This window comes from Myxine glutinosa, chromosome 11, assembly GCF_964187855.1.
Source record: "Myxine glutinosa chromosome 11, kmMyxGlut1.1, whole genome shotgun sequence".
NCBI lineage: Eukaryota > Metazoa > Chordata > Myxini > Myxiniformes > Myxinidae > Myxine > Myxine glutinosa.
In genome coordinates this window covers 58,239,001-58,311,089 of record NC_136271.1, presented here as the reverse complement: position 1 = coordinate 58,311,089, position 72,089 = coordinate 58,239,001, and the positions used below count along the sequence as shown (strand labels likewise).

Below are 72,089 nucleotides of genomic sequence, written 5' to 3'. Positions count from 1 at the left end.
ACGGTGTGTGTAACGACTGTGTCTCTAGGAAGATCTCGGTGTAAATCATGAATACCTGTATAAAATTGTCGGTTATTTCCAACCACGTCTTTGAGGCCTAGTATTTTAAGTTTCCTGCCTTGAAGCCTTGTTGTCTTCTCTCAGCGGTCATTTGTGGTCCATTTACTTTCGTTCTCTCTGTTTTTCCCAGTCTTCTTTTCACCCCATACTTCCCCGAACATCTTACCCTTTGTTTAAATTCTTAATTGAAAAGAAATAATAATAATCTTCTTTGTTCTTGTTCGTTCTTCGACCACGTTTCACCCCCATTTCCCCAGATAGTATTCACGGTTTAGATTTAATATGTTTAAACTTTCCCCTGAAGTGCTGTATTCTGTCGTATATTATAACACATTTTTCTTCTTCTTCTTCTTTAAAAGGTTGCTTTCGACTTGCTGACCAAATCTCTTCATTTCAAATAAAAATTCCATCTCTTACAATTCTTCCGTCCTACATTCCCGAAACTCACCTGCACTCCATCCCTCCTCCAACGTTTTTCAAATGGATCTCTGACTCGAAAATCACAAGAAAATCATTTTGCAATAAATGTTCGTTTTCCATTAATCGTCCAACACTTTCTAAAATCCAAACTCCCCCCCTGACCCATCACTTTCAAATCTCCCCCCTTGCCCATTTCCTGCTAAACAGGCTGGGTTTCCCCAAGGCAGTGTTCTGGGCCCTGTGCTTTTTCTGTTCTTCATCAATGATCTCTCTGATGATCTTTCTGATGATCACAGTCTGGTGAGTGTGATTGGAGTGAGTGATAGGTTGATGATGGTGAAAATGATGATTGGAAAGCTCTTGGTGAACGTCATCTCGGGATATGTTCCGCAGGTTGGTCGGAGCGATGAAGAGAAGGACAAGTTCTGGTGTGCGATAGAGAAGCTGATGGAAAACGTGAAAGATGAGGAAGTTGTTGTGGTAGGAGGAGACCTAAATGGACATGTGGGAAGGAGTATGGATGGTTTTGAGGGAGTTCATGGAGGTTATGGATATGGTGTGAGAAATGGAGAAGGTGAAAGGATTTTGGAGTTTGCTGATGGAGCTGATTTGTTGATTTGTAATACTCAGTTCCAGAAAGAGGATAATAAGCTTGTTACATACACCTCAGGTGGGTCGACGACAACCTTTGACTACCTGATGGTGCATAGTCGGGAGAGGGGGCACCTCCGGGACACAAAGGTGATCCCGGTGGAGGAGGCTGTTTCACAGCACCACTTGGTTGTCTGCGACATAAGGGTGAAAGGTGTGAGGAGAGCTCGGCGGGTGAAGTAGCAACCGAAAATGAAGGTGTGGAGGTTGAAAGAGGTGACAGTAAGGGAGGCATTAAAAGAGAGGTTGAGTAGGGTAGAGGATGCTGTGGTTGAGCATGAAAGTGGTTGGATGTCAATGAAAGATAGTCTGTTGGGAGCCGTTGGTGAGGTATGTGGATGGACAAAAGGACCACCAAGGCACTCGGAAACATGGTGGTGGGATAATGAAGTTGGAAAGAGGATTGACGAGAAGAGGAAGAAGTTCAAGGAGTGGCAGAAGGCTAAGGGTACGGGAGCAGAAAAAGCAGAGCATGAAACTTATAAGGCAGCCAAGAAGGCTGCAAAGAAAGAGGTAGCAAAGGTGCAGGAGGTATGTAGGAAAATGCTCGGAGAACGCTTGGATTCGGAAGAGGGTCAGAGAGCGAAATTCAGGATTGCAAAGCAGATAGCGAAAGAGAGGTGTGATGTGATGGGGGTGAGTTGCTTGAACGATGAAGTGGGACAAATCGTTGTGGACCCAGACGGAATTAAAGGAAGATGGAAAAGATATATGGAAATGCTGTTGAATACAGAGAATGAATGGGATGGCAACATAGAGAGTAACCCAGTTTTAGGACCGGCAGAGAAGATAACTGAGAAGGAAGTTGAGGAAGCGATAAAAGCAATGAAGAGTAGAAATGCGGGAGGGCCAACGGGAGTTGTGGGAGATATGTTGAAGGCAGCAGGAAGTTGGGGTGTGAAGAGAATGACAGAGATATGTAATCTGGTTGTGAAAGAAGGCCGCATTCCAGTGCATTGGGAACCGAGTACCCTCGTCCCTCTATACAAGGGTGTGAAAAAAGTGTGAAAAAAAATTGGCCACCTCCTTTTCATTGAAGGGTGGAACCAGCCTCACATGTCTACCAACGTCCCAGGTGTTCTGACTAGTTGTCGAACTAGCCGGCATGGATGGTACCTCTCCCCGTTCATTCATTAAATCCAGCTCCTTGAATTTAATTTCCTGCTGCAGCGCCATTTCACGTTCCCTTAACTCCCTTTCGGCTTTTCTCTCCTCTGCTTTTCCCTTTTCTCTTCTCTTCGAGTTCTCTTTCCTGTGCTGCTCTTCTTTCCTCGAGTTTTCTTTCCTGTTCTATTCTGTTTTTCCTCGAGTTCTCGTTCCTGTACTATTCTTTTTTTCTCGAGTTCTCGTTCCTGTTCTGCTCTTTCCTTTTCTCTTCTTTCTTCGAATTCTCTTGCAGCTCTCCTTTCCTGTGCTTTTTTCTCTTCTAACCTTTCCTGGAGTTCTCGTTCAATTCTCCTTTCCTCTCCTCGAGTTCTCTGGCAGCTCTCCTTTCCTCTGCTTTTAACCTTTCCTGGCTCTGCAATTGCATCTCCAGTTTCTGGAGCTCCACATTTGGAGCTGTGCCTCACTCGGGGACACCGTAAACTCTCCTGCGTCAAACACCATGGTGACTATCCGTTCACACCCGTTAACCTTCCCACAAAAATTTTCCAATTTTTTGAAAAATTTGGGAATGTTGGAAAAATTCCAAATTTGGGAATTCTGGGAATGTTAGGGAATTCTTTCCCAGACGAAATTTATGGAATTTAATCCCGGACAAAGACCCAATTTCGAGCCCAGAGACAATTGGACGAGCCCCCAATTTCTGTTACGTGCTCCTCCCCGACCCCCTGGTCACGGTGTACCTCCGAATCCCGAGAGGAGCCACGGGAGAAAAATGTTATTCTGTGTTAGAAATCAATAGTGAAACCACACCAATGATTTTAAACGAACATATGTTGTATTAAGAATCACACACAAAAATAACGGTACAACCAATAGCAATCCAGAGTGCACTCTATATCTCTTAGGATGGTACCATCAGCTAAAGTCAGATAACTCACTGCGCTCCAAGCGAGTGAAAAAAAGGCACTCCTCAATGTCTCTATAACTCAAAGGTGATCCCCTCCAGCGAGTGTCAGAGCGAGATCGATCGAGACCCGCATTCCGTTGATGCGGACGAGGCGTGGGCGTAGCGTAGAAAAAGTGTAGACAGTCACGTGGTCCGAAACCAAAGGCAAACTCAATGTGCGCGTTCACAGTTCAATCAGCGAACCGCAGCGTAATCTTCAAATGCAGCGTTTGCACACACACATCCCCGACAGACGATAGGATGCAGAGAAAAGCCGACGCGTAGCAAAAACCTTTTCGGTGAGCGAAGCGCGAGGGTCAAAATGGCCGACGGCTCTTACTTACTTGAGTCGAAGCGACCAGGCAAGGATTCGTAGGAATCTCAGCCTAAACCTGACTATGCAGATTTCTCAATCCCAGCGATAATACCTATCGCCGGATGTCCTTTCAAGGAACTCAAAATTCCCTCGCGACCTTCGTTTGACAACGCTCGCTATGGAGCTCGACGTCACGCGTCTTCTCCGACTTTGCTCCCCCGCCTTCCTCTTCTTCTCTCCCGCCATCTTCCGGTTCGGTTTCCTGTATCATTTAAAGTTAACCTTTTTAACTTTTGATAACTGTTCATGAATACTAAACCTTTTGAAGATAATAATAGTACATAATATCAGAAATATGTCAAGTATCCTCCATTTTGCTTTGATTATTTACCTGTTGATTTTTGTCTTTTTGCACTTGTTTTTTTTTTACTCTGTCAAAGCGTCTTTGGGCTTCTGGAAAACCGCGAAATAAAATAAATGTATTATTATTATTATTAATAAGTGGGTGAAAACCACAACAGCGGAAGTGACGAATCCGTAACAGTGACCATCTGGAGTGTGGCTCGTACCGAGCGATAAAGTTATTGGAGCATGGAATGAAGGTATTGGAAAGGGCGTTGGAGAGGAGGATAAGGAAGAAGGTGAAGATCGACGAAATGCAGTTTGGATTTTATGCCAGGAAGAGGAACGACAGATGCGCTCTTTATTGTGAGGCCGTTGCAGGAGAAGTACATGGAGAAGAGGAAGAAGTTGTTTCTTGTGTTTGTTGATCTGGAGAAAGCATTCGATAGGGTTCCACGTGAAGTATTGACATGGGCATTGAGGAAGTTAGAAGTGGAGGAATGGTTGATCAGAGTTGTGATGGCAATGTACAAAAGAGCGCACACAGCTGTAAGGACGAAGGACGGGAACAGTGGTGAGTTTGAGGTGAAGGTGGGAGTGCATCAGGGGTCGGTACTAAGTCCACTACTATTTGTAGCTGTGATGGCGGTGCTGGCTCAGAACGTAAAGGAGAGTTTACCGTGGGAGTTGTTGTATGCAGATGATCTGGTGTTGATTGCAGAAAGTATGGATGGACTGAAGGAAAAGATGAACAAGTGGAAGGAATGTATGGAGACAAAAGGTCTGAAGGTGAATATCGGAAAGACGAAGGTGATGGAAAGTCGTAAAGCATGTGGTGAGGTGGAGAACTGGGAAGTGGCCATGTGCTGTGTGCAGGAAGGGTGTCGGAGTGAACTCCATTCAATGTACAATGTGCGCTGAGTGGGTTCATCAAAAATGCAGTGGTGTGAAAGGGTCATTAACCATTGTGGCAGCTGCATTCAAATGTAAGGTGTGCACAGAGGGAGCTGCAGATGGAGGAAATGTTGAGTTGGATCTTGGAGACGGCGTGAAGCTGGAAGGTGTGAAAACATTTTGCTACATCGGAGACATGCTGAATGGAGAAGGTGGATCAGACTCGGCAACGATTGCTCAAGTGAGATGTGCATGGAAGAGGTTTCGGGAACTGAGTGGCGTGCTGATGAGGAGGGGAGTGTCGTTGAAGCTGAAGGGAAACGTGTATGCTGCATGTGTGAGAAGTGTTATGATTTATGGGAGCGAGACATGGGTCATGAAAGTAGAGCAGGAACGAAGGCTGGAAAGGGTGGAAATGCGAATGGTTCGGTTGATGTGCGGAGTATCGTTGAGAGAGAGGAAGACAAATGATGAATTGCGAAAGATGATGGGAATAGAGCCTGTGATTGATGCTGTGAAGAGGAACAGTTTGAGATGGTTTGGTCATGTGTTGAGGAAGGATGAAAGTGACTGGTTGAGAAGAGTGATGGAAATGAATGTAGAAGGAAGTAGAGGACGGGGAAGACCGAGAAAGACTTGGCTAAAGATGGTGGAAGAAGAAATGCGGGCAAGGGGGTTAACAAGGAGAAATGCAGAAAATAGGGCAAAATGGAGAAGATTGTCATGGGGACCGCAAGGCTAACCCCCGCTCTTGCAGGGAAAATGGCCTTAAAATGCATGTTGTTGTTGTTGTTGTCTCAATGATCTCTCTGACTCTCCTGAAAATCCTCTCTATCTCTTTGCTGATGATTCCACTCTCTGCCACTCCATTCCTCATCCCTCAGATCGGCAGTATGCAGCCTCCTCACTCTCTGCAGACCTGGACAAAATCACAGGACTGGTCAAACAAGTGGAACATGTCTTTCAATCCTGACAAATCTCACACTCTTACTATGTCGCTCCAAAAAGACGGACTGGACAACCCTCCCATCAATTTCTGAACAATCCTCTCCAATACGTTCTGTCACTCAAGCTTTTGGGTCTCACCGTCTGCCATGATCTTTCCTGGGAAAACGACATTTCCAAGCTGGCCTCCAAAGCCAGTCGCCGAATGGGCATCCTCTGTCGTGTGAAGTCCTTCCTTGGCACACCTGAGCTCCTCACCACATACAAGGCTTTCATCCGCAGCTCAATGGAATACTGTTCTCCCCTCTGGGCGAGTGCTCCTGCCTCACACCTAGCTCGTATTCACGCTGTTGAAACCAAAGCTTTCAGAATCATTGGAATCTCCCGCGATGAAGCTAACTCCGAGGACCTTTCACTCACTCAACGCAGGCAGGTTGGTGGTCTTTCTGTCTTCTTCCGACTCCTATCCGGCCTAGCTCCCCCAGCTCCATCTGTGCTCCGGCCCCCAAGTATTCCTACAGGTCGCACAAGGTCTGCCAGCAACCCTCTTCTGGTGAAATTGCAAAAATCAAGACTCTCTGCTCACCTTCACTCCCGCCTCTGCAACAAACTCCCTCACTCTCTTCAATCCCACTCCTCCCTCCAGGTCTTTAAAACAGCTGTTCACCACTATCTCTTATCTTCCCCCATCCAAAACGTTGATCTTTTCTACCCCCGTTAATTCACCCCAGATCCACTTTTTTTGAAACACCGACTTCTTTCCTTCCTGGAAGTTCTAGCAGTTGTTACGTGGTCCTCCCGGTGACGACCTGGTCTCGGTGACCCCCGGACCATGAGAGGAACCCCGCCAGAAAGATATATGATTTCTACGCTTTCGTAACGCAATCAATATGAATTCCAGTCAATAAGAAACCCCACACCAAGGATCCGGATTAATCAATAATATATTCCCAATCAATCAACAACAATCAACAATCAATCAACAATATTACTAAGATGGCCATCTCATATATTTCCCCCCTTGACCCCACTCACTGCACCCTCAATGGTCACTGTCCCTCACAATGTCTCTGGGCCCCTCCAGACCAAGGTGAAGGTCGACTTCTCCGCACACGGGCGGTTGAACGGACCCCTGGCCGACGTGCTCCAAACGTGCATGTCCCGTACCGGGAACGGCTGCCGCAGCGGACACCTCCTCGGGACGCCACCGGGGTCGGAGCCCGTGATCGCGGCCTCTGGGCTGTGAACGGCTCGCAAAGCACGCGAGGCCGAAGGTGCGACCCATACACGCACTCGTACGTCGTAGGCGTCGAGGCGAACAGTGCCGGACGCTTGGTTCCTTCCAGGAACCCACGGCAACCTGACACGTAACAGGCAATCACCCCGCGCAGGTAACTCCTCTCGCCAGACGGGCTTTTCAAATGCAGCGTTCCAAAGCAGATAAAGATCGACTCGGCTCGCGTCGGAGCTGGTCGAGGATCAAGATGGCCGCTTCTCTCTCGACCTTGTCTTCCTTCTTCTTCCGGTTCACCATCCCGTTTCCGGTCTCCTGTTATCAGGAGCGCTTCTAACCATTTAACCACAACAACCGTTAATAGAATAAACATTAATAAGCAATGACCTGAATAGTAATTCACATAAATCCGGAATCCGTAACAGTGTCCATGCGTTTTATCCCTCTCCCACCTCCCCACCCCCCCCCCCCCCACTTTCCCCGCCCCCCCCAAGCCCTCTCCCTCCCACAGATCTTCCGTTGTCCCTGTTCTCTGCTGTTGTACTTGTGTGCTTCCCTCCCTCTCCCCATCTTGTCTCCCGCTCCCTTTATTGTTTTGTGTGTCAGTTTTTTTTTTCGTGATTGATGTTAGCTCTTACACGAGCCTCGATCTTGTATACAAAAAAAAAAAGTGCATTATTCGAAAAAAGTACAAGGGTGCCAATATTTTTGGCCATGACTGTATATATTTAGTAATATTGTCATAATACAAGCAGACCTAAAGTGGAATCGCCAGGATCATCTCATTGTGTCGCAGGCTGCTCGTCAGTTGTCGAAAGGCTCACAAAGCGTCCTTAAAAAATGAGGAGCTCGTGGTGGCGATCTGGTTACAATCTATAAACTAGAACGCCACTCAGTAGAGCGCATACTCCCGCCGTGGGTGGCCGCTTATCCCAAGGGCAATCATCCCACCAACTTTCATCCAAATCCATTCAGAACTTTTCCAGATATCTTGTTCACAAACACACGAACACACACACGGACGGACACGATCGATTGCATTACTCCCTGGCGGGAATAAATATACATTCGCCCACTACTAGAGTTTGGATCACCTGTCTGGGGATCTAGCCTGACCACTGCTCAGAAAAATGAACGAGAGCGTGTCCAGAAGCGTGTCCTCCGTTGCATCACATATCCACAAATCCTGCCATACAAACAGTAACTTGTTTTGTATAACATTCCTCTATCAGTGAATGGAAAGGCGAGCTCCTGCTTCGCTTTGGAACCAGTCTGGTAAGGACCAAACACCACCATGACATGCTCCCCCATCAACCGCCAGTTGCAATCTTGGATCCAATTCTGAAATGTTAAATCTTTGGACATACCCTTCTGAAGAACACAAAATATAACCAATCGATGATTCCAATGCTGACCGCCATGCTCAATTCCACGATTTGAATGTTTTATAATGATGAGCATGGTGAGTCACATTTATGCCCTCAAATGTCCATTCCCCCATCCTCTTTGTATTTTTCATTGGTTTTTTTTCCCCCCAATGCTCCTTTTTGTAATACCTGCATATAATATAAAATGTTTTCTGGTTTCTGGCTAATTTGCATTTTTTAAATTCCATACATTTATTTTGATACATAATATTGAAGTGTGGTGCTGCGCACACATAGATTGCTTGCCAAAGAGGTAGGCCACAACACGTTTGTTAAAACAAAAGTCTTTATTTCGAAATCTCGAACTGCAGCACTGGGCGGGCTCGAGCTTAGAGCCCGCATATATGTGCCGAAGCCACGCCTAGTCCCCGGGCGTGGCCGATCAGTCAAAGGGCGGGGCATGTGCCTTCGATCCCCGCCTGGGCACTTGCGCCACCCACTGGTGTGCGGGATTATTGCCCCTTGTGCCCGCCACACGCGCCCCCCCAGAATTCCCGCGCACCTGAAGGGTGAGTTTGCGGGGAAGCCGGATGACCCGGCCGAAACGCCCCCTGGCGATGGGTGCAGGGCTGGGGGGTAGCGGGCCGGCGGGGCTGGGGGGTACTGGGGGTCAGACCGCCGGGGGGCGGCCTCGACGCGGAAGCAGAGCTGCTGGCGGGGGTGCCGAGGGTCCGACCGCCAGGGGGCGGCCTCGACGTGGAGGCAGAGCTGCTGGCAGGGGGTGGTCCGGATCGAGGTGGGCTGGCTTGAGGCGGTCCACGGAAATGCGATCCGGGGCACCGCCGATGTCGACCGTGAAAAATTTGTCCCCGGTCTCCAGCACGCAGAAGGGCCCGTCGTACAGGGGCCATAGCGGTGCCCGGTGGGCGTCGTGCCGGATGAACACGAACTTTGCCGTGCAAAGCACCGGGGCGACGTGGGAAGGCGGGCAACCGTGGTGTGCCGTTGGCACCGGGGCGAAACTCCGGGCTGTCTCCTGAAGGGCGGAGTGCTGTTACGCCGCAGACCAAAGAGCCGTGGAGTCGGGGATAAATTCACCTGGTACCCGCAGTGGTTGCCCGAAGACCAGCTCCGCCAAGGACGTGCGCAGGTCGTCCTTGGGTGCCGTCCTGAGGCCCAGCAGGACCCAGGGGAGCCTGTTGACCCAGCCACCGTCACGGAGGCTGGCCCGGAGCGCGGCCTTCATGGAGCGATGAAAGCGCTCGCACAGGCCATTGGCCTGGGGGTGGTAGGCCGTGGTGTGGTGTAGCTTCACCCCGAGTCCTTGCGCCACCGTGGCCCAGAGCTCCGAGGTGAACTGGGGGCCGCGGTCGGACGAGATGTCTGAGGGGGCATCGAACCGGGTAACCCAAGTGGCGATAAAGGCTTGCGCCACCTCAGCCGCAGACGTCGCCGCCAATGGGACGGCCTCTGGACACCGTGTGGTGCGGTCGACCATGGTGAGGAGGTGGGTGTACCCTCGCGAGGAGGGCAGAGGTCCCACCAAGTCGACGTGCACGTGGTCGAACCGACGCTTGGGCACCATAAACGGGGCCAACGGTGCCTGGGTGTGGCAGGCACGCGAGGCACGTCCTGGCCCAGTCGCGGACGTCCTTCCAGAGGCCATGCCAGATGAACTTCGCCCCGACGAGTTTCTGGGATGCCTTCATGCCAGGGTTGGACAGGCCGTGGATGGCGTCGAACACTGGGCGCTGCCAGCCAGCGGGCACGATGGGGCGAGGCCGGCCGAGGGAGACGTCGCATAGGAGGGCCGTGCCCGCGGCGTCGAACGGCACCTCGGTGACGCGGAGGCCCGTGATGGCGGTCCGCAAGGCCTGGACGCCGGGGTCGGCGGTCTGGGCCTCCGCCATCCGGGCATAGTCGACCCCAAGGTGGACCGCGTGCACGACGGACCGGGAAAGGCAATCCGCCACTGGGTTGTCCTTACCCGCCACGTGACGGATGTCCGTCGTGTATTCGGACACGGCAGAGAGGTGGCGCTGATGCCGTGCCGACCATGGCTCGGCGACCTTGGCCATCGCAAACACAAGGGGCTCGTGGTCAACGAAGGCCGTGAACGGGCAGCCCTCCAGCAGATGTCGGAAGTGTCGGACCCCCAGGTGGAGCCCGAGCAACTCGCGGTCGAAGGTGCTATAGCGGCATTCGTGCGGGCGAAGCTGCCGGCTAAAAAACGCCAGCGGTTGCCAAGCACCACGCACCCATTGCTCATGCACCGCGCCCACCGCATAGTCCGACGTGTCGGTGGTGAGGGCGATCGGTGCATCGGGCGCAGGGTGTGCCAGCATGGTGGCGTCGGCCAGAGCCAGCTTTGCGCCCGTGAATGCCGCGGCCATCGTCTCCGACCATGCGATGTCACCTTTGCCCGGCTTGCCCCGAAGGGCCTCGTGCAAGGGGCGGAGGAGCCGGGCGACGTGGGGCACGAAGCGGTGGTAAATGTTTACCATGCCCAGGAACTCCTGGAGCCCCTTGATCATGCGGGGCCGTGGGAAATCCCTGACTGCCTCCACCTTGGCCGGTAAAGGGACAGCCCCGTGCTCGGTGATGCGGTGCCCCAAGAAGTCGATGATGGCGACGCCGAAACGGCACTTGGCGGGGTTGATGATTAGGCCATGCTGGCCCAGGCATTCAAAAAGCGTGCGGAGGTGGAGCAGGTGCTCCTCCCGGGACGCGCTCGCGACTTGGATGTCGTCCAAGTAGACAAACAGGAAAGGTAAGTTGCGCAAGACGCTATCCATAAGCCGCTGGAACGCCTGGGCCGCATTCTTCAACCCGAAGGGCATCCATAGGAATTCGAAGAGGCCGAAAGGGGTGATGACGGCCGTCTTCAGGACGTCGTCCGGTTGGACGGGGACCTGGTGGTAGCCCCGGATGAGGTCCACCTTAGAAAACACGGTCGGGTTTGCCAACCGGGCGGAAAAGTCGTGAATGTGTGGGACCGTGTAGCGGTCGGGGGTGGTGGCATCATTGAGCCGGCGGTAGTCCCCGCACGGCCGCCATCCCCCGCTGGGCTTCGGCACAATGTGCAGAGGAGAAGCCCAAGCGCTGTTGGAGCGCCGTACGATCCCCAGCCGCTCCAGCGTGGCGAACTCCGCTTTCGCCACTGCGAGCTTCGTGGGCTCGAGTCGGCGTGCCCGGGCATAGACCGGCGGCCCGACCATGGGGATGAGGTGCTCCACCCCGTGTTTGACGGCCACCGCTGAGAAGGTGGGCCGCGTGAGGGCCGGGAAACTGGCGAGGAGGCGGGTAAAGTCGTCCGCTGCCGGAAGCGTGCAAACTAAACTCGCCGGGACGGAACCTTCCAGCAAGCCGCTTGGCAAGCCGCTCGGTGAGCCGCTCAACGAGCCTCTCAGCGAACAAGCGAGCGAGCTAAAGGTTTCGGCCTGGACGAGCCGTCTGCGCTTCACGTCGACCAACAACCCATTCGCACATAGGAAGTCCGCACCAAGCAATGCCATTGGCACGCTGGCCGTCACGAACGACCATTGAAAGCGCTGCCCTCCGAACCGCAGGGAGAGGCAGCGCTTCCCGAATGTGCGGATGGGTGTACCGTTGGCGGCAAGCAATGCGAGGCCTCGGCCCGCGGTTCGCTTGTCGGACGTGGAGGCGGGGATGACGCTTACCTCCGCTCCTGTATCGCAGAGGAAACGGCGCCCGGACAAGGTGTCCGTAATGAACAGGAGGCTGCCAGAATGGCCGGCGCTCAGGGCCGCTAATGAGCGCCGGCCCAGTCGTTTCCCGACTTGTCAAAAGAGCATGGCAGGCGACACGTCTTAGCCTTGTGGCCGAACATGGCGTGGTAATAGCACCAGGTTTGCAGCGGTGGCCGTGGTGTTCTCGGCGGCGGTGGTGGGCGGGGCGCGGCAGCAGCCACAAGGGACGCTGTAGCCTCTGCCCCGGGATCCATGACAGCAGCACCGTAACTCGACCGCGTGTCGCAAGCCGCGAAAAACTTGTCAGCCTCTACGGCCAGGGCGCGGGGTTCCTTTATTTTGGAACCGACCAGCGCGAGGCGTACCTGTAGAGGTAGCTGGCGTAGGAAAAGTGCCCGGAATAAGAAATCCGGGGCTTGGTCACCCAGCAGCGACAGCATAAAATCCATCCGCACGGATGGTCGTGTGTCGCCGAGTTCGGGAAGGTCCAGGAGGCCGTCGGCCCGTTCGATCTCCGTGAGGCCGAACGTGGCGATGAGGAGACGTTTGAGCACCTCGTACTTGTGGTCGACCGGCGGGCGCCGCAGGATGGACACGACTCGGGCGGCAGTGCCGGGCCCGGGGGCGGCGACCACGTGGTAGTAACGGGTCTCGTCCGCCGTTATGCCTCGAAGCTGAAATTGAGCTTCGGCCTGCACGAACCTCACGTCGGCCTGTGCTTCCCAAAACTCTGGGAGTTTTACTGCGACGGCGTTGGTGGCCATGGCGCGTTCGGTGGTCAGCAACGGTGAACCAATCGGGGTCACCAGTGAAGTGTGGTGCTGCGCACACACAACTTGCTTGCCAAAGAGGTAGGCCACAACGCGTTTGTTAAAACAAGAGTCTTTATTTCGAAAGCTCGAACTGCAGCACTGGGCAGGCTTGAGCTTCGAGCCCGCATATATGTGCCGAGGCCACGCCTAGTCCCCGGGCGTGGCCGATCGGTCGAAGAGCGGGGCATGTGCCTTCGATCCCCGCCTGGGCACTCGCGCCACCCACTGGTGCGCGGAATTATTGCCCCTTGTGCCCACCACAATATACAAATTAACGTAATTTTATATGATGATTATTTCTATGTATGTTCGTAAGTTTTATGAAACACTTTTATTATTGTAAACTTGTCCAGTGTTTGACGTTCTCAGATGATTATGTTATGATGATGCTGATGCTGATGATGATGATGATGATGAGAGTGCAGATGACCTCAAGGGTATGTTAACTCTGATTACATTTCTGTTTTCATAATCGCGAGGGCCAAAAAAGAACGAAGGAGAACGATGACCTCCTATCATTCGCAGCATTGTCATTAAAGGCTGTAACAAAGGAGAACGAAAAATGAACGGAGACCGATGACCTTCTCCGTTTTAGTTCCATCATTCACAGCCTCGTCATTAAAGGCTGTAAATTAGTCAAATTGAATGGATTTTCCCAAAACTTTTTTGCTGTACAATGTTTAACGATTGCAGCGACTAAAAAAAAGAATCGAAAGCAGAAATCGAATTGGAGTTAAAATAAACCCTTGAGGCCGTCAGAAGCAAAAAGCACGTTTTTTCTAACCAGAGGAAATTTTTTTCAGTCATAAAACACGATTTATAAGCCAACCATGCCCAATCCTCATATCATCTGAAAGCTTATAACGTCAGGCATGTAATGATATCCATAACGTTAACCAAAACCTTCCTCAAGACAAATTTATTCGCCGAAAAACGCCACGGCCTAGCAACTAGCCAAGACCTATCCGAGGCTAGCAGCCTCCAGGCTATATTTTTAAAACATTAATAGATCAAGAACCATAAGTACTACAAACACAAGACTCACCTTATTCTTCTCAGGACACCCTTGCCTTTCCAAATATGTACACGTATCGGTAGCACAGACACACTGGGTTAATGGTTTCCGAGAAAGCCACTGCTCTGTTGCAGTATGCAAACCTTTTGAGGAGAACAATATGGCCGCCAGCACACTTCCGGTGGCTTCAAACGGCTTGTTTAATTAACATTGGGCATCCTATCCAATTAGTATAGAGATCAGTGGGCGGTCCTAAAGCCATGGGAAGTGCTCCATCCGCCATATTGCTACTCCCACAACATAGAAAATCCCGTTTGCGTCAATAAAATCACTTGCTTCAAGATGCATATTTCTTCCGAAAATTCCACCTTTCTACTTCATTTTTCTCCTTTGCCACTTCATTTTATTAAATTCCCAGGTTGAAAAAAACATTGCTATAGGCGCCCACGGAACTACCGAGCTTCCGGTTAGTGCACCCTTCGCGACAACAGTCACGTGATTTGATACGTTGAAAACAAACCACAAAAGGGCACGTGTTACAGCTTACTTCCGGTAGTCTCGCGGCTCGCCTTCACCTATAGTATTTATAGCCGGCGAAGCCGGTGTTGTCAATAAACGAGTACGTATTATGTTGAAAACCTGATTATGCCTTGGCTCGAGAATCCGAAGCGCAGTGGGCGCAGCCATCTTGCGGAGGCGGAAGTATGCATAACAAATTTAAAACGTTCATTAGGAGTTTCTTTCACCCGTCGTCGTTTGATTCACAATCTTATGCACCTCCGATGTATTAATAAAATAATTTAAGACCAACATCGGCCCGCACGGGCCTGGTTATCTTCAACAAAACGCGTCACCAAACACCGGACCCAATGAGAGTCGAGCATTTGCAAAAATATTTCTAAAATGAAAGCGCTCAATGGTGGCCGCCATCGACCGGATGCGGAGGTTTGCATAAAACAATTGTGAAAAAGTTCAATAGGAGTTTGTTTCACCCGTCGTTCTTTGATTCACAATATAATGAAACCTCTAATTAGTAATTAAAATACGTTGACCAACCTCGTTATCTTCAACGAAAATCGTCATCGAACACTAGAACCAATGAGATTCGAGCATTTGAAAAAATATTTTTTTACAAGCTTATTACGCGTTTCGGACGGTGAAAACGGCGTCAAATATTCTAACATTGACGAAGAATTATTTTTTAGAAATCTCGTGGCCGTCGGAGAACCGAATCAGCCAATCAGCGCCCTCGACACAGGACATCTTACCAGCGCCCTCGACACGTCTGCAACGCCGGGAACGAGGTTGGTGCAAAACAACCAAATCACGCGTAAGCATATGCTGCTCGAAATAGTTCTCATCATATACTCAAATTTCCTAAGATAAATCGTCATTGCTTTGGGCACTGTTGTCTGTTACGGAGAAAGAACAAGACCCAAAATGAAAGGAAAAATGGTACAACCTCCACCAGTGCTATCATCACTGAAACATGATTCGACAACAGTCCGTGGTAACTTGAGAGAGGTTTTTACGTTGCACCAAGTAAAGCCATCGGATGTGACACCATTGTCTTCTTTTTGGGAATATGCTGCAGTAGATGTCCCTGGTGATGGGTCATGTTTTTTTGAGGACTGTCTGCTCTTCTCTTTTACCAAGTCTTACCAGGTACGGTACCAGGTACCAGGTACCAGGTACAATTCCAAATTCATCCCCCGGTTGGGGTGTTGTGACATCCACACGGTCCCGATAAACAACCAGGCCAGAATGTGGGAAACATTCCCCATTACAACTCTCACATTCCAAATTTCCTTCCCCGCTCACCTGTGGACACTCCACGTTTACCTGCAGGCATTCCCCATCTACCTGTACACATTCCCCATCGAACTGTGGACATTCTCCGCTCACCTGTACACTTACCACAATTGTCATTTCCCTTTTTAATCCATTACTTTGGTCACTCATGTCCTTCAGTCCTTCCCTCCATTCCTTCCCCTGCGACTCCATTTTATTTTTCATCCCTTCAATTCTCTTACTCATTTTATTTTCCAGCCCGTCAATTTTGTCATTCAATTCCCGACTGGCTCGCTCACTCTGTGCGTTCATGTCTCCCATCTGCTTTCCCAATCGCTCACTGTTCTTTTCCATCCCTTCCATTTTTCGAAGCAATTGACCCAACATCTGGTCGGTTGTCGGGGCCGTTCCTACTACTCCCGACTCCCCGGTGGGGGAGGGGGATAAGTTGGTGCTCGGGACGAGGGAGGTTCCAAGGCTCACCTCTACATCAAATTCCCCTATTTCCGGCTCACTCCCAACGCTGACGGAGGCCTCGCTGCGTACTTCCATCTCATCAATTTCCGACATCCGCTTTCCGGAAGATTGTTTCCCTCGCGCGTATTTATTTTAATAATTCCTGAAACAATTTAAATTTGACGAAGACGCGATATCGCGCTCCATTTGCCCGATTGATTATTAAATTTCTCCGCCTCGACTATAAAAATCTTGCGTTCGAACGTCGGGCGCAATGTACGCCCGACCGTGTCGATGTCTCGCCGCGGACAAAAAAAAATTTGTCCGACGGGTTCAAATCCCACTCCTGACACCACTTGTTACGCAACCGTGATTAACACCACAGTTACGGATGGCCGATTTGCGAGACTTTAACTCCCGAGGCGAAAACTCAATGGCGGATTCAAACTCAACACAAAGTTAAACGCGCGGAATGGCAGACACAGCAAAGCTCCGCAGCCTTATCTATTAAAATGAAACACCCAGGAAAACTGCGTTCAGATATATACAGAAAATAATACAAGGATTTATTAATGAAAAGTAAAGACAGTGAAAAAGCCCGCGCCGGTAATACTAATAAATCGAATAAGCCTAAATTGGGATCCCAGACACAACAGATATCAAACACGATACGAGGGAGGTTAATACGAAAATAACACGTCTCGTCATGTAAAGTGTAAACGCGGAGATCGGGCTTATCTGGCTCCTTTCGTCTTCAGTGTAACACGGCCCCGCGCCTCCAAGCGCCACCAGGCCTCGTCGGTTCAACGGCACACCCACACCACGAGCTCCCTTGCTCCAAAGGTCCAACGCAGGGCTGCACAGAGCAAACGAACTCCACTTGACCAGGGACAGGAAGGACTCCTTTTAACTCCACTCGACTCGACTCTCTGCGGGAGTGCTGGCAGCCAAGTGCCAACTGTTCAGTGCCAACTGTTCAGTGCCAACTGTTCAACGAACTGCAACGAACGAACCTCGAACTGCAACGAACTGCTGCGAACTGCCGTGTGCTCTGTGTGCTCGGTGTGCCCGGTGTTCAACGAACTGCCTCAACTCCGTGAAATGGCGTCCGACCGTCGCTAATATCTCTGGCCGATGACGTCACATTGGCGCACTCCTCAGCCAATCATAGCCTCCCAACTCGCCCAGGTCACGCCCTCTGCGGCATCCCACTCCTGACATCTCCCGTCCCCGACCCCGCGGTTCTTGTGTAACACGTGCCAGGCGAGGTTTGTAGGCCTTGGAGGTGTAAACGGTGGCGGTGTATTGTGGCGGTGTTTTTGGCCTGGTTTCCTGTCCATTTATTCCGAAGTCATTGTCAGGGAAAGGAATTATTTAATGTTGCGCTAAGGACCTAACTAATGTTTATGTGGTTTGCAGTGCCATAATGGACAAAGGTTTGACTACTAGGTGAGACTCACAGGGGCGTTACCTTTAATCCCTCACTATTTAACACTCGAACCTCCAGGTAGGTCCACAATCATACATCTTACCCCGACAAACGCCTAAACATCAAGAACTTATTACATGTAGAGTCCCTGTCACGACAGCCGAATACCTACCTATTCAGATCTACCTAGCTCTAGATGTTGCTCTACGAAATTCATAACAATATGCTGCTCGAAATAGTTCTCATCATATACTCAAATTTCCTAAGATAAATCGTCATTGCTTTGGGCACTGTTGTCTGTTACGGAGAAAGAACAAGAACCAAAATGAAAGGAAAAATGGTACAACCTCCACCAGTGCTATCATCACTGAAACATGATTCGACAACAGTCCGTGGTAACTTGAGAGAGGTTTTTACGTTGCACCAAGTAAAGCCATCGGATGTGACACCATTGTCTTCTTTTTGGGAATATGCTGCAGTAGATGTCCCTGGTGATGGGTCATGTTTTTTTGAGGACTGTCTGCTCTTCTCTTTTACCAAGTCTTACCAGGTACGGTACCTACTACACCTACCTACTACCAACTACCTAACCTACTGATGCCATAGTGATGGGTAAATTAGTGGCAAGAGGCTTTGGCTTCGCCGGCTCATTGCGGCTTTGCAGTCGGTACTAGTAAAATGCCATCGTGTGCCTTATTGTAAAAATTGCGACGGTCGTGATCAAAGGAGAAGAGGAATCACATTTAATCGGTAAGTGGCAATGACCTTAGTTACTAACATTTCCATTCATTCGTTTTTGGAACTCATGGGAGAGCCAAGATGGCGGATAAATGGCTTCAACAAAGGAGCTTCCCTCCTATCCAGTTAGTCTATATAGGTCATTGCTCGAGTACCATGATAGCATTTTTCCCATGGAGATGGCCATGTTGTTAAGCGGTTCCGAGCACTACACTCCTTTGGAGTGCTTGGTTGAGCGCTTTGAATCAAGCAAGCCACTTGAAAAGCGATAGCAAGGTGCTTGCTAACGGAACACACCCCTGGCAAGATTCATTCTGAATTCTGCCTAAAACTCGACGTTTATGACGAAAGTATTTAACTAAGGTATTTCGTCAACGATAGTTAAGGTGAAATAGGCTCTTTATGAACTACTACTACTAGTGAGGAGGGGGAGGAGGAGGAGGAGGAGGAGGAGGAGGAGGGGAGGAGGGGGGTTAGAGGAGAGAGGGGGGAGGGGAGGGGAGAGGGAAGGTGGGGAGGCAGGGGAGGAAGGGGTTCATATATATGCTGGTGGGTGAATGTGGCGTTCATCACGTTTCTGAGTTAAGTGTGATGCCGACCAGGTAGAAGAAGGAAGCCGTACTACCAACGTCGTACACTTCCGGAATTGTTTGATTTATTTGTGTTCAAATGTCTGGTGATTGTTTTGTATTTATTTATGCGAATGTGTACTTATATATAACTGTCATTAATTTTAAAAAGGCTTAGGCACGATCGAGCAAAACCTAGCAGAAGCTAGGCAGAAGTACCCAGCATTGGCAGGCGGGGGACGGGGAGATATGGGGGGGAGGGGAGAGGGATATGGGAGGAATGGGGGGATGGGGGGAGGGGTGAGGGGGAGAAGGGGAAGAGGAGGAAGGGGTATGAGGCGGGAAGGGGAGGTAGGGGGAAGGGGGGTAGCGGCAGTGCCGGATTAAGCCTCGGCTGGCCCTAAGGCACATTTTGAAATTTTAGAGAATGGCCTGAACAATTTAAATTAGATCTCGGGCTCATGGAAATGGACCCCAGACAAAAGATGCACTGATTCATGAACAAAATATTTAATACAAAAAAAGACAAATATTTAATGTGAAAAGAAACTACTTTCAAACTAGTTTAGTCTATACAATTTGCAGTGTATGAATATATGCATGACAAAACACGCACAGATTTGGCACTTTGCTTTTCAGTTTACTAGACCTTAGATTGTAACCTTGCGCGGGTTTACAACTGCAAACTCTTCAATTAAGGAACTGAAGTTGTGAAACTGAAAACGTCAAAATAATAAAAATTGACGAAAACTGCTTGTCCATTTTTGTGGCTCGAATTTTTGGCTGGCCCTAAGGCACATGCCTTGTCTGCCTAATGGTTAATCCGGCAATGGGGAGAGGAGGGGGAAGGGGGAGAAGGGGGGAGGAGGGCGGGGTAAGGGGGGAAGGGGAGGGGGGGGGCAGGAGACGAATGGGAGGAAGAGGGTTCATCACCTTTTCGTTAAATATATGCTGGTGAATGTGGCGTTCATCCCATTTCTGCGTTAAGTGTGATGCCGACTCAGGAAGAAAAAGATGCCGTACTACCAACTTCGTACACTTCCGGAATTGTTTGATTTATTTATAACAGTGTTCAAATGTCTGGTGATTGTTTTGTGTTTATTTATGCGAATGTGCACTTCTATATAACTGTCATTAATTTGAAAAAGCTTCGGCACTATCGAGCGATTATTTTTTTTGAACTCCAAAAAAACGATCTTTTTTTTCAATTTGTGTTTTTTTTTTTTGCCTCAAATACTCCCAGGCACTCACTGATGAACCTCTGAAAGTTTGACGAAGATCCGTTTGGCCATCTCTGAGAAAAATGGCGACACAGACAGACAGAGAGACATCCCTCTTATATAGTAGATGACTGTTAAAGGTACTGTTTAACCGTTACCGTTAAATTTTAACGTCATACTGTAGCGGCTACCGCTGGGTTTTCACAATCGCCTTGCACCTATCAAGGACGCGGAGCGATCACCATGCCGGGCTCGTCCAGGACGCCCGGGCAGGCCCGCGCTCAACTTGCCAGGCCTCGGTCGGGACGCCCGGGCATGCCCCCTCTCGCCTTTCCTGGGCAAACGCTCCGGGATAATATGTATATATATTGCTGCCCAATAAACGGGCTTTTCAGAGTGCCTGAGTGTTTGGTTTGATTAAAGCAACTCGGATGAATTCCAGCTTTTTGTCGCGTCCATTCTTCCGATCGATGTGGGAGCCCCAGCTCCTTCATTGGTGACCTACCGACATGGACACGGCAGTCGCCCTTAAACTGCCTACCTTCTGGGAGGCTCACGCGGCGGTTTGGTTCGCACAGGCGGATTCCCTGTTCGCCCTGCGAGGCATCACGGCCGACGACACCCGCTTCCACCATGTGGTAGCAGCGCTCGGTTCGGCCACCGCGGCCCGCGCCCTGAGCCTCCTCGAGAGCCCGCCAGCCGCTGACAAATACGGCGCGATTAAGAAGCTTCTCCTCGACGCTTTCGCCCTCCCATCGGCAGAACGCGCACGGCGCCTGCTCGACCTGCCCGAGCTCGGCGACACGCGCCCTTCCGAGCGAATGGACTACATGCTTTCACTGCTCGGCGAGCACTCTCCGGCATTCCTGTTCCGGGAGCTGTTCCTCCGTCAGCTGCCTAACCCGGTACGCCTCGCCCTGGCAAGCACGACGATCACAGATCCCCGGGCCCTTGCCAGAGAAGCCGACAAGATCTCCGCCGCAGGACAGCGCATCGCAGCGGCGACATGGGACCCACCGCCGTCCGAAGCAACACCCATGGCGCCCGAGCACCCGGCACAGTCGACGACCGAACTGCCGACGCAATTGGCGGCCGCTACACCGAGCCGACCACCTCCAGCACGACGACCGGGGCCTCCACCTGACCAAGTGTGGTGTTACTATCATGCCAGGTTCGGACAGAAGGCCCGGACATGCCGACCCCCGTGCACCTTCGGCAGGCCGGGAAACGGCCGGGCCGGCGTTCATTACCAGCCATGAGCGCCGGCCACATGGGCAACTTACTGTTCATCACGGATAAAGCGTCCGGACGGCGCTTCCTGTGCGACACCAGCGCCCAACTGAGCGTCATACCCGCCTCTGACCAGGACAGGCAATCCGCGGTTTGCGGCCCCTCCTTGGTTGCGGCCAACGGATCGACCATCCGCACCTTTGGCCCGCGCAACGTCACCCTCTGCTTCAGCGGCCAACGCTTTGCTTGGACGTTTGTAACCGCAAACGTGCCCATGGCTCTGCTAGGCGCCGACTTCCTCTGCGCACACGGACTGCTGGTGGACGTCCAACGGCGTCGTTTAATCAACGCCGAAACCTTCAGCTCCCTGGTATGCACATTGAGCAGCTCCGCGCCGACCGAGCTGGCATGCGCCGTCCCGGCGGCGAACGAGTTTGCTCGCCTGCTCACGGAGTTCCCGGCCCTCACGCGGCCGACGTTTTCGGCCGTCGCAGTACGGCATGGGATCGAGCACCACATACCAACCACGGGCCCGCCGGTCTACGCCAGGGCCCGCCGCCTCGACCCAGCCAAGCTCGCCGTGGCGAAGGCCGAATTCGACGCGTTGGAGCACCTCGGCATCGTGCGGCGCTCCGATAGCGCGTGGGCCTCGCCACTGCACATCGTGCCAAAGCCGGGGGGTGGATGGCGCCCGTGTGGCGACTACCGCCGTCTCAATGACGCTACCACCCCCGACAGGTACCCGATCCCGCATATCCAAGACTTCTCCGCCCGTCTGGCGGGACGGGTCATTTTTTCGAAAATTGATCTCATACGGGGATATCACCAGGTACCTGTCAGGGCGGCCGACGTCCCTAAAACGGCAGTCATCACGCCGTTCGGCTTATTCCAATTCTTGCGGATGCCGTTTGGTCTCAAGAACGCGGCTCAGGCGTTCCAGCGCTTGATGGACGGCGTGCTGCGTGACCTGCCGTTCCTTTTCGTTTACCTGGACGACATCCTCGTCGCCAGCACGTCCCGGGCCGAGCACCTCCTCCACCTCCGAACACTGTTCGGGCGCCTCAGCGAGCACGGCCTCATCGTCAACCCGGCCAAATGCCACTTCGGCACGACGGCCGTTGATTTTTTGGGCCACCACATCACCAAGAACGGGGCCGTGCCGCTGCCAACCAAGGTCGAGGCCATCACCACGTTCCCGCGTCCCCGCACCATAAAGGCCCTGCAGGAATTCCTGGGAATGGTGAATTTTTATCACCGCTTCGTGCCCCGCGCTGCTCAACTCATGCGGCCCCTCTACGAAGCCCTCCGGGGCAAGCCGGCCAAGCACGACATCGGCTGGTCCGCAGCAATGGATGCGGCCTTCCAAAGCTCAAAGTGGGCCCTCGCCGACACAACACTGCTCGCTCACCCGGTGCTCAACGCTCCCATCGCCCTCACCACGGATGCCTCCGACTACGCGGTGGGCGCCGTACATGAGCAATGGGTGAACGGGGTTTGGCAGCCACTCGCTTTTTTCAGCCGGCAGCTCCGGCCGAACGAGCTCAAATACAGCACGTTTGACCGGGAGCTCCTCGGTCTACAACTGGCCGTCCGCCATTTCTGCCACCTCCTGGAGGGCCGACCTTTCACGGCGTTCGTCGACCACAAGCCGTTGGTTTACGCCATGGCCAAGGTCACGGAGCCGTGGTCGGCCCGCCAACAGCGCCACCTCTCCGCCATGTCGGAGTTTACCATGGACATCCGGCACGTCGCCGGCAAAAACAACGCCGTGGCCGACTGTCTTTCCCGGGCCAGCGCAAACGCGGTCCACCTGGGCGTGGACTTTGCGCTTATGGCGGCGGACCAAACCACCGACACCACGGTGCAAGCCCTCCGGGCGGCGGACACGGGCCTCCGCCTGGCCGACATCCCCTTTGCGGACACTGTCCTGCTCTGCGACGTCTCCCAAGGCCAGCCTCGCCCCATCGTGCCCGTCACCTGGCAACGCCGCATCTTCGCCTCCCTCCACGGCCTTTCCCACCCGGGCCGGAAAGCTTCCCAGAAGCTGGTGTCGGCGCGATTCGTCTGGCACGGCCTTCGTCGGGACGTCCGCGATTGGACCAGCACCTGCACGGCCTGCCAACGGGCCAAGGTCCACTGACACACCTAGGCCCCGCTGGCACCTTTCACCGTGCCCGAACGACGTTTCGACCACGTCAACGTGGATCTGGTGGGCCCCCTCCCCCCGTCACGGGGGTTCACACACCTGCTCACCATGGTGGACAGGACCACCAGGTGGCCGGAGGCCGTTCCCCTCGTCTCCACCACCACCGCCGACGTGGCGCAGGCTTTCATCGCCACCTGGGTCGCCCGCTTCGGCGCACCGGTGGACATCTCGTCAGAACGCGGACCACAGTTCACCTCCGAGCTGTGGGGCGCGGTCGCCCGCAACCTGGGGGTCAAGCTCCACCGTACTACGGCCTACCACCCCCAAGCAAACGGGTTGTGCGAGCGATTCCACCGCTCCATGAAGGCCGCGCTCATGGCCGGCCTTCAAGACGGCGGTTGGGCCGACCGGCTGCCATGGGTCCTTTTGGGCCTCCGCACGGCCCCCAAGGAGGACCTCCAGGCATCCACCGCCGAGCTTGTCTATGGCCAGGCGCTACGTGTCCCGGGCGAATTCGTGCCCGACGCTACCAGTCCCTGGTCCGCAGCTCACCAGCGCTCGGACCTCCAGGAGGCCGCCCGACGGTTTGCCCCCGTGCCAACATCCCACCACGGTGACCCCCAGTCCTACATCCCCCCAGCACTTCGCACAGCGGAGTATGTTTTTGTGCGTCACGACGCACATCGGGGGCCACTCCGGCCGCCGTACGACGGGCCCTTCCGGGTGCTGCGACGGGACGACAAGTCGTTCGTCATCGACATCGGTGGCAGGTCGGACCGGATTGCGGTGGACCGCCTCAAGCCGGCGCACGTGGACGTCGACCACCCACCACGGGTGGCCCTTCCGCCACGGCGAGGCCGCCCCCCGTCCACGGTGCCCCCCACTCGACCGCCCACCACCACACCGGTCCCCCTCCCACGACCCGCCAGGGGTCGCTTCGGCCGGGTCATCAGGACCCCCCTCAAATTGACCCTGCCGGTGCAAGTCGATTCTGGGGGGACGTGTGTAGCGGCTACCGCTGGGTTTTCACAATCGCCTTGCACCTATCAAGGACGCGGAGCGATCACCATGCCGGGCTCGTCCAGGACGCCCGGGCAGGCCCGCGCTCAACTTGCCAGGCCTCGGTCGGGACGCCCGGGCATGCCCGGGCAGGCTCGCCCTCAACTTGCCAGGCCGCAGCCAGGACGCTGGGCCACGCCCCCTCTCGCCTTTCCTGGGCAAACGCTCCGGGATAATATGTATATATATTGCTGCCCGATAAACGGGCTTTTCAGAGTGCCTGAGTGTTTGGTTTGATTAAAGCAACTCGGATGAATTCCAGCTTTTTGTCGCGTCCATTCTTCCGATCGACGTGGGAGCCCCAGCTCCTTCAATACATTCATAAATGTTGCATGCTTCAATGACCAATAACACCCGCTCCTTATGGTAGCGGCCATGGGGGTTGAGGGCCTGTAAGATAACCGTTTTATTCATCAGGCCATAGCTGCGTGGCATGCTCTCGTGAGATCTTGCGAGATTTCACACGATCCCATTCAAATTGCAAGGGCATATGGTATTTCACAAAATACAGAACCAAACACACACATGGAGCAGGAACAGCATTACATTACAGGGGCCATATTATTATCCTAATCATTATTGTTAAAATGACTATGCTATTATTACCCTCGCCAGAGGACTGGGTATTGCATTTGAGTCGTTTGTCTGTCTGTCTGTTACTTGCGAAAAACGAAGAATTTTCAAGTATATTGGTTGGTCTTATGCGTTATTACTTGGCAAAAATTATTTTTATGGCATAGCCGTCTAGAGCAGTGTTTGTCCGTCTGTATGTATGTATGTATGTATGTATGTATGTATGTATGTATGTATGTATGTCCCCTCAAACGTATACCAATCAGAGCTGAGGATCTGGTCACATGACAGGGTGATGTGATTACGTCTGATGTCATTACGGCGGTACGGCGGCTGACTCTCCACACTCCGCCATCCAATTTCGTTCAGGCCGAACATATTGTCGAACTTGTCATATATCACAATCGCCATGCTCTACCTTTACGTTTTTCATTCAGTGTGAAACACAAACAAACCGATTGTTAAAATGACTATCAAATATTGAACGCTTAGACGTTACGTCTCTTCCAACAAAACGGTATGTATAGGCCTTCGGCTTCATGCCTCACATTCGGGCCGTTTCAGACAAATTGAGCCCAGGTTTCTTAATACAGTAGGGTATCGTTTCAGTAGTATCGTTTTCGTAATCATAATAATATAGTAAATATGACCATAACACTTTAATCCCAGTGTCATGAATACAAAGTTAATGGATTGAAGCGGTGTATGGTACATGAATAGATGATAAGCGGTGTATGGTACTAACAACCATGGAAGTAAGGAATTCGCCTTGGTTTTTTGATAGCTTGTTATTAACCCAACCCTTGTGGGATATATGGATTACAGTGGATCTTCCCTCAGTTATGTAAGTACCTCACGGATGTCGGGATTCCTCCAAATTTCTTTGTTTCATGTTACAAACAGCATTAGCGACTGTTTAAAAAGCTAATCATGTGTGTTTATAATTTATAAATTTTACAAGCCTGGCTATGCCGCAGTTAGACGTTCGGTCTTGTTATTACAGACCCTAGACATCAAAACACTGAACATTTCGAGCAAACAATTTCAAATAGAGGACATGGCCACCATTAGAGCATTTAAATTGCATCAGAGGTGGCAATAAATGTGAATTGTTGTTCCCAGCTTGCCGACTTGATGACAGAAGACACCATTTGCATTTTCCCCTCCATCCCTACCCAATTCAGAATCCTGTGCGGGCGTGGGCAACTTGCTTGTTCAATAATATGAGGTGCAAACCTCTCAAAATTATGAGAATCTCTCTTATGAGGTCAAAGTACAAGTTCTGTTACTCTCACATAGCAGGCAGGTGGGTGGTCTCTCTGTTTTCTACCCTCTATGGAGGGTTTTCAGAGTTATCCCATAATGTTGTGCTTGCCGCCATGTTGGTTCTATTCGCTTCCTTGGAAACAATTTCATCAGTAGCTCTACAATCTAGCACATCTATCTCGTTATTCTGACTTACTGCAATGGAAGGTTACGCTAATGCTTTGGCCTTGTTTACTTTTTCTTGCTTGTTTAGCTTCATGGGTAGTGAATCTCCTGTATTCTCCGATATTACTTCCTCTATTCTCTCAGACCTCTGATCCTCCCGATCTACTCCAGGATGCACACGTGACACGTTCTTCCAGTAACACCCTCCTGGTTAAACTTCCAAAATCCAGGCTGACTGTACACCTCAACTCCCTTTGTCCCTTGCTTCTCCTGTCTATGGGACCACGTTCCAGAAGCCATTCTTCGCTCCAAGACTTCAAGTGCGCCAGCATCTTGTGTCATCCCCCATCCATGATCTTTATTACCCCTCCATTAACAATTCCTAACCCAACCCTCTTATTTGCTGGTTTCAGTGTTTCCCCCTCTCTTCTTTTCCTGTTAATCTATTCCCTTGCTGGTTGTGCCCATTGTTGCCCTACTACCCATTGTCAATATAACAGTGCTCTTTCCATGATCCTTTCCGATGGAACTCGACCATATTCATTTGAACCGGAACACATTCAGAGCGAATTGGAATATGTGTATCCCATATGGAATTCTGAGAAAAGTTTAATTGATAGGTGCAACTAAATGAGTACTTGGAAGGGTTGGTATGAATGCGGACATTGCATGGGAATGGATCTGCCACCATTGTTACTTGAAAGGAGCATTTTTCCTTTTCCCCAGCCAAGCACCTTGCTCCTGGACCCTGGTGAAGGTACATCACAGCCACAAATAGCGATGGGTAGTACACATCCCTCACCCGACTTTCACGTTGAGTTTTTCATGAAAAGATGAAGTGTTCAAAACCTGTGTGGGTATTTTAAAGATGGATAGCTTGCTACCCTATAATGGAATAATTGCAACCTTTGCCTTGAGTCCCTTTGAGATCACCTCCCATTGGAATATCCGATGTATGCTTGCTCCCATTTTGCTGTAACCATCTCAATTATCTACAGTATCTTTGGCAAGGAACAACCATCCTTTAATGTCCTGTCTCGCTCCATTTCCACTTGTGTTGATGTCATTTCTCACCTGGAGTCTTGCTTTTCTCACTTTGGAGTCAGTAGACCACCCGCAACTTCGATATCACCATATGTTGGTCCAAACTTCATTCAAATTATCACCAACTTAGAGAGGTGAGCATGGTACTGAGCTATTAAATATGTGTGAGGGAAAAGTATGACAGAAGGAAAAACATGTTTGAGCAGGTCAACCCTCCAAGGATGTGTAACAAATGCAAACGCATCGCCAAATGAGAAACGTATATGGAATAATACATAAAATGTACATAAAAGAGCAGGAAATAGCTTCGGAACTTTTAACCCACATTGGGACCACGACAATGATCGGATACAATACCTGTAGGAACCTGTTTGTTAAAAAAAAAAAAAACACCTATTTGGAATCCCAGGCAAGAACAAATGGCCACATTGTGATTGACTTTTGATTTTACTATGTAGATCAACTTCCACTCTAAATAGCAATAGCTCGTGATTAACAAGCTATAAAATACGAAGCAGATTGATGATTCGGGTGGGTAAAGGTGACCGAGTGTCCTTGCAAGGCGATAATTGTACAAAAGCTATTGCAAGTGGACACCTCCAAACAGGTGATACGCCATCTCTGCCACTTGCAGACAGCACTTGTCAAAGCGTAGATCGTCAGGCACAGGCAGAACCCACTGACTGGTCACACAACGTACAATGACGGTCACTTTCGCTTCAATTCGGACGTTTGGAGAACAAGGAAACGGTCTGTAGGTGTGTAGATTAAACGTTAACCATCTAGCAATACGACGTGTCGTCCAGCCAAAACTTGAGGGGTGGATAAAGCAATATCATTCGATATGTCAGAAACAAAAAGGATTTGCAAGGATGTTTAACCCGACGACGGACTCGCACACAACGACGCAGAGAGTCATACGTTTAACCTCATGGTTTTCATTTGGGGGGAACATCTGAAGGCTAAAAGTTTGAAAGAACCAAGGTATGGGTCCGAAACAAAAATGAAGAGAATTGAATGCAGAACTTCTCCCGGAGAACTATCTTTTGCCTATGCAATTTGTAGACAATGTTACGAGAAAAAGTGCAAAATAAATGTTTTCCTCTCCTGCAGAGAAAGTAAATAAATAGATGTTTTGGGGGCGTGGACTCGGTTGTAAACAACATGCAGCTTTCATTGGCTACACAGCAAAAGTGCAAAATGTCAATGACGATAGTTGTCAACAACATGGAGGAGAAACGAACATCCATCGAAACGTTTCGCACTCTATATAAAAATATGAGCCAGTGCAATGCTTTGATCCTCGGCACATCGTTTTTCACATTCAGAAGAGCAAAAGTGTAAACTTAGAAACATCACGTTGATTATAAATGGTCACAAAACACTTTTAAAAAATATTCACAACTCTTGTGAACCTGAACACACTGCCTTGGGCCCAGCCAGAGGCGTTAAAACTTTTGTTGTTGTTTTTTTTTGTTTACAATATGTACAAAAATCGCAAAACACTCAACATCTCAGGAAGAGGATATTTGGTCTCTCGAGATGTGGGGCCCAAAACAATAACGATGGTGGGCGATAGACGATGAGTGTGGTTACATCCATTGGGGTCTTAATGTGACGGCGACGTGAATACAAAATCCATGTGACGTAACGAGCAAGGTGATGCAGGGTAAAATGTTCCGTGAGCTACTGCATCTGCCCATTGGCCTCATTGTTGATGCGAATCAGGAACAAGAAGTGGGTGCAAACGAGAAACAGGAGGTGGGGGTGGCACTGGGACCTTGGGCCGACAAAGGCGTGCCTGTTTGTGGTTTGTCATCTCTATCGCTCTCTGTCCTGATCACCGGGTCCTGGGGCACTGGCTGATCGCGCCATTCGGAGTGCTGTGAACTCAGGTGATGCCACAGTAGCTCCGGGCTTGAAAATACACGTTGGCAGCGTGGACACGTCACAGGCCTCCCGAAGAATGAGCCACTAGATAAAGTCGTGGCCTGGGTGGTAAGAAACGATTGTTCCCGTGCCAATGATCCTGATATCGGTTGTACAATGCCTTGCACAGGGATGAAAGTAACGGCAGGTGATGCTGGAATGATTAGCTGTACCACAGGAATGCCCAAAACATTCTGTGCTGTCCCAAGTAGGGTAGGGATCAGCATTTCTGAAGAGGCTTGCTGGGCCTGGAATGCCGTAGTTGGTGGGTGGGTACAGCTTGTGTTACTACTTTGTGTTGGTATAAACGTTGTACATGTTCCCATCCCATAAGGTTGTCTGGGCTGGTACAGCACACCGAGGGGTGGTGGTCGGCCCGGCACCACACACGTTGCTGATGACTTATAAGCGAACGCGGGTCCTGGAGCAGGTCCACGATTGATTGATGAAGGCTCTAATGGCACATGGTAAGCCGCAGCACCAACACCACAAGTTGGGAATAGTGAAGGAGACGTTTGTGGCACGTAGTACAATAAACCTGCACCTGGAGGCTGACTCTGTGTAGGTGAGCCCATTTGGAAATCGAAGGCAGATGCTGGGCCCGTTCCTGCACAGCCATGAGGGTGTACAATCTGGTAGGTGAATTGACTTTCACCAACGCTTTGCATTGAAGTTGAAGATGATGATTTTACATCCAAAGTGGCCTGGTAAAGTTCATGAGACACTCTACAGGGTAAGCTGACGAAAGCTGATGTTGCTCCTTCTTGACCAGCTGAAGCTGCACCCAAAGTTAAACCAAGACTAGAGTATCCGGGTTGCGCTTCAGAAGTGCTTGAAGTGCCAGCTTCTTGAAGCATTGCTGTTGACTGAGTGGCCCAGTTATATGGCACTTCCCAAACTGAAGGGAACTCTTCCTCTGAATGGTAATCCAGGCTAAGTTGTTGTGAGTCTCTGCCCATTGGAGATCTTTCACCACTCTCTTGCCTATCACTGAGGGATGGTGCCCTGGTGGACATCGGCGACCCCTCTGCTTCTTGGTTCTGTGAGTGAGTCAACAAGGGCACATTCTCTTCTCCAGTCGTTTCACGAGACTGCATCGGCAGAGCTGATTCTTTTGCTTTCGTTGGTTGTCTGGATTCCTGACTGTTGCCCCTTTCAGAGACAGGAAACGGAACCATTTGTGCTGTGGGAAGAAACAAAGAGGAGATAAGCTGAAGGCCTCCTAATGACACCTTTGGTGGCGCTTTCCGACTTGGGTCTTGTGAGTGAAGTGGCAGGTGGCTATACAGCCGGTTGCTCTTTATCTGAGGTGACCTCATGGTGTCACTTTCAATGATCTTGTCATCTGATTTCCCAGCAGTGGCACTCACATCTGAAGATCTCTTTGATGCTGTGTTCACCTATGCAAAATTCACGAAAGAAGATTATGAACAGTGACATCAATGAGGATAGCAACAGCATCCCACCTTATACACAGAAGGACACCTGTCAGGGGCAATAGCTACACAAGCAAAAGAACAAAAAATAATAATAAGGAAGTTTTGACGTAATATATAATGTAATGGTTCTGACGTTTCAAACATATGGTCAACTCTATTTGGGTCAATATAAGTCCCAAAGTATTTAGTCTTGTCATTGTGCTGAGCGACTTTGATATGTGCCTTCTCCGCAGGTGACAAGGTTTACATCTTTCTTCAGCAATGCCCAAAGTGATTCCATGCACAGAAGGAAATTTTGTGGTACATTATGTAGGTCACCCAATGTCCACAGGGGATTTGCCTCATTTTGTGGACTATTGCATTCGCAAGATCACAACAGGCCAATTTGTTGCCATTTTCAAAAGGTCCTTGATTGAGAAAACAATCACAGCTGCTGCAAGAGGTAATTAATCTGAATTGTTTGACCCAAGTTTTACAAATTATTGAGAAAATCGAAACGTGATGTGATCATAACCACTTCTACGCACAAATGCCAGCTGAACACCTGTGGCTGTTATTACATCTGCCACTGGAGGTGGACGGAGTTTATGTTTTCAACTCTGCGATAAGCAATCAAAAAACAACGAAATATCTGCGATCACAAAGCAATTGCTAAGAGTCGCCGGCCTCCCCTGGCACCCACGATCCAATGATGGCCATATCCTTTCCAGACCACCATATATGACTTTGACCTTCAACATTTAGGGATAGATTTAAAATTGAAAAAATGTGTCCATCTACAATCTATCCAGAAAACTCATCATCATTAAAATTGGAGGAAAATTATTCAAGTTATGATCACAAATGTGTTTTTTGTTAATTAGGTCACAATCCGAAAAAAGTAGGTCAAGGTCTATAATGAAAAAAATATCAGGTGCACAACATTTATACAGGTAGACTATTCCGATGCAAGGACATCTTGGGAGGCTAAGCGGTCTTTGGGATTCTCATTGGCAAAATTGAGCGATGACAAAAAACTTTTTTTTCAGACTGCCATTTCACCTTGACCCATTTGACCTCAAAGAGATATGATGTAAACTATGTGGAAATGCATCTTTCTCTAGGCTATCTATCAATCTATTGAGGGCAATTTCATTCTGATTGGACAAACCTCAGTCAAGTTATGGTGAAAAATATTAAATTTTCTATAATTAGGGCATGGCCCTAAAATAAGTCAACGTCAAATTATGTCAACCCCGCATACTTTCTATTCACATTATTGATGCAAATTCCATTCTGAAAATTCCAGCAAGAGATGCAGCTCGAAAATTGGCAGAAGAAACCCAGAGAAAAACTGAAATGGTGGTTTGATATACCTCGGGGTCTAAGACCTTGACAATTAACCCGGAGGTGTATGATGTAAATAATTCGAAAAAATACAACTTGCTCTCGGCTATCTAGAGAGGGCAATTTGGTTCCGATCGGACAAATCTCAGTCGAGTTATAGTGAAAAATGTTAAAATGGCTATAATTAGGTCATGATCTCCAGCCTCTGGAACAAACTCCCTCACTCCCTTCAATCCCACTCCTCCCTCCAGGTCTTTAAAACAGCTGTCCACCACCATCTCTTATCTTCCCCCATCCAAAACCTTGATCTTTTCTACCCCCCGCTAATTCACCCCAGATACACTTTTTTGAAATTCCAACTTCTTTCCTGGAAGTCCGAGCAGTGTCCATATGTTTTATACCTCTCCCACCTCCCCCCAAGCCCTCTCCCTCACACATTTCTCTCGATGTCCCTGCTCTCAAATGTTGTGTTTGTGTCTTTCCCCCTCTCTCCCCATCTTATCTACCGCTCCCCATATTTTGTGTTTTATGTGTCGCTTTGACTTTTTGTGTGATTAATGTTAGCTCTTTCACGAGCCTCGAACTTGTATACCAAAAAAAATAAAAAAAATTGATGCATCATTTTATACTGAAAGTCTCAGCCTGATCAGAGATACAACTCGGGTTTTGGCAGAAGAAAAGGAGAAAAACCTAAATGATAGTTTGGTACTCCAAAGGTTCTACAAAAACAAAAGTCTGTGGTTACATTAAAAATTGGGACACTAATTGTCTAAGCAAACCCTACAACAGCAACAAGCCTTCCCTTATCATATAGGGGGAGGTTTAATAAGGGAAGAAAAGTCTTTTCTTTTTTTTCGAAGAGAAAAAGAAGAGAATGCAAAGGAATACCAGGAAGAAAGTCCAGGAAATCTCCAAGCAGTCAACTAGCTGTCATATTGATATAACCAATCACAAATTTTGAGCTTCCATTCGTACCCTTTCCGACATTAAGAACCTTCCAAAGGTAAGTTTCCAATGGGAAATGAATGAATACAATTTTGTCATCAGGTTGGGACAGTTCATAAACTAGTTTAGTTTATGCATAAAAAGTGTAAGAAATCGTTTACCTACCGCTTTTTCTAGGCAGTGGCTTAAAGAAGTACAAGGTGTGGATAACGTGCTTTCTGGTTCATTCCTCCAGGTGACCCTTCTACCAGTCAGCTCTTGTGTCGATGACGAAATCGCTGACTGGCTAACAGATGAGTTAGTGTCTGTTCCTGCAGAACAATCGTCTGTAACATGGGAAACCGAAGCATCCACAGAAAGTGTGTGAGGTTGGTCGGATGAAGGATCCACCTTGGGATCCTCCAGAACCGGTGTTGTCGGTGTCATTGGAGATGATGGTAATGATGGCAGTTCAACCACACTCATGTCTTGTGTTGTACAAGGTTCGGCAGAAAAGGTTGAGGAGACTATTGTTTCAGTGAAGACCGTGGGATCAGACACCCCAGACGAAACTGCAGTTTGCATCACGGTGGCCAGTTTTTCGGTGACAGGACCCGCTGACACTTGTTGAAAGGGTTGCATCTCCTCGGGAGAAGCAACAATGCCTGGTGTAGTGACATGAAAAGGAAGACTTGCTGCTGAGCGTCCTGAAGAAGGCCAGGATTGTGAGCTGGTAGACATCGATGAGAATGGCGAACTTGACCGGCACACAGGGGGTGGCTCCAGTTTAATAGGGCAGCAGGCTGGCAATATAAAACAAGAATGAGGTTCTTCTTTAGCCTTGGGGCTGATGTCACATCCTGATGAAGGTTGTGAACATGTTGAATGGTATTGGACCTTTAATGGGCCAATCGGCAGCGGATTATCACTGCACCAAACGCTGGAGGATCCTTCCTTTTCTTGGCTTCTCCTGTGGACCGTTGTATCTCCCAATGGAACTGTAGCAGATGTCTTGTACTTTGCTGCGCTGATATTTCCTTCCACTTCAGAGCTTTTCTCTTCTTCAGCATCAGAGAACTGATGCTCTTGCTCCTCGATGCAAAGACTCCCACTGCTTCCAGGGGTGAAATCTGTGAAAGCACAAACAACTTGAGACATTCTCCACCTATGATCTGAAGCTCTCCACAAGGAAGTTCTGTAAAAATAAAACAGAATGAAGAGAAAATCGCCTCTTTTATCCCATCCCTGTTTCCCACATACTTTGACTGTAATCCGTCTTGGAATCTTGTTTTCATGATATTTAAGTAATCGCAAGGGTATATTTCCTGACATGGGTGGATGGCTTTGCAAAGTGTCCACATGCACAGCAGAACCTTAGTGTGTTAACTACGACCTTACAAGTTATTGCCAGGGGTAATGCTTTTCTTCTTTTTAAGTAACATTATCATGTCCTCTTCTCGTTTGGCTGACATTAGGGCAAAAATGTGAAGCCTTTGAGACCAGCAAAGTGCCCTTCAATTTGCTCAATTTCAATAGGCAAATGAGTCCTTCTTCAATGAAGCGAGGCCAGGGTCGATTAGCGTGCATGCATCGCCACCCCATCAATGACCCTGACCTATCAGCGTATTCTGATGTACCATATTATGTTACAGAGTATTGGTGCTGCCGAAGCATGTTCTTGGCCTGGGTTATACTGGGCGGTTTGCCATTGCCTTCCCATAATGAGTGTAAAGCCTAGCTAAAACACCCCTGGTGAACTCACAAAGCTGTAATGAAAGACAATATTTTGCTTTAGACGTTTTTCTCATTCACTAAGCTGAGCTGATGTCTTTTTTCCCCTCCATGTCGAGTATTATCTGGCATTGCGGTAAGTGGGAAAAACAAGGTGGAACTGTGAAACGTTCACAGGGACAACTCCGACCGATGCACCTTCATCCCTAAAATCCCACATAATGTCGCCCATGCCCAGAGAGTTTAAAAGCGAAGGACAAGTGAATGGGCAGCACCAAAAATGGGACGTTCAACAGGTCACTCGGACCGTTAAAAGAAACAAACGTGAGGACTTATTAGGAATGCGTGTGGGGAAGCTAACGGCGGAACTTGGAAGACCTGTTCGAAGCACACATGGATACAGTGGCGAATTGACATGTCGTGTGACGAGGAAACATACATTTTAAAAGCCAATACCTACGGACTGACACATCATGAGCTTGATCTGAGGAAGGATCCACCATAAACGTTGTTGGAGGTATAATTGGAGATAACACATAGAACGTACAATAAAGGGAGCGGGAAACAAGAGGGGGAGAAAGAGGGAAGCACAACAACAGTAGAGAACAGGGACATCGGGAGATCTGTGGAAGTGAGAGGGCTGGGGTGGGGTACAAGGGATAAACAAGATGGACACTACAGGGGCTTTCATGAAAATTTCTGAATTTTCAAAAGCTCGGCGTGTCCTCAAGCTGAAACTACCACGTCACAGGAAGGAACAACAGTGTGAGTTTCAAAAGGAACGCTCCAGTGAAGTCAAGGTCAGTGTGTGTCGGTGAAACCTGAAACAAGGACATTTATACATATTTAGGATCCCAAGTCTCATTGAAGGGAATCAATCCAGCTATAGAGTTGCAGATTAAACTCGGTGGTTCAAAACAACCCTATTATTTTGTACGTCTGAGCGAGCAAGATATGGTGCTGGGGCCGCGTGCTTATCGTGACAGAACACCATTGTCAGTCGCACTTGCATGATTGGCCTGTTGAAATTGAATTCCTAGAAACGAATGCGGCCATCAATAAATCTCTACCTAATCTCTGGTAAGGAACCATAATTCTTACACCAATGCTAACTCCGGCTCAATTACCGTAGCCATAACACCCTATAAATAAAGCCGCGAGGAACCGCAGCACCGGTTTCCATCCCCAGCAAGAAACACACAGGCCGGGTTTAAAGTCGGCCATATCCAATTACTGTATTAACATCGATTTTCAGTGCAACTCCTCAGTTTTCAACTGCAATTTTTGTTGTGTTTTGGGATTTTTATTAACTCGACCTTGATTTACAACAAATAGTTGCTCTAAAGTTATATAATGGTTTGATTTATTTGGCATGTGGGCCTACCTTTGTAAGAAAGTAACGGTTTTTTTTAAGAAAGAAAGTTTCGGTAACGTTAAGTGCAATTTCAAAACAACAATTGAACCTACACGCAGCTATTATGACGAGGTGGGTGCAGAAGCTAACGGAGGAACTTGGAAGACCCGTTTGAAGCACACGTGGATACAGTGGCGAACGGACATGTCGTGTGACGAGGAAACGTACATCTGGATTAAAAATGGAGGTCAAAGTGGAGGTTGTCTTCCACTCTGTCGCACAGCTTTTCCATGAGCCTCGACCTCTTGCATAATATGGCGCATCGGTCTACTGGGTATTGATCCACAATCTAAAACTGAAATTGCCCAGGCCCGAAGATGAAGTGCCACATTAGATGGAGAAATTGAAATTTCGTCGTTTTGAATGGTCATTATGAAGTGGCCACGCAATTGTTACAGGTAAAACGACCCGTAAAACATTGAAAGTGATCACCTTATTGGTACACGCAAATTGAAATGGTCTTGCATAAGTTATTCATTCAACAAACCAACCTCTTTGCATGCTGGAGAAGAAGGGTGGAGGGGCCGTGCAACTGCGTGGTCGCACCACCCCTCCTGCATGGCATGTTGTTCCACAAACTGGACAAAGCACTCGTCCCCATCCATGTCCGGTCTCCCACACAGTTGCTCCCCTGGGCTCTGACCTGAGGTGCACATTACTTGATGCCATACATATAACATGACACATATGGAGGAGGGTTGGGGGTCACACCCAGAGACATCGAGGCAGTGAAGACCCATGTCATAAAGAACTGTCAGTTGGGGACTCAACTGCCCTGATCTAGTAAATATACCTCGACACCTTTGCCCACAGCACAGATATTACCATGGATTGACGTGGATCATTTTAGACCATAGAAGGTACATACATATGGGAAAATGACGTTTAGAAAATGATGATGATGGGTCTTGTTCTTTAGCTGCATCACCAACAATTAGACCCCAATGACACCATTGCATTTGAAAAGTAGAGTGTGGACAGACTTAAGGACTTTATTATTACTCACCCTCCCTCAAAAGGTCTTCCCCTACCAGTCCCAGGTGCTGGTGAGCAAGAGACCTTCTGTAGTACCCTGGGAGCTGCCACAGCTGGTGTTTCTACTCGATGCTGCTCTTCCTTCTTGGGAGGAGGAAAAGCCTGTTATGTGGGTGAGGGAAAGGTGGAGAATGGACTAATTGAGCAATTACCTGATGATTAAAATACGTACTATAACACCAGCAAGCATTTCTAAAGAGCTACATCATGGTGTAATGTGTTGTTCTTCAATATGATAGAGCATGACTACATAATATGTCTGTTAGGTGTGTATGTGTGTCATTGGTTATCTCCATATGCGAGTTTCAGAAGGTAGAATGGAACCTTTCCAGGACACACAGTATCGTGCGTGTGTTTGTGTGTGCTCTAGTTGCTGTTGTTGGCTGCTATCTCCACACGTAGGTGGGTTTCAGGAGGTTCAACGGAGACCTACAAGGTCTCAATGTATCCTCCTCCATAAAGTCAAATCAGTGCCACACCAGAATGTCCGCGCAGAGTCTTTCGTGAAAAGCCGTAAGACATTGAAAAGGCCATCGGATATCTGGTCTTTAACCCCTTTTGAGCTATACACATGCCTGCTGCAGGTAGCAAACTTGGTCAATTAATGTCCCATTGCCCAGGTGACGACACGCTGCTTGGCCGGGCATCAAGTGAAGTAGCTCAAGGGCCCTTCAGTGAGACGCGCAATCCGAGGCATCGAGTCGATCTTGTGCAAAAGGTGGTCGACTCGTTTTGGGAATGCTTGACCAGAGATGTGTTCCCATTGTTGGTGCCACAACAAAGTGGAATGTGGAGAGACGCAATGTTCGAGTGGATCATGTGGTCATGGGTTCTGACACAAATGCTGTCAAAGGAAGTTGGAACATCGACAGAGTTGTTCAGGTGTATCCTGGTCCCGATGGGAAAATCAGGAATGTCAAAGTAAGGATGACGTCAACTGAGTACTGGTGACCAATCACAAATATTGTCGTTAAATATCCAGCAAAAGTTTACGAGGACTAGCTAAATGGATGAGATGGATGCCCTCATAGGGGGTGGGGAAAGGATGTTCCATGGAGAAAAATTAAATTTAGAAGATATTTAGAAATAATAATTTTTAGCTGACCTGGAACGTAGTTCCGGAGAACTTATGGGATGGCATGCATCGGTCCATCCGTAAGCACTTGCAACTTCTTCTCTGAAACTGCTGATGGGATTGTGACCAAACTTGGCACAAATCATATGTGGTATGTTGCAACTCAAGTTTGTTCACGGGATTTTAAAAAATCGGGGTCTACGGAGGTCTACCGGGGGTGGAGGGGGGTCAAAGTGGATGCAGGTTTGACCCCCACCAAAAAAGGAATTTGCTTTTTCCTCTGAAACTACACACACGATTCCAATGAAACTTGACAATAACCTTCATCACCCGTGATGTACCGAAGCTGATGAAAAATCTGCCCCTTTTGGGGTCTACGTGGGGCGGGGGGGGGGTCAAAGTGGGTCCACGTTTGATGCCCCCAAAATGGATATTTGCTTTGTTCTCTGAAACTACACACACGATTTCGATGAAACTTGACCACAACCTTCATCATCTGTGATATACCAAAGTTGATGAAAAATCTGCCCCTTTTGGGGTGTACGTGGGGGGGGGGGGGGTGGGGGGAGAGGGTCAAAGTGGGTCCACGTTTGACCCCCCAAAATGGATATTTGTTTTGTTCTCTGAAACTACACACACGATTTCGATGAAACTTGACAACAAATTTCATCACCCGTGATGTACCAAAGTTGATGAAAAATCTGCCCCTTTTGGGGTCTACGTGGGGCGGGGGGTCAAAGTGGGTCCAGGTTTGACCCTCCAAAATGGATATTTGCTTTGTTCTCTGAAACTACACACACGATGTCGATGAAAGTTTACCACAACCTTTACCACCCGTGATGTACCACAGTTTGTTCACGGCTTTAAAAACATCTGCCCATTTAGGAGTATATGGGATGGGGGGGGGGGGGGGTGACTTGGGTGCCCCCCCAAAATAGGTGTTTTTTTGTCTTTGTTTAAAGTCTTATGATTATGTTAGTATGATTCTACATGCTGTCCTGTCTTCTAGCAACCATTAATTGGTCTAATATACCTTTATTCAGTGCAGTATACTCTTTATTCTACCAGGTGAGTGCCAGGGGTCTTGCTCCTATGTTTTCATGATACACTGTAGTATAGCCAATGCGACCAATGTTATTTGACGGCATGAACATAAGTGTGGAAAAATGTCGAAATTGTGATAACTCTATAGTATGTAGAGCGGCAAACGATGTTATCTTTGGATAATATTTATGAGTAGTTTTGGAAGAAAATGCACCATGTAGTTTTTCAGAGTCTTTTGCTCCTCTGGTTTGCAGAACTGAGAGATAGGTGTTTCAACATCCTGCCAAAGAAGTCAGTTTCATGAATGGAAATGTATGTATGTGTCCTCACCGTTGGGCCACAACTGTACACAATCTCGACTACCATTATCATTCTTTTTTGTTCGATGTAATCATTTCTGGTCCTTCCCTGTGAGTCAAAGCATGACAGTTCAATGTGTCATCAATCAGTCTTGGATCCCTGAAATGCAGCTTGTTCTGAGTTAGTCACATTGAGGAAAGATCTTCAAAATGTCCTATCATTCAAGAAAGTTAAGTTACCGTAAATTCCCTTTGTCTTCATCACGCAAAGTCGCAAGGTGTTGCACGAACGAGGTTGTGGTCCTTTGAAAGAGACACTGAGCCAACTTTCTCCTCTCCCCGAAGTGGCGACACGACACGTAAAAACTCTTACACTAGGCCAATAACAAGAGAACAGAGGATTGCAGCACATTCTTCCATAAATCTTCCTTAAATAACCCTGTGTTGGACAGGAGTGCTGACAATCGGTTGGCCGATGAAGATGAGGAAAAGGTAGAGCCTGGGCACACCTCCCACACACTTCCTGCCTCGGCAGGCTGCCTGGTTCATCCGAGGCCTCTAATTGGTCTGCTCAGCCGAGGGAATCTCAAAAGTTATGGACAAGATCAGCACGATCAGGAATGCTCCCAATTATAGCCTCGACACTACTCCAGATTCAATTATCCATGTATGTACGCATCACACGAAAAGTGGAAACGCAACAGCACTCTCTCTGGGTCCTTCCATGGATTCTTCCCATTATTTTAGCAAGCCTGAGACAGTGCAATATTCCCACATTGTAATTACAGATGGACAGCACTACCTCTGGTAGCTGCTGGTAAACATGGCACTATATTTAGGAGAAAAGCAATCCTGCGTCAGTTCATTCAAGGAATTTTCTATCAGAGCAACTGTTTATTTAAGAATTACAAATTACAAAATTATTTTATTTAAGAATTACATTCCCAACTGCATCCTGTGACCCTCTTCCTTCCAGTCAATCAAGATGGTAACATGTCCCACTCTTCCTTCTAGTCACTCAAGATGGTAACTGAGCCAACTTTCTCCTCTCCCTGAAGAGTTGTTCTTCCTTCCAGTCACTCAAGGCCTTCTGCCTTCCAGTCACTCAAGGCCTTCTTCCTTCCAGTCACTCAAGATGGTAACATGTCCTACTCTTCTTTCCAGTAACTCAAGATGCTAACTGAGCCAACTTTCTCCTCTCCCCGAAGAGGTGTTCTTCCTTCCAGTCACTCAAGGCCTTCTGCCTTCCAGTCACTCAAGGCATTCTTCCATCCAGTCACTCAAGATGGCAACATGTCCCACTCTTCTTTCCAGTAACTCAAGATGGCATCCTGTCCCACTCTTCCAGTAACTCAAGATGGCATCCTATCCCATTCTTCCATTCACTCAATATGACAGCTACCTACTCTCCGTCTCCCACTTACCTATTGACAATGTTTTCTTCTGTCAATAACACCACTAACCAGCATAGGAAAAAAAAATGTTTTTTTTGGATTTTTTTTTAAATCGCTTTTTAGTGCCTAAAACTTTTTGATTAATGACAGTTATATACAAGTACACATTCGCATAGATAAATACAAAAAATTACCAGTCATTTGAACACAAATAAATCAAACAATTCTGGAAGCGGTCAAAGTTGGTGGTAGGGCTTCTTCTTCTTCCTGAAGGTCATCATACTCAACTCAGAAATGTGATGAACGGCACATTTACCACCATATATTCAACTAAAAGGTAAAATGATGATTTGACATTTGCGATGGATTCTGATTTGGATGTAATTGCTTTTCCATTATATTTGCCTTCATTTCAAATACACTACGTGGCCAAAAGTATTCGGACACCCCTTCTAATTAGTGCATTCAGCTATTTCGGCCACACCTATTGCTGACAGGTATATATAATCAAGCACACAGCCATGCAATCTCCACAGACAAACAATGGCAGCAGAATAGGCCATACTGAAGAGCCCAGTGACTTTCAATGTGGCACCGTCATAGGATGCAACTTTTCAAACAAGTCTGTTTGTCAAATATATGCCCTGCTAGAGCTGCCCCGGTCAACTGTAAGTGCTGTTATTGTGAAGTGGAAACGTCTAGGAGCAAGAGCAGCTCAGCCACGAAGTGGTCAGCCACACAAGCTCACAGAACAGGACCACCGAGTGCTGAAGCGCGTAGCACGTACACATCGTCTGTCCTCGGTTGCAACACTCACTACCGAGTTCCAATCTTCCTCTGGAAGCAACGTCAGCACAACAACTATTCGTTGGGAGCTTCATGAAATGGGTTTCCATGGCCGAGCAGCCGCACACAAGCCTAAGATCATCATGTGCAATGCCAAGCGTCGGCTGGGTGGTGTAAAGCTAACCGCCATTGGACTCTGGAGCAGTGGAAACACATTCTCTGGAGTGATGAATCACACTTCACTATCTGGCAGTCTGACAGACGAATCTGGATTTGGTGGATGCCAGGAGAATGCTACCTGCCCGAATGCATAGTGCCAACTGTAAAGTTTGGTGGAGGAGGAATAATGGTCTGGGGCTGTTTTTCATGGTTCGGGCTTGGCCCCTTAGTTCCAGTGAAGGGAAATCTTAACGCTACAGCATACAATGACATGCTAGACGATTGTGGGCTTCCACCTTTGTGGCAACAGTTTGGGGAAGGCCCTTTCCTGTTTCAACATAACAATGCCCCCATGCACAAAGCGAAGTCCATACAGAAATTGTTTGTCGAGATCGGTGTGGAAGAACTTGACCGGCCTGCACAGAGCCGTGCCCTCAACCCCATCAAACACCTTTGGGATGAATTGGAACGCCGACTGCAAGCCAGGCCTAATCGCTCAACATCAGTGCCTGACCTCACTAATGCTCTTGTGGCTGAATGGAAGCAAATCTCCGCAGCAATGTTCCAACATCTTGTGGAAAGCCTTCCCAGAAGAGTGGAGGCTGTTATAGCAGCAAAAGGGGGACCAACTCCATATTAATGCCCGTGATTTTGGAATGAGATGTTCGACGAGCACATACGGGTGTGATGTTCGGGTGTCCACATACTTTTGGTATTTTAGTGTATGTTAATGTTTCTTTTTCGCTTGAGCAACGCCGGGTAATCCAGCTATAAACTCTTATATACTTTACTCAGTGTACAAATACAAATACAACTTTGTCTGGGGGGTACCATAGGCTACGTGGCCACGGCCTCATGCAGGGGTGTGGGGGCCGGGGTTTGGGGCATAAATTTTATATGTAAATGTGTACCATGTAGCGCTACCTGGTGATGGTGGCAGAGGGTATTAACATTTTCTTTTTTACCTGGGCAACACTGAGGTTAAAGCACTCTTTGCTCGGGTAAATGTTTCCTCCTTCACTTCCCTCCCCTGCTCCAAAACGCAGGGGCCTGTCAACCACCCCCCCCCCCCCCCAAAGATGTGTATGTAGTATATATTTCCCTTCCCTCTCCCCCCTACCCCACCTCCCCCTTCCAAAAGACCCAGACGATCCAAAAGTTCTCGAGGACCCGAAAGACCTAGAAGACCCAAAAGTCCCTGAGGACCCGAAAGACCCAGAACACCCAAAGTCCTCGAGGACCCAAAAGACCCAGAACACAGCAATGTCCCCAAGGACCCAAAAGACCCAGATGACCCAAAAGTCCTCGAGGACCCGAAAGACCCAGATGACCCAAAAGTCCTTGAGGACCCAAAAGACCCAAAAGCTCCTGAAGCCACAAAAGGCCTAAAGACCCAAAAGACCTAGAAGACCCAAAAGACCCAAAAGACCCAGAAGACCCAAAGAGCCAAATGTCCCCAAGGATGCAAAAGACACCAAAGATCCAAAAGACCCCGAAACCCCAAAATACCCAGAAGACCCAAAAGTTCCCGATGACCCAAAAGTTCCCAATGACCCAAAACACTCAGAGGACCCAAAAGAGTCCCCCCCCCCCCCCTGAGTCCGGCAGGCAGGTATGCTACAATGTGGGGAAGACAAATGATTGGTCGAATGGACCAGCGGCCCCCCTATTCTATCAAAGTTGGAACATTAAATTTCCATCAAACACTCTTCTATGAGCCTTAACTTTGTATATTAAGAAAAACAAGGACAGTTTGCAACAAAGATTCACACGCAATATTGTGCCCTGATCACAATTTCAGCAAAGGATTTTAAATGATAAACCAAGTGATGTATGCGTTTACTCAAACTCAAATATACTTATACTTATATATATACTTACTTATAAATACTTATATTTATAAAAACTTATATAAAGCTTATACTCGTTTGTCATACTCAAAGCCGTCAAAATAATCCAATGGAATGAAACTTTCATTCCACAGCAATAAAAAAGTGGATTGCAATTAACACACATTTAACAATCAAGTTATTTTGCTTCATTTGCATCATGTTTTTTTTTTATGTGCCACTGTGCCACTGATGCAGTGCCTCTGCTACCAGGAAGATGGTACTCAGAAGGACCTCAGAAGGATGACAGGCTGAGTCAACCCACCTGGTGTTATAAAACAGCACAACAGGGACTAAAAGTCAAGACCCTAAGATCTTAAGCCAGGCACCTTTACCGTTAAGCCAATACCAGCCTTTGTGAAGTTGTGGTGTGAGCCCTATGGATTAACATACCAGGCAAATCCATGATGATATCATACCAGTGGAAGTCAGCAAACTGACACAAGGAGGGTGAAGGATGGTGGTTTGGACAGGATGGAAGTATGACTGGGAATAACAGGAGGGAAACAAAGTAGAGAGGATTTGAAGTGTGACTGAAGGTCATGCATCTGTCTACAAGTGACATCAATCTCTAAATGGTTTATACCAATGGGAAATTACAAGGCAATGAGGTCTACCTCACAGATATCACACATAGGAAGTTGGATTTTTTTTTGGCCCAATTTTTGGAATTCGTAGCTAAACATACATGGTCATAAGGAACTATGTTGGTTCGATCTGTTCGGGTTCAGAGGTTCGGGGTCCGCTGCACATGTTGCTTCGATTGGCAATTGCTCCTTCCACCTCTTCAAAGCTAAGTTGCCCGGACTGGATCCATCATATCTCTCTGTTATGTTTTTGGCCCCGTGTTACTGTTTGGATTTTTGTCCAATTCTCCGTGTTTAATCAAACCTTGTCATGCTGTATTGTCTAATTAGTTTTCGTGTTGCTCAAGGCCTACTCCTCAGATAACTGGCACCCAAATGCTGTCTCTGTTTTGACGCCGCGTTCATCGTTTCACTTGTTTTCTCCCAATATTGTCCTTGCCGTTTCCTTAACCCGATGCTATTCCCGCTCCTCGCTTCAAAATAATATTTTTAAAAAACGTTTTCACTCCAAAACACCAATCTCAATCTGTTTATAATTCCCTCTGCCTGTGTTTCCTGCACTTCATCCTTTATCTCTTTATTTTCTCAATTGCTCCAAACTAAATCCTTGAATGAAATGCTTCTTCCTTTTTCCTTTAAAGGCTTTTAAATACATTTTACTCGTAAAATGCGTCATCTTCCTTTTTTCTCCATTATGAGTACTCCGTGTTTTTCTTTTTCACCATGATTTATCCCTCTTATTCTTCTTCACAAGGATTATTTTCCAAACCTGTCTCTTACCTAAACGGTCCATGAATCCTCCTCCTGTACCTGCAGCACCATCTTCCTCCGTGCCTTCAACAATAATTATTTCTACCCATCCGATGATCTTTGTCTCCATATATCCAAAATGGGAATCTTGAGAACTCCAGTTTGCAGAGGTTGTCTGCTCATGAGAATCGATTCTCCATCACATCCTTTAACAGTACCTGCAGCAGCTCTCTGCTCACCTTCACTCCTTCATTCCTCTTTTCTCCCGCCTCTGGAACAAACTCCCTCACTCTCTTCAATCCCACTCCACCCTCCAGGTCTTTAAAACAGCTGTTCACCACCATCTCTTATCTTCCCCCATCCAAAACCTTGATCTTTTCTACCCCCGCTAATTTCACCCCAATTCCACTTTTTTGAAATACCAACTTCTGTCCTGGAAGTCTTTGGTGTCCTTGTGTTTTATACTTCTCCCTCCCCCCCCCCCTTCCCATGCCTCCTCCCCCCAAGCCCTCTCCCTTCCACACATCTCCCTGCTCTCAAATGTTGTGTTTGTGTGCTTCCCCTTCTCTCCCCATCTTGTCTTCCGCTCCCTCTTTTTATATATTTTGTTTGTCTGGTTGATTTGTTTGTGAAGTAAATGTTAGCTCTTTCACGAGCTTCGATTCAGTATACAAAAAAAAAAAAAAAAAAAAAAAAACTGTCAAACCTCTCCGTGTCCATATTCTCCCCCATATCTCCTACAAACCCGCGTTCTTCCAATCCCACCCATTCTATTAGTCCGTGGGCCAGAGGGGCCTACCGTGCACCCCCCCCCCCCCCCTATGATCCTACTTATTGGGTGTCATTTTGTTTATTGGTATCTCCCCTAATAGAAAAAAGATGTTAACAAGAAAAAAACTCATTTGGTCAATATTTTTTAACTCCCTATTTCGATCTTTGTCAAGATGATGTTTTTTCACAGATTGCCCTATTTCTTGGGGTCCGTGAATTTTGTACTTGCAACTGAGGCTCTCTCTCCGTAAAGATATGTCCAAATTGGACTCAATTTGGACCATGTTAGCATTAACTTTATCACAATCAACAGACAAAATGTTATCGATATAGTTTTTTGTCTTCATTTATTAATGTCACATAATTTGCATATCATGGTACATGTTAGATGACATAACAGTTTAGCATATAGTATGTGTTCCTCTTAATGAATGTAAGCGTTTATGGTTACATAATTCCAGTTAGATACATTACAACAATGATTAAAGCAACAAAAGCTTTAATGGCAAATAGTTTTATGTGATAGATTTATACATCTTTTTCTTTTGACCACACTTCATGAACACTATTGAGTACAATAGTGACATGATGTCTAAGTCACCTCTTTCTTATGTACAAAGTAGTGTTAAATTTGAGGTAATAAATAGCACACAGGAAAAAAGACAATTGTATGTAAAATTGTCACAAAATCTAATCTCACTGCGATTCAAAGTATTCGAAATATCCCTTGGGTACTCTTTGTGCGATGAACCTTACACACGGTTCCTTATGTTCAGTTTAAATGGAATAATAAACAATTACACTGTTTAACACCCAAACTTCGTAATTCTTGAATACAATAATTTGATAATGAAAACTGTTAACTACTTTTGTTTTGAATAATTGTTTTTAGTTCACAATTCTTAGTTGTACAAATATTTTATCACAAGAAACAGAGGAAATGAATCTTGAATATTACATGTATGATGCTTCAACAGAAATAATAAAAACCATCGCTTCTATTGAATATGCAATATGCAAACTGTTACTTATGGAGGCATTATTCTGGTTAAAAGACTAGGTTACGTAAACAGAAGGAGTAAAGTTGGGAGGTCATACTTGATTCCTATCGTCCTGAAAAATTCGCTCTCATAAAACAAAAATAAATCTACCATCAGATTTTTGTGTGTGTTTTAACCATACTGGTAATAGTTACATGCATTTCGGGTTAACCCTAACCCTAACCCTAACCCTAACCCTAACCCTAACCTGCCGCCTACAAAAGAAGAGGTATAACAACTGGTTTCTGACAGCAGGATCACACTGTCACTTAAATCAACTATTAAAATTGGATGCAAAAAAATATTTGTTCACTTGGTTACTAATTTTAAAAGTTGAAACAGAAATAAACAGAAAGAACAAAAACCATGATTAAAGTTTCTTTAAATTTCATCTTCACTGTCTGTGTCATGATCTGATCCATAGCACTGATCATCATCATCTTCTGAATAGTACTCGTCATCACTTGGTTCCTCTTCCACTGATACAAGAACATCAACAAGCCTCGGTGGTAGGATATCATTAGTTGTCCACAGTGGTTCCAACCTGTCTCCATTCTTTGTCCAGCCATGACCATCTGTTGGTGCTGGAATGGCAGGGTTGAATTCATGAGCCCTCTTCCATATTGCTACCTGGTAATTCACCCTGCGGATATGTTGTTCAAGACTGTTCTTACATGGTGGGAATGAGGATAGATCAACATGAGCAGAACTACTGAGTTCCTCTGCATCTCCTCTGCACTTCTCCTTCATCATGATGAAGCGAACTTCATCAATGTCTGTGAAACATGATTTGCTATATAGTGCACAAGTGAATTCCTCAAGTTTAGAAATTAATTCACTTGAGACAGTCCAGGATTCCCCAAGGTCTGACAGAGGTTTAACAAATTTGGTAGACTGCTGCAACAGTTTGATTGGCTTGACTTTGCCAATTCCTTTGAAGGCACTTGTTGAATCACAGCCTGAGAAAGCATGTAGTCCAAGTAAAGCTGAGCAGTATTCAGAGGAGGACTGCTTTGCAAAATGGGTGACATCTATTAGCCTTTGCTTGTTGCCTCTTCCTGTGTCAAAAAGCACTCTGATGTCTGGAATATGGTAGGCATAATGAAGTAATATGAAAAAGATATCACTGTCCAGGCTTTTGACTTGTACATGATCATACCCCTCCCTGCTCTTTGCCATAGTTGCAGTACAGGATCATGCGCGAGTCAGTTTCTTCCTGGTTTGACTTCAGGGATTCGATCTCAGACCGCAATGTTTGTTTCCCATTCTGAGAAGTAAGAAGGTGGGCTTCTCCTTCACGAATGAAGATCACTTTTCTTCCATGCAGCTTCTTTGCCATGTCATGCTCACTCCATACATCAAGAAGAAGTTCAATGAGCTGTTTCTTGTTCTCATCATTAGTCAAGAACTGCTTCCAATCAGCCGGCCTTTTGGTTTTTCCTCCTTTGATCATTCTCTTTTCCGCACACCCACGTTGTGTCCGTTCACTTGACTTTACTGAGTCGAGCTTGTACATATCAGTGCTGAAGACTACTTCTGACTTAGATGACATTGTGTTGAAGATGTTAATGCCAATCTCTTTGAAGTTTGTAGGAATCTCTTTGAGGTAGTAGAATACAGCATTGCCATCTTCCACTACCAATGTCTTGTCACTTGGAGGAGGTTGTGAGTTGTCCGCATCTTTCAAAAGGTAGTGTACGCCTTTAGATTTATCAGTCTTCGCCAAGAAGTTTTCTGATGTACCAATGGAGTAGGGAACAGGGGTCAAAGAATACTTCATGATTTCCCTTAGATTGAGTTGAACACCAGAAGCTTGTGCTTTGACCATAAGTTGGAAAGCAATGTCACCTTGTTGCTTGTACTCAATGACCTTTCGTTGAGATGTTTTCATCTTAACTTTCTTCTTTGTTTCTGCCATGGTTTTGAGCTTCAGGTTCTTGATGGGTTCAAAGAAAGCTGTCTTTTTCTCAAGTCGCTCTCTGATGAACTTCTCTTTCTTCTCTTTCCCTGTGGTTAGTGAGTGCGTGACATCTGTCTCAACTTCAGCTGGTACACGTGCACCGGAAGAGAGTACATACAACCCAGCCTTGTCATCTACGACATCATTATCTCATTCTGTTGTGATGTGTATAGAAAATTGCATGTGCCATGATATGCAAATTATGTGACGTCATTAATAAATGAAGACAAACAACTACAGTATATCCATAACATTTTGTCTGTTGATTGTGATAAAGTTAATGCTAACATGGTCCAAATTTAGTCCAATTTGGACATATCTTTATGGAGAAGAAGCCTCAGGTGCAAGGACAAAATTCACGGACCCCAAGAAATAGGGCAATCTGTGAAAAACGTCATTTTGACAAAGATCGAAATAGGGAGTTAAAAAACATGGACCAAATGAGTTTTTTTCTTGTTAACATATTTTTTCCATTAGGGGAGATACCAATAAACAAAATGACACCCAATAAGTAGGATCATAGGGGGGGTGCACGGTAGGCCCCTCTGGCCCACGGACTATATGTGTTCCCCTCTTCAGCATTCCTCCACTTCACATCCCTCTTTCTGCATCACCATCACCCCACCTATTTAAAGCTTCCCCGTCACTCCATCCACTCAAAGCTTCCCCCTAACATACTCCTCTCAGCTTCTTCTTCATCCCATCCCCTCTCCTTCCCTCTTGTCCTTGCTCCTCTCAGCTTCCCCTTTGTCCCACCCCTTCTCAGCTTCCCCCCTTGTCCCACCCCCTCTCACCTTCCCCCTAATCCCATCCCCTCCCAACTCACCCCAAACCTACACCCTCCAAGCCTCTCCTCCCCCCCCCCCCCCATCCCACAACTTCCTGCACCCTCCCAATGCCTCCTCCCCTATCCCTAACTATCTGGACCTAAACATCAAAGGCCTCGGCTCCAACCTAACATATCTCTCAATCCAGGCTACTGCTGATAAACCAGATATCATCTGTTTAGCAGAATCCTTCCTCCCACAGGACATCCCCATGTCCTTAGTGTCTCCCCTTGGCTAAGGTCTCCTCTGATTTGATAGGTGTGAACCCTTTCTGAAGGCGGAGTTGTACTTTACATCAATGAATCCATTTTTCACTGTCCATATACTGATTTTACACCTCCCAACTAAGAGGAGTATCTTCGACTGTGAATAGTCCTCCACTCCCACCTCCTGCTTGTCTGTGTGTTGCATCAGCCTCCAAACAGTGACAACAACATCTATATATATCTCTCTCTCTCAGACAACGTGGCCAAACTTTTAACCACTCATCCCAACTCTCTCTTCCTCATATGTGTGGATTTCATTTGTCACCATGCAAATTGGCTGGGTGTTGGTACCTCTGTAACCAGCAATGGAATTTCAGCAAAGGACTTTTGTGACTCCATTGGACTGACTCAATCTGTGAATGTTCCAACATGCATTTCTCCAAATTTCAAATCCTCACTTATGGACTTGATGATGACAAACTTCCCTGTAAAAGTATCCTGCTCTTCCTCTGCTTGAATTGGTTTATCCGACCATGTGCTTGTGAGAGCCAACATCTCTCTGGCTATTCTCAGAGAGCTGCATCAACACCGGCGAGTCTGGCATTTCACTCTCGCAGATTGCTAGGGACTGCAACAAGCAGACATCTCTCTTCAGGACTGGTCTCCCATTTCTACTGCCCCTGATATAAATTCAGCTTGGGAATTCTTCCACAGAAAGTTGCTCTCTCTCATGCATAGATTCATCCCATCTCGTCTTCAATTACCCTACCCTTCTTCCTGCCCATGGTACACTGAATCCTGTAGAGGTGGCAGTTGCCTTGAAGCATTTTGCCTTCTCTTCTTGGAAGGCATTGGAAGGCAAATGGCAAATTTGGAAGGCAAATTTGCCTTGCCTTGGAAGGCCTTGGAAGGCAAATGATGGCAATCTCAAAGCATTCCAGAAAGCCCACAACAGTTATGTGTTCACACTCACGAGAGTCAGAGAACGATGTCTGTCCAACCTTAAGACCGAACATTCAAAATTGTCCCCCTCCTCTAAAACCTGGTGGCACCTTAATAAGTCTGTCTCTGGAGTAGTCTGCCCCTCTATTCCTTCCCTCACTTCAACTATCACCACAGCAGACTCCTTTTGTGAGAATGCCGAATGCCACAATGATGTGGTTGCTTCCAAATTCTGGGTCCCAAACCTATTGGCTTTGGTACCTATCCTACCCAGTCGCACCCAATTACTCCTTTCTTTTGCACCTGAAAAGGTGGAGAAGTTTCTGGCAACCCTTGACTCTGATTCTACAACTGATTCAGACGCCATCAGCTCATGTGTCCGAAACAACTTGCTCTGCTGCTCTTGCAATCCTCTTTCTGTCCTTTTCGCCCTATCATTTGACCAAGGTCATCATCCATTTGCTGGAATTCAGCTAACATCAACACATTACATAAACAAAGTGCAAAACTGATCCCCGTAACTACAGACCAAACAGCTTGCTTCCAATCTTCAGCATAGTCATGGAATAAATCACTGCAGTTGACATGAAATCCTTGGGTTACTGACTTTCTCTACTCTCCTAGCATATGTGGTGGCTCTCAACAGCATCCTTTCATCTCCTCTGCCTGTCAAGGCTGAAGTGCCCCAAGGCAGTGTTCTAGGCCCCATCCAATTCCTAAGCTTCATCAACGAGCTTTCTGGATTGCTGGAAAATCCTCTCTAATCTATTTGCTGATGACCCCACCCTCTGCTGTGACATCCCTCATCCTCTAGATTAGGCAGGCAGGAAACTCTTCCCTTTCTTCAGTCCTTGATAAAATCACGAGCTGCTGAAACACTTGGGATATGCCTTTCAATCCAAGCAAATCTCACACTCCCACACTCTCTCTCTGAAAGGTCCATCTGGAAAATCCTCCAGTCGACTTTTTTAACAATCCTTTTGAAGAAGTTCAGTCACTCAAACTCTTGGGTCTCACTATCAGCCATGATCTTTAATGGGCAAGCCACATCTCAAAGTTGGCCTCCAGGGTCAGCTGCCGACTGAGCATGCTCCATCATTCAAAGTCCTTCCTTGGCACACCTGAACCCTTATCCACATACAAGGCCTTCTTCCACAGCTTGACGTAGTGCTGCTCTCTCCTCTGAGCTGGCTCCCCTGCACCACACCTTGCTCAGCTTGATGTCAGGGAAACCAGGACTTTGAAGATCATTGGAATCTCCCACAATGAAGCTGAGTCTATGGGCCTATCACTTTGCCATCTCAGACAGGACAGTGGTCTCTCTGTGTTCTACCACATCCTTACTACTATCAAATGCGAAGTCCTTTCTGGGCACTTCTGAGTTCCTCACGACATACAAAGCTTTCATCCGAAGCTCAATGGAATACTGCTCTCCCCTCTGGGCTGGTGCTCCTGCCTCACACCTAGATTGGCTTCACGCAGTTGAAACCAAAGCGTTCAGAATCATTGGAATCTCCCGTGATGAAGCTGATTCTGAGGGCCTTTCACTCACTCACCACAGGCAGGTAGGTGGTCATTCTGTCTTCTACCGACTCCTCTCTGGCCTTGCCCCCCCCAGCTCTCTCTGTACTCTGTCCCCCAAATATTCCTGCAGGATGCACAAGATCTGCAAGCAACCCCTTCTGGTGAAACTGCCAAAATCAAGACTCTCTGCTCACCTTCACTCCTTCATTCCTCTTTTCTCCCGCCTCAGGAACAAACTCCCACACTCTCTTCAATCTCTCTCCTCCCTTCAGGTCTTCAAAACAGCTGTTCACCACCATCTATTATCTTACCCCATCCAAAACCTTGATCTTTTCTACCCCCGTTGAAACACCCCAAATGCACCTCTTTAAATCCCCAACTTCTTTCCTGAAATTTCTAGTAGTGTTCATTTGCTTTATCCCCTCCCTCCTCCACAGCCCTCTCCCTTCCACAGATTTACCGACGTCCCTATTCTCTTCTGTTGTTGTGCTTGTGTGCTTCCCTCTCAATTCCCCCTCTTGTCTCCCGCTCCATTCATTGCATGTTTTATGTGTCCATGCATGTTTTCGTGTTTAATGTGTTAGCTCTTACACGAGCCTCGATTCTGAATACCAAAAAAAAATAAAAATGCAGCATGCTCCTTTTTAGCATAGACGAGGTCTGTCACTTTGAAAAGGAGACTACCCTGATGCCATTAGTAGCAGCTTAACAACAACAGCTGGGTATCAGAATGTGTAGAAAACTCATTAAATGACCAGTGAGGTTGCCCTGACCTCTTGCTTGAGGTTCTGGGCATCCACCTATTGCTGATGTACAGTAGGTAAATGTCGAGTGGAATGGCCAGGACAGAAATCAGACTAATGGTTTGAGATCAGAGTTGGAGACAGAATAAATCTTGGGGTCCGCTATAATTACCAATCCCTTTACCCTATTAAAGATGGGAAAAGTCTGACTGTTTTTTAGGTAGGAATAACAGCATTTGCAACATTCCTTGGCATTTGTACTAAGTTTGGTCAATGTGGTGCCACCTTCTTCAATGAAATAAACTAGTACTGTCAAACAAACTTATTCAAACAAATCCGTTTAATTGAAAGTTATATAAGAAAAAAGCATCAATACCAGAAAATGCTGAAACAAAGCATACAGAGCTTTCCATTACCTGGAGTGTGGGCGGCTTCCACATGCTGGAATGCACCAGGCGACGGCGGCCCAAGGGAGAGATTGCCGCTGATGTATAAGCCTGATCATGCCTTGGTCGGCAATGCAGCAATGAAAGGGCAGTACAGGTAGAAATACCAAGGGGGTTAGGGTTACTTCCAACAATTACCCAGTGGCTGTATGATGACACCCCAGTACCCTCATGTAGAAGAGAGCATGGCTGTGTGCTGTTTAGATAGCACCAGGACACTGAGGTGTTTGTGTGCATACGTGAGCTTGGGCTACCATTCACCTTACCAATGCTTCCGGATTTCTGACCTTCACTCAAAATCTTTGCCTCATCCGATAAGCACGGTGCTATAATCGTCACACTTCCATCTCCCCCAGTTGAAGCAGTCACTTCCAACAGATTGTCTTCAGTTGATGAAGAACTTGAAGGTTCACTGATCTTCCCTTCTGTCTTACTAACAGATTCCTCAGATACCTGCCGTCCATGGATCTCAATAATCTGTTCTTGAGTTTTCTCAGAGGTTATTGTGAGGCCTTCATCAACGGACAAGGCACCAAAACTTTCCACTGTACTCTGACGAATGAGAAATGGCTTGTGGGATTTTGCGGGTTCCATGTCAAGGCCCATTGTAGATATTGATCCTGCAGCCATTTTCTCTGTAAGACTATCTTCATCTCGCACACGTTTCTGTTGCTGCTTTTCTACTGTGATGTCTAAACTACTTGCCGGTGATAAGAGCCGTTTCCCAGCAGCTGAAATTGGTCCAATGGCGAACGGACTATCATGCTGCACTGGAGTTGTTGGTCGTGGGTTTAAGCACATTATTGAACTTGATGGAGAGTCACTGTGATCCAAGTATGGCCAGAGTGAAGTCCGTGATGAGCAAGCATATGGTGGAACAGGCTTAAGGTGCTGACCAGGTGCCAGCACTGACTGAAATGCTACAGCTGGGGTTGTACCTTGTATGCGATACTTCTTTATATTTTCAGTCCTGCTTTCAGCCATTGTCAAATGATGTGATCCTGGACAGACGACAACAATGGTGCCTGGTGGAATAGTTGGTGATGATGAAGTTTTTTCAGCACCTAAGTTGATTGTAGTTTGGCCATGTTCAGCACAGCAATGGGTGTGTGCACTTTTAATGGGCTGAGATTGTACTGAGGAACATGAGAGAGTCTTAGACAAAGAGGAAACAGACTGTGACAACTGACAGCCATAAATCGTTTTTTTCACAGGAATAGTATACATTGGGTGGAAAGGTGATTCTATAGGCCTTGCTTGTGGCATTCTAATAGGGGAGAATGGTAGTGGCTGCACCAGTGTACTTTTGGCCCTGTTTGGGTCTTGGTGTTGGCGTGGCTTCCCTGCATCTTCAAATAGCCTCAACCTTTCTTCATTTAGGGTTAAGCCACTTGCTGAAACTGGGGCTATTCCAGCACTAGTGACAGCCAAATTGGCTGAACAACCAACCAATCCTTGAAGGCTGGCTTCATCAAGCTTGTAGATTAAAATGGCGGGTGGTGTGGTGAAGGAGGAAGTGACAAGAATTTGTGGTAATGTGGCAGTGTACATAGGATAGCCAACCTGAGGTCCACCTGTTTTTATTCTAACTGGCACTAAGAGTGAGGCCAATGGCTGCAGGATTGTGGGTGTGTGAGGTAGTACTATTGACCCAAGTGGAGAAGCACCATGCAAGGCTGGTGCTGCAATAACAGGAATAGCAACTGCATTGCTTGGTTCTGCTGGCTGCTGCGCTGTCACAAGAGATTGACTGGGAAGAAAAACACATGGTGATTGTGGAACTGAAAATTGTAGTTGTGATGGCATTCCTGGGTTTGATACTTGTGCAGGTATTCCACTCGGTCCAGATAGTAGAACTCGGCCTGACTGTGGAGCTTGAACTTGGCATCTGTTAAAAGCTGTTATTGGCTGATGTAGCTGTAATTCAATGGTAGGAACATCTGTGTAGGCAGGTAATTGCTGCTGCTCTAAAGAAGCTTGCCTTTGCCCAGAAGGTTGTGTCTGCATTTGCTGTTGTTCCAGTGAATCTTGCCGTAAAGGTGTGGTGGTACCTTGCGCTTGGTGCAAAACAGTGTGCATGGGTGCAGGGGGTCGCTGCTCTGCATCTGCCCTGGGCCACATTTGACTTTCAGGCACCGTATGCGCAAGCTGTACTGGTGGCACTCCCCTTGAAGACCCATGAGAATAGTGACTTTGATGACTGCTTCTCATACCCTGCACTGCATGATGTGACAATGCTGCGGTACTAACGTCAAAAGACTTACTGCGCACATCTGGCAAGAAAAACTGTGACTGTTCAAGTTCACTCTGCAACTGCTCTGAAGTTTCCCGCTGCATTTCTCGGTGCACCATGCCTGATGCCAACATAGTGTGACTAACAGTTGGAACAGTGAGGAACTCAGTTGTTCTGATAATCTCCATCTGGCCTACACGTGGTATCTCTACAGCTTCCTCTTGTTCAACAGACATAGATTGAGAAGACAAGGAACTATCTTGACCATATCCACGACTGCTAGAAGGTTCTAAACATATATCTGGTGATGCCACTGCAGTAAGCCGAAGCCGTTTCTTTTTTGGTGGAAGTTTTTCTGCAGGTAACTGCGCTAGAGTGTCACTGCGTTGAGGCCAATAAGTCTCCTCTAATGCAATCTCCAGCCTAATTTCTTCCTCAGTGTCTTTTTCTTCTGTAACTAAAATCTCAGGTACCTGGATGTTGTGCTGCCTCACAAGCTTGTGTGACTGATGTTGTGGAGAAGCTGGGCTTGCAATTGGCCTTCCTGTGTTGAGTTTTGTTGCCTCATATTGAGATAAGGTAACTGCACCTCCACCACCACTGCCACTTTCTGAAGGCTCTCCTCCTTCAGGGATGGGTGCACTACCAAGAAGTTTTGTGTGCTGAATGACAGATATCTTTCCCCCACCCTCTTGTTCAGAAGTGCTGTCACTGGCAGACCTCTCTAAAGAGCTGCCTTGAACTTGTTCAGTTGATGCACACTCAGGAGTAAAGTCGGTAATTGACTGAGTTTCCAGACTTGTGGATGGTTCCTCTTCCATATATTGTATGCTTTGTTGGGCAGGAACATGGAGCATTGAACCAGAATGCTGAGGACCTTGTACTTGCACAGTAGTCTTCTGAGCCATTACCAGAGTTGTCGATGGCTTAGCAATTTCTTCTGCTGTGATGGAATCTTCCTCACTGCCAAGGCTCTTTTCTTTTCGTCTTTTGCGAATAAGGTGAGCCTTCTTTAGGACAGTTCCTGGATATGAGACCTTATAGTGCATCATCTGAGGCTGGTCACGCAGTTGTGGTACACCTGATGCTTTGCGCCTTGGAGCATGCAGTTCTGAACAATAGTACTTCTTGTGTGCCTCAAATTTCTCAAGTTTACGATACCGTGAGCGGCAAGTATCACATTCGTACATGAGTCCTTTGCCACGGGTTGCTCTTTGTGGCCGTTTTCCAGCCTCACCAATGCCACTTGCCTTCACCGACTCATGTTCAAGTGAGTGACTCTTGCTAATAGATGGAGCTTTTCCACTCGGTCCAGCTTCCTGCGTACTTTCATCAACTGAGAGCGTTTTCAGCTGAGAGACCCGTGACACTGTCCTTGACAATTCAAAAGCCTTTTGCCGCACTAGAGGATGATGGTGTGACTGTGTCAAAGGGAAGGCCGGGTCACTGAGGAATACATCATCATACTGAGAAGCAGACATACGCTCATCAAAGGAATGGCATTCCCGTGTAACACATGATGGCAGAGACACACCAGTGCCAGATAAATATCCTGGTACTGCTGGCATGGAGTTGCTACGGGTGACCAAAAGACTTTCTGGTGCATTCAAAGTTTGAGGAACAGAGAGTAACTGCAAAGTAGACTTACATTTCTCTGCAAGAGAAGATGTTCCTGGTTGGATGTCCATACTAGTCAACTGCTCTCCTGAGCCTGAAGGTCTGAGCTCAAATTGAAATGAGTCCTTAAAAGTGTATGGCCTTGGAGAGTCAATACTACCCTTATGAGTTAGGGATGTCCTACGAGGTTTAACACTGTCTAGTTCAGTGTTGTCTATTAATGCTTCATTGTGGGATATAAGCTTGTCAATATGCTCCTGCAAAGTTTTGCCAATTGGGACTGATGTTTTGGTAGTGGGTGCCACCACAGTTGTTGCCTTTGGGGCTGTTGCAGTGGTAAGTGTTGGTCTCGTAAATACACTTCTTCCCAAGACAATTTCTTTATACGATTGTGGATATGGACTTGGAGAGGAAAATTCAGCACTTTCTGACCGTGAGAAGTAGCCCGAGTCTGTGCTACCCTTGCTAAGAGGACTCAGGAGGTCAGAACTCTTGCTTTGTTGCTGCTGCAGAACCTGTTCCAAGTCACGGCGCTTACGTTCTGGAGATCGGATAGCCAAAGCAAGTTTCATCTTCACAAGTTGGTGTGTCTCATTTTTTCGAGTGCTTCCTGGCTCCTGTCTTGATGTTGTGAAGTCCAAATTTTCAGTGCATATTTGTCGTGACCTTGCTGGATTTATAACAACTGTTGGTAATGGTCCTTCAAGGGAGTGACTATAAGTTGGCCTCTCTGTGTCAGGCTCATTTCGTCCAATTTCTAGAGGGCCAATAATCTCACTACCCCCAGAAATGGTTGACATTTGCTCTTCTTCTGTGTCGGTGCTTTCGCCAGTCTGAATCGATGTGTCTGTATCTGCTCGGCTCATAGTGGCCTCAGAAGCATGACCCACGCTCTCTGTGCTAGGTGTGAGGCGAGCCTTCAAGGCATGTGTGTGAGACTTCATGTGTTTGTATAAGTTGCTCTTTGTCTTGAATGAAAAGCCGCAGGTAACACAGGGGTATGGGCGCTCCCCTGTGTGTGATCGAATATGCTTTTCCAAAACACTGGGTTTGGCACAAGCACGATTACAAAAAGAGCAAATGTAACGGCCTGGCTTTTTAGGTTTTTTTTCCTTTTGTTGGCCAGCTGGCTCTGATGTGGGCTGGCCAACCTGTGGTTGCTTGCAACCTCCTTTGGATGAGGAAGAGCTCGACTGAGGCAGAGATGACGCAGAAGCTTGTGAAGAGGAATCTTTCTCCTCAGTGGACATGATGGATTGTTGACTTACTGTTGCCATTCTACCCTGATGATGCATTGAAAGCAATGCAGAAGATGAAATTGTTTCTCGTATTGACATCTGAGACTCCTCGGAGTGAGTACTTAGAGAAGGTAATGGATGTGAAGATAAGGGCATTCGGGCCTGTACAGTTTCCTCAAAACCACTGCAATGTTTTTGCAAACTTTTTCCGCCATTTCCTGGCGTGTCCACCTCCGTGCTCTCAGAATGTGTACCTTCCTTAGCCGATGTACTCACCAACGACAGTTCGGGCTCCATTGCTTTCAACAAAGTCTCCAGGGGGGTGCCTTGCATCCCAAACTTTGTAAGCTGCTCTGCTTGGATGGTTTCTGCACTGGTTTCCAGAGTGCCTGGCTCCAGGGTGCTAATGGTAGTTCCTTCACCTGTCTTAGTTTGTGGTAGATCCTTCTCTTCCCCATCACCATTAGGATTGGACAATGAACGGGTTACACCAGCATCCCCTTCTACCTTTGCCAAATCCTGTGGCACTTTCACCGGCCGTTCTTTTGCTGCATTACTCACAACTTTCACCGGTTTTCCTGCAGCCATTTCTGACCGCTTTGCAACTGCCGACCAACAACCTTTGATTCCATCGTGTTTGGAGAAAGGCAAAGTCCTTTCTGGCACCTCTGGTGATAATTTTGATGAAAGTTTAATATTACATTTTTTCTCACCATCCAGCCTTTCCTTCCTGGGGTTCTGTGGCGAGTGCCACCTCACTCCTCTTTTGCAAGTTGCTTTGTGAGGCTTCTTATCAGCATTTTCCTTTGTAGATTTGGGCTCCTTCAAATCCGTGACACCTGAAAAGTCAGAGCATAATGTCATTTACACAGACACTTTATACATTTAAACTGCTTTGCAAAACTATATTTCCACGGTGTGGATAATAACTCCTGACATTAACACAAACGCAACTAAAGAGTTCATGGAACATCTCACCTCGTGCAGTCTTGATATAAAGGACATGGGAAGGGATTTTTAAACTCTTTCTTTGCATTTTCAAGCACAATCGATATTATTTAGGAGCAGCCATTTTGTCTGAATATCTCTATATATTCCGAAACATTGAGTATTTATAAATAATGTATTGTTACGGTTCGCGGTTCAGGATGGTATGTTTGCCAAGCGGAGGCTCCGCGACCTAACAGTTTTTCCCCGACTCACCCGATTCACCCAGACGTTGGCCGTATCGCGCCACAGCTATTCAATATTGAAACCTCTAAAGCGACCGAATGTAAAGAGGAAGAAGAAGAAGACGTACGGAGGAATAACAGGTTTTATTAATTATTTTCACAAGCCAAAGCAAAGAGAGCAGTTGGTTATATACAGAAAATGGAAGGAGCAGGCACACAGTGAAATCTTTAGCTTACCTATACAAGCTTAATTAATAAACCCCAGGACAACGTTAAAGACAGACGGACGATCACACTTACATGGGGAAATGCAGGCAGGAAGGAATGGCTTGGAGATGGGTGGCTTTTCGAGGCAAGGAAGGTTCAGCGGGTACTGGGCACGGTCGGGCCAGAAGGCACCGCCGTCAAGAAGCCGAGCTTTGGTCCCAAACTGCGTGGGCGAAGTTCCTCTCTGTACTGCTGCCTCGTGCGCTCCTTGCGTTGCCCCGGTCCGCTTTTCCTGCAGCGCAGCACGTTTCACGGCGGCTCGGTCACACCTGCTCGTCTCCAGTGCATCTCCTGGACCCATCTCCGTAAAAGCTCATCTCAGATCTCAGCTCATCTCCTTTTTGGGAGCGTCCCGCGGCGGGTTATATAGGCCCCGCCCTTCACCCTTTGCGAACCTCCCCCAAACGTTCTCTCTCCGCCCCCTCAAGCCAAACCCCTCGTTCTGGGTTGGATGAGCGGGGCCGACTTACTCCTCCCCTCTATGACGAGGTGGAGACCCGCCTTTCTTCTTCGGCGTTACCTCGTGCGTAATGGAGTCAAATGCAGCAAAGTGAACGGCAGATGGAAATGCAGCAAAGTGCCTAAAGAGGCAATTGCAGCAAAGTGGCGAACCTGGCACTTGGAAGCTGCCATGGGGCGTCAGAGGGCCTACTCTTATTTAATTCGGTGCAATGAAGAGTCAAACTAGTGGGAAACACATCCTTAGCCTACACAGAGAATAAGGGACTAACTATTTAAAAGGATATATCGTGTCCTGTGTGTAGGTTTATGGAATTAACTAAGAGGACGAGCTGCGACCATTCTTTACATTACGAGGGTCAGTTACACACAACAAAACCATACTTTTCACATTCGTTACACTTTCTCAAAATTGTTACACTTCTCAAATTCGTTACACTTCTCATATCCGTTACAGTATTTATATAAATTATCCCGTAGATAATAAAAAATATTTTTTCAGAAGCTTACCGCCGTTGATGCACCGTCTTTTGCATGACCTTTTGAACACATTTAATTCGTTATTTGTGCCTGTTGTTTGTGTTTGTGTCCTTTATGACATCTCTAAACACAGTATGTTTCTTGCTTGGAATGATTTTCAACTTCGTGTGACTCCCAGACAGACTCCTCTGTGCACATGCGCTCGGGACAAAATTCCTTACAATTTTGCCAAATTCCGAGCCATAGTACCACTAAACTGCAGGTTCGTGTTCTGATTAATGATCCGATTCGTGTTCAACATTGTTCAAAATATAACATTCAATTCAAATTAAGTAGTTCCTCAATCATAGACTGACATCTGTAGACAGACAGAGAGAGTGACAAAGTGAAAAAATTGCTTAACCCCGCTTTTCGCTTCGCGTGCACGGGGTTACAATAAAGTGAGTAGGTTACACATCTCTTGTTATCTACAGTGCCTTCAGAAAGTATTCACACCCCTTGACTTTTTTCACAATTTGTTTTGTTATAGCCTGAATTTAAAATGGATTAAATTGAGATTTTCTTTTGTCACTGATCTATTTACACATGATACCCCATAATGTCCAAGTGGAATTCTATTTTTAGAAATCTTTACAAATAATTTAAAATGACATACTGAGATATTTAATTTACATACGTATTCAACCCCATAAGCCTGGTGTTGGCTTAGTGGTTATGGTTCTGGCTTGGGCCCTGTGTTAGAATCACGGTCGATCGTTTAATTAACGCCAGGGGGGTTGACTCGGCCTGTCATTCTTCCGAAGTCGGCAAAATGAGTACCAGCTTGCTGGGATGAATGTGCCATTCGGGTTCCTGCATCGGAGTGGTGACCTGTCCAGGATTGTCCCAAGAGCCAAGGAAACTGCTTCGGCAGCCATATGCATCGTCATGGTGCAAAAAGGAATGGTCATCAACATCATCGTTCAACCCCCTCAGACAATACTATGTAGAAGTGCCTTTCTCAGCGATTACATCTTTGAGTCTTCTTGGGTATGTGTGTATCAGATTTGCACATCTGGATTTGCAGAGTTTCTCCCATTGTTCCTTGCAGATTTGATCAAGCTCTGTCAAGTTGGATGGGGAACGTCGGTGAACAGCAATCTAAAAGTCTTTCCACAAATTCTCAATGGGATTCAAGTCTGGGAATTTGCTGAGCCACTCAAGGACTTTCACATTCTTCTTCTGAAGCCATTCCAGTGTTGCTTTGGCTGTATGTTTGAGGTTATTGTCTTGTTGAAACATAAATCTGTCAGAGTGATCATTGGGTTATTATTCACTTCACTGACTGAGGTCCTTCTAGCCCGGTTGCTCAGCTTGGTTGGACGGACAGCTCGAGCAAGAGTCTGCAACTTGCTCTGGGAAGGCCAGCTCTAGGAAGAGTCTGCAATCGTGCTTGTTCCATATTCTTTCCATTTCCTAATGATGGAACTCACTATACTCTTGGGATCGCTAAACACTCTGAAAATGGTTTTATACCATTCCCCAGATGTGTGCCTCCTCACAATAATTATATGTCAAAGTTTTACGGACAGTTTCCTGGTCTTCATGGTAGAGTTTCTGCTCTGACACGCGTTGTCAACTGTGCGACCTTATATAGAAAGGTGTTTCTTTCTAAATCATGTCCAATCAATTCAAATAGCCACAGGTGGACTCTACTCAAGTTGTAGAGACATCTCAAGGATGATCAAAGGAAATTGGCTCCACCTGATCTCATTTTGGAGTGTCATGGGTTTCGAAGTTTGCTACGAGGGGGAGCCTTGGTTTCCCCGGACTACTGGGCTTGAGGACGCTGTGCACACATAACTCTGCGACCTGGGCGGGTTGCTAACTCCTCAGTCACATTTGCTCTACGGCTAGGATACGGCGGCCGTACCCCCCCTAAATTGACAGAAACGTGCGGCGGCCGCAGAGTTTCTGAGGTGGCCTCAGGGTGGCCCTAGGGCGTATGGCTATCTTTTACAGGCCGTAGGGGTCGCCGTGGAATTATAGTGCGGAGTTATAACTTTTTTCATTTCTAGGTCGGCCGTAGCAATTCGACAAGCCGTAGCCATGACAACTGTAAGTGCTGTTATACATATGAAAAAGAACTGGTATATATACCGACTCGTTACCGTCCGTCTGGCCGCACGTTCGCCTTAGGGCCCCCCTGCGGTCGCCTTGCGGGCACCTTGAGGCTACCTTGCGTCTGCCTTGAAAATTCTATGGCCGCCGCAGGGACGCCCTAAGGTCACCGTGCGACATCAAATCAAAGACCGTACGGCACCCCCACGTTTTCGGTCTCCACAATTTCTAAATACCCCGTGCGGCTACCCGAAAAATAAAAACATATGTGACTGCTACATTGTGTGACCGTGGAAATACTGCGGCCGCCCTATAATTGCTAGTGGCCGTAGATTTTTTAGACCCTACGGCCGCCGAGCCAAATGTGACTGAAGCATAATTAATCAACCGTGAGTGCCAGTCAGTCTACCAGGGTCCCAAGGGTCCTCCGTCCAATTACCGTTTACCTGTGGGTCAAGTGGTTTTTCAACCGAGTCTGGCGCCCTCAATATGCACTGATCTTCTCTTTTAAGTCTTAATTAGATCCAGCCGAGCGAAAACTGCCAGTGCACATCAGACAAAGACTGGAACCTTTTAGTTTGGGGTAGAAAACCTCCCAGGCTAACACTACATGAGCACTGCTGGACCAATGGAAGAAAGGACAGAAACAAACAGATCGGAAGAACAATTCAACAATGAGGGGGTTTATTTACAAGGATGGGGATGAGGGGTATCATATGGTACATTTCAAAACAACAAAAGCAATTCAATGTACAAGCAATCAATGATGTTCAACAAGCATTCTGAGTATTGCGCTGGAATACATGTCCCCTACCGGCAGTCTGTCGTCCGGAAAACTGTTGGGGAAATTACCAAAGTTCAAAGTGCCATAACTTTGTCAAAAATGATCGAAACGTCGTGAAGTTTGAACTTGATCTGTAACTTATCATGAGGAAACCATGTACCAAGTTTGAAATCATTAGCAAAGGCACCGGCATTAAGAGTTTAGAAAAAAAGTCCGGAAAACTGTTCTTTGCATGACGGACTGACAGACGGGCAGACTGACAGACGGAGGGACGGAGTGCAAACCTATAGTCCCATCCGGTGTACACCGGTAGGGGACTAATAATAAAAAAGATACAAGGGATTTTACAAAGCACAGGGACAATGTGCAAAGTAATCTGATCTCCCTCGCTTATTCTCCTTACTTATATAAACAATACAAGGGTGCCAATCAGACTCATCACTTGAAAGGGTAGATAAGGAAGAAGAAGATAGAGTAGAGCAAGGCTTTGACGACCTCTTAGCTCACCGAGCGAGGGCTGATGAGCTCACGCTTCCCATTTGCTGAGGTTACGGGCAAATAGAAGGAAGTAACTTGGTTAAGGTGCATGCTGAAGAGGTACGGGTGCAGTGTGAGAAAGAAAATGGAAAGAGGTGCATATCTGTAGGGTCGCTCTGAAAAGAACGGTTGGTGGCTTTACCTTGGGCTTTGCCTTGTTGAGCTTGTTATTCGTCCAAAGTAGATGATGGAAGAGAGAAAATATGTTTAAGAGAAAGATTTAGTGTATGAGGTGATCATTGGCCTGGTCTGCTATCTCGAAAATGTACTCTGCCTTGCACCTAGGATCGCTCACTTTCCCAGCGCTCCATCCCGCCAACTGCGTTCCACAGCTCTGTCCCATTCGCCCCATTCCATCAGCTCCAACCCGCCTTTCGCAGTATACTGCATGACTGAGCCAATAATCATCTGTGGCCCATATGGGATGCGTTGCTTAAATAGCGGCTTGGCGGGGGTGGAGTTTGGCGGGGATCAGGAGTGCTGTCCTGCTTTTTCTAGGCGTGGTTACCGGGATACCACGTCCATTGGTGCACACGAGGTCCCAAGTGACGACACCCTCCTCGAGAGTTTTCCATTGCGGAATTGGCGTTATTGCCATCAGGAACGAGCCATGGCTCGGAGCTCCTCATTTAACAACGAGCTGGCGGTTTTCGGCCAAGCCTTCGAGGTGCAGTGTGCACTGGGACTCTAAACAGCATGTCAGGAAAGCAGAGCATCAAGGCTATCTAATAAAGGTTACTGAGTGATTGGGTGCACATTTGCACTTCTTGTTATCGAGGTCTGAAGCTTCGAGGTTTGAAGAGTCCACCAAAGGAGCATCGTGCAGTCGTTCTTGTTGCTCCGAAGGTGGTGGTGTCTGCTGTGGTTGGGTGGTACGTGTGGTCAGCGATGTTATAGGCAACATGGCGGTTGAGGCAGCATGGTGGTTGAGTTGTGGTTGATGGATGTAGCAAACGTGTATATGTTTTATTGAGCTGAATTGATAATAAATGTTTGCGTATGATTTTCTCAGAGTGGTGTGGGTATTGTGATGATTGTGGCAAGAGTGTGGTCATGTTTAAGGTGGTATGACAGTTTGATTATGGCGCATGATTTGAACAAGGTTTTGGCACGCATATGTTAATGAGGCGAGGCAGCGCTCGAGGGGCACAGTTGGTATTGGTTAGGTTTCTGTGTCTGCGCTAGTTTTTTGAGTTTACTTAATAGGAAATGAGGAGAAAAAGGGAAACCCTAGCTCATCCCACACAATCCATATTGACCCAAGAAACCCACCATACAGAAGCGGAGGACTATCTGAACGATTAACCCTTGGATGCAGTGATTGGGCCTCGGAAGCCCACAAGGTTTTTTTGTTGTTGCAAAAACTATGCTGTACAATTTTTTTTTGGAATGAGCCTCATTTTCACCGACTTTCATGTTGTTACACAAAATTCAGTGACATAAAAAAAAAATCATTCAGGCTCGTGGGAAAATCTTCATTCTTCACTTATAACCCAAAAATCTGACACGAATGCAGGCCTGGGGCCTTCGAGGCCCCGAATAAATGTTGTTGTACTGCTATGTTATATCATTATTCTCTTGATATGAGCCTCATTATATGCTCCTATAACTTAGTTACAAATAATTCAGTGACAAAAATATGAAAATTTAAAAAACTTTACACGAATACATTTGTGGGGCCTCCGGGGCCCAATGGCTGCATAGGTGTAGGATTTTTGACAGTTGTGGACATATACATTCTAAATAAAAGGATTAGTGAATCATATTTTTTGAGCAAATACTCCTCCATGAGCCTCAACCTTTTAGAGAAAAGAAGTTGAAAAACAAAGAACAAAAAAAAAATTTGCAAAAAAAAAAAAGGATTCATTACTTGTATGGGATTCTTCCAACTAATAGGATCAATTATTCACATTTTCTGAGCAAATACACATCCATGAGCATCGACCTGGATTGCAAAAGGATATGAAAGAAAAGAAATCTATAAAAAATATAAAATAAAAAATCATTACACGAATACATCCGTTGGGCCTTCGAGGCCCAATGGCTGCGTTTATGTAGGATTTTTGATGCCTGCATCTAAGAGTTAGTAATGACATAATTAACTCGGGACCTGTATGTTGGTTGCCGTTGCTTCTGGGGAGTGCTGGTTCACAGAACTGCAATAATATACATGTGTATATATATATATATATATATATATATATATATATATATACGGTATATATATATATATATATATATATATATATATATCACAATATCTGAAAGTCTGCATTCTCTTTTCTTTCATATGCAGCACAATAGTGCGGCGGTAGCATCATTTGGATGAAACTTGGTGACAAAAATAAGCGCATTCGATTTTGGTTGGTTGAGACCCAGATGCAGATGTGGCCTATCAGTGGGATACAAAGCATAAACTGTTCAACCTGGTGGAGGAAGGTATACCCACTACCAAGTACCGCTTTACCGTAAAGTGAATGTTGCAGCTTGCATAGATCACTCTAGCTAGCTAAGCAGCTAGCTTAGATGCAGAATAAATTGGCTAATGTGGTCTTCAGTGATCAAGTCACAATCATTATGAATATTTCAAACAGACATGAGACATGTTGTCAGCCAAGATGGCAACACAATTGAGGAATTCCAAGTATCCAACATGAACATTTAGTTCCATAGTTTTTTTCTGTTCCTTACTGGCTCCCAACTACATCGTTTTGTCAACACAATTTTACGACGGGTGACAAGACATTGTGGCCACACTGGACACACACCACGTGAAACAAAACAGTAATCAATTTATTATGTACACACTGCAGGACAGGGGGTATAGGCCTCGAAATTGGGAAAATTAAAATTAAGAAAAAAACAATTTTATTTTAAGAAAATTAAAATTAAAATGCTCGTCACAAGGAGATCCAAATAAAAATCCTTGCCTATTCGCATGATTTCACAGTATTTTGTTGCAATTTAGTCTCAGGTTTGTGTTGATAATTAGGAAACAGGAAATAATGATGACTCAGTGCCTGTCGTTGAGCGAGTTGCAATTACTACAAATACAGGTGCCGTGACGTCATCCTGGAGCAACGAAATGCCAATGCTAATAGGGTGTTATCTTGCTTTATTGCGGCGAATTAGCATTTCATTCCCTAACATTTTCCAGTATTAAGCTATTAAAGCGAGACGACTAGTGCGAGTTTGTTTTTTTGTTTTTGTTTTTTGTATACTGAATCGAGGCTCGTGAAAGAGCTAACATTTATTTCACAAACAAATCAACCAGACAAACAAAATATATAAAAAGAGGGAGCGGAAGACAATATGGGGAGAGAAGAGGAAGCACACAAACACAACATTTGAGAGCAGGGAGAAGTGTGGGAGGCAGAGGGCTTGGGGGGAGGAGGCGTGGGAAGGGGGGGGGGGGGGGGGGAGAGGTATAAAACACAAGGGGACCGAAATTAGCGGGGGTAGAAAAGATCAAGGTTTTCGATGGGGGAGGATAAGAGATGGTGGTGAACAGCTGTTTTAAAGACCTGGAGGGAGGAGTGGGATTGAAGAGAGTGAGGGAGTTTGTTCCAGAGGCGGGAGAAAAGAGGAATGAAGGAGTGAAGGTGAGCAGAAAGTCTTGATTTTGGCAGTTTAACCATAAGAGGGTTGCAGGCAGATCTTGTGCGACCTGTAGGAATATTTGGGGGACAGAGCCCAGAGAGAGCTGGGGGGGCAAGGCCAGAGAGGAGTCGGTAGAAGACGGAAAGACCACCAACCTGCCTGCGGTGAGTGAGTGAAAGGCCCTTGGAGTTAGCTTCATCGCGGGAGATTCCAATGATTCTGAACGCTTTGGTTTCAACAGCGTGAAGACGAGCTAGGTGTGAGGCAGGAGAACCAGACCAGAGGGGAGAGCAGTATTCCATAGAGCTGCGGATGAAAGCCTTGTAAGTGGTGAGGAGCTCAGGTGTACCAAGGAAGGACTTCGCACGACAGAGGATGCCCAGTCGGCGACTGGCTTTGGAGGCCAGATTTGAAATGTGGTTTTCCCAGGAAAGATCATGGCAGATAGTGAGACCCAAAAGATTGAGTGACAGAACTTATTGGAGAGGATTATTCAGAAAGTGGATGGGAGGGTTGTCCAGTCGGTCTTTTCGGAGAGACATCGTAAGAGTGTGAGATTTGTCAGGATTGAAAGACATGTTCCATTTGTTTGCCCAGTCTGTGATTTTGTCCAGGTCTGCAGAGAGTGAGGAGGCGGCAGACTGCCGATCTGAGGGATGAGGAATGGAGCGACAGAGAGTAGAGTCATCAGCAAAGAGATAGAGAGGATTTTCAAGAGAGTCAGAGAGATCATTGATGAAGACCAGAAAAAGCACAGGGCCCAGAACACTGCCTTGGGGAACTCCAGCCTGAACAGGAAGAGGAGATGAGAGAAACCCATTCAGGGCCACACGTTGACTATGACCAGAGAGGAAGTCTGCCAGCCATGCGTGGAGATTTCCATGGATACCAAAGGAGGAGAGTTTGGTGAGCAGAGCGGGGTGCCAGACCGTATCGAAGGCACGTGAAATGTCAAGGGAGACAGCTCTAATTTCCTGTTTGGCGTTGAGGACCTCCATCCATTGTTGAGAAAGCAGAAGCAGCATGTCCAGAGTAGAGTGACCAGGTCTGAAACCAAATTGATGGTCAGAGATCAAGCCATTGGAGAAGAGGAAAGATTTCATATCTGAAGAAATGATGGCTTCCATGACTTTGCTGATAATTGGGAGAAGGCTGATTGGTCTGTAGTTGCTAGGATCTGTTTTTGCACCTTTTTTGTGCAAAGCGGTGATGTTGGCTGATTTCCAAGCAGATGGCAGATGACCTTGAGCAAAAGAGAGGTTGAAGAGAACAGAAAGAGGGAGTGAAAGAGCGGAAGAACATGATTTTAGGGCCCGTGGGCTGATGCCGTCAGGACCAGTTGCAGAATCAGAGTCGAGGGTTGACAGAAACTTTTCCACCTTGTCAGGAGGAAAGGACACAGAGTCCAGGAGCAGCTGGGTACGACTGGGTACGGTGGGTACAGAGAGGGATGGGTTTGGGACACAAGATTTAGAGGCAAACACAGAGTTGAGGCATTCAGCTTTTTCAGTTTTAGGCGATCATGCAACTTGTGCTTGTGGTTATGCACCTGTGGTCCTTCGACCAAGCTTTAAACTTAAAAAAAAATCCTGAAAAAACAGCTGTCTTGAAAACCTGGAGAGAAGAATGAGGTTTTTTATTACATGATTTGAGACTGAGACACACACACACACACACACACACACACACACACACACACACACACACACACACATAATAAGGCATGTACCCAGCGATTCTGGCCTAAACAAAAGGGAAATCAAGAAAATTACGAAATACTAGGACCTCAAAAAATGAAGTGAAAAGGTCCTGGAATCTGAAGAGCGCAGAAATTGTACCAGTGATTATATTGAAGCAATGGGAATGATAAAAAGAACCTTACAGAGATCTTAAAAAACTTCCCTGGGAATATTACTGAAAACGAATTGCAGTTGGAAGCTGTCCGCGGCTCAGTGACGATCGTCAAAGGAGCCATTGGAACAAAACTTTGAGAAGCACAACTTGATACCTTACTGAAATGAAGGTGGATACTTCGAGACATGGAAGGACTCCGCTCCACCTTCTGAAACCCGCATATGGAGATAACAACCAACGACATACACACACACACACACACACACACACACACACACACACACACACACACACACACACACACACACACACACGTCTGACACCTTTTATTAATTGTACAGCATTGGCTATTCCTAAAATATAATATAATTTCAAGAATTGCAGTAAATGATGTTAATTTCACATCAAATATTCAACTGTATTTAAATGGTAAACCTCAAAACATAGTTCCTTTAGATAGAATAAGAACCTTAACCTGTGAGCAATTGACAAGTTTCCCGACAGCATGGATCATCAGCTGGGCACCGTTCCTCCTTGCTGTTTCGATCCTTTCAGCCCAGAACCTCTCCAAATGGCGGATTCGCAACCTCAGTCATGGATCCACATCAAGAGATTACCTAAATCAGGAGATCCACAACCTCAGTTGCATCCTGGCAGCCAGTCAATGCAACATCCATAATCAAACTTTACTCGCTGGAGGATTTAATGTATTATCAGAAAGCCACAACTCCCATCACACATTGCACTGTATGATAATAACATCAAACCATACCTTAAATATAACAAGTCCACCACCCAGCACGTCCACTCAACTTACCACTAAATTAAACTGTTATTCAAATATTTTAATGGTTTGGAAATTTTCTAATAGCTTTTCTACATTCTGCACTATGACATATATGCATGTATATATGTATGTATATATGCATGTACATATGTATGTATATATGCATGTATATATGTATATGTATGTACATATATATACACACACACACACACACACACACACACACACACACACACACATATATATATATATATATATATATATATATATATATATATATATATATATATATATATATATATATATATGTATGTATATTAGTCCGGCAGATATGTGAAGAATTGTGGTAGAATTGTGCCTTTGATGATACAAGCATGAAACTTGGCACACAGTTAGGGCATACCCTTGCAGTGAAATTTGGATGTAGGGGCATTCCAGATTTCTCCTTGGCCCAAAATGGCGGCTAAGAAGGACATATTTACCTATTATTTCAGACTTGTCATTTGTGCTGCTATTGAAACACAATGTAATGAGCATATTATAAATTGTCATGTACATGCTATGCAATACCTTCATACTGGGTTCAAAATTGGAATCTACGGTGGCCTATAAGGGGCAGAACAAATGGTTTACCATTGCAATAGACAGGACTGGTCTAGCGGTTTAATTATTTAACTTTGCATGACTATCTGATTTCTCCTGGGTGTAATTTTGGTTCAATACCTTTATATGAACAACTTTGATGTAGCTTTATGAACTTTCCTATCATAGACTAGGTGACTATAAGGAACAATGCAAGGCTAGTGAAAAGTTACGAAAGCGAATTACTATATTTATGATAATAATGTATGTATTTCTTTTTCAGATGATAACTCGACTGCACTGCACCTTCGCTCATTGACTGTAGTAGCAACCTAGATTTGGTTCCCAATTTGTATATTGATTGGATGGTGGTGGTGGATAATGCTTAATTGACAATGGCCAACAAAAATTTCAAGCTATTAGACCCCCAAAGCCCTAGTACATCTGGAACAAACATGCCTTATCTGACAGATTGGGAGAAGTGTGTGTTATGTCAGGAGGTCACCGATGAGGCCCTTGCCTGTCCAGCTGATTCCAAGCGAACCACAGGGTCCGGATACCAAACTCTTGCAGATTATCTCCTCACCTTCAGCCAGATGGGCTGCCTGCCAAAATCTCTAGAACTGTCCCGCCT

General features: G+C 47.0%; 1 protein-coding gene across 1 annotated transcript; it reads right to left on the bottom strand.

Moving 5' to 3' along the window:
- Nucleotides 1-27,851: 27,851 nt before the first annotated feature.
- Nucleotides 27,852-59,869, bottom strand: LOC137436684 (zinc finger protein 40-like). Its single transcript, XM_068130675.2, has 6 exons — nt 59,812-59,869; nt 53,716-59,672; nt 37,275-37,405; nt 36,760-36,911; nt 33,310-34,253; nt 27,852-30,834 (listed from the first exon to the last, which is right to left on the bottom strand). Exons 1-6 carry the CDS (start codon nt 59,867-59,869, stop codon nt 29,230-29,232), a joined length of 8,847 nt encoding a protein of 2,948 aa, XP_067986776.2. The 3' UTR covers nt 27,852-29,229.
- Between the last annotated feature and the right edge of the window lie 12,220 nt (nt 59,870-72,089).

Coding starts and splice junctions, on each gene's coding strand:
- LOC137436684 (XM_068130675.2), bottom strand. CDS start 59,869: ATGCAAAGAAAGAGTTTAAAAATCCCTTCCCATGTCCTTTATATCAAG. Junction 59,673..59,811: donor TTATATCAAGACTGCACGAG/GTGAGATGTTCC, acceptor CTGACTTTTCAG/GTGTCACGGATTTGAAGGAG. Junction 34,254..36,759: donor CTTCTCCAGCATGCAAAGAG/GTTGGTTTGTTG, acceptor GTGCTTTCACAG/ATTTCACCCCTGGAAGCAGT.